General features: G+C 31.7%; 3 protein-coding genes, 1 long non-coding RNA gene, 1 other non-coding gene and 1 pseudogene across 5 annotated transcripts in view; 4 read left to right on the top strand and 2 right to left on the bottom strand.

Annotated features, from left to right (window-relative positions):
* Window positions 1-284: 284 nt before the first annotated feature.
* On the top strand, window positions 285-1039 carry LOC120144129 (putative phytosulfokines 6). The gene is made up of 3 exons (XM_039158271.1): window positions 285-507; window positions 583-641; window positions 735-1039. Exons 1-3 carry the CDS (start codon window positions 411-413, stop codon window positions 843-845), a joined length of 267 nt encoding a protein of 88 aa, XP_039014202.1. The 5' UTR covers window positions 285-410; the 3' UTR covers window positions 846-1039.
* An 18925-nt stretch (window positions 1040-19964) lies between these two features.
* Window positions 19965-20955, top strand: LOC120144201 (uncharacterized protein At4g22758-like). The gene is made up of 2 exons (XM_039158327.1): window positions 19965-20655; window positions 20773-20955. The coding sequence occupies exons 1-2, from the start codon at window positions 20274-20276 to the stop codon at window positions 20934-20936; spliced, it is 546 nt and encodes a 181-aa protein (XP_039014258.1). The 5' UTR covers window positions 19965-20273; the 3' UTR covers window positions 20937-20955.
* LOC120144203 lies at window positions 20744-21939 on the bottom strand. Its single transcript, XR_005518019.1, has 3 exons — window positions 21921-21939; window positions 21849-21855; window positions 20744-20955 (listed from the first exon to the last, which is right to left on the bottom strand). It is a non-coding gene; the product is annotated as an uncharacterized LOC120144203 (long non-coding RNA).
* Window positions 21940-37809: 15870 nt separating this feature from the next.
* LOC120144200 lies at window positions 37810-47691 on the top strand (annotated as a pseudogene).
* A 1230-nt stretch (window positions 47692-48921) lies between these two features.
* On the top strand, window positions 48922-49004 carry TRNAL-UAA. Its single transcript has one exon. It is a non-coding gene; the product is annotated as a tRNA-Leu (tRNA).
* A 21498-nt stretch (window positions 49005-70502) lies between these two features.
* LOC120144199 (glucomannan 4-beta-mannosyltransferase 2-like) overlaps window positions 70503-72089 on the bottom strand; it is a 4224-nt gene continuing 2637 nt past the window's right edge. The window contains exons 5-8 of the mRNA XM_039158326.1: window positions 71649-71899; window positions 71353-71552; window positions 71048-71266; window positions 70503-70962 (exon numbers count right to left, since the gene is read on the bottom strand). Of these exons, the coding sequence (XP_039014257.1) occupies window positions 70809-70962; window positions 71048-71266; window positions 71353-71552; window positions 71649-71899 (824 nt within the window). The 3' untranslated portion in view covers window positions 70503-70808. The remainder of the gene's footprint in view (window positions 70963-71047; window positions 71267-71352; window positions 71553-71648; window positions 71900-72089) is intronic.

Below are 72089 nucleotides of genomic sequence, written 5' to 3'. Positions count from 1 at the left end.
AAACAATGCAATGATGGACAACAGCTGTTACCATGTCCATAAGTTTGACTTTGTTAGACGCTGTCAAAGCCACTATTACATTGATCTGTGGGGAGTTCTTGGACTCTGATTGGACCACCATGGCAGACAGGGACTATTCATCTCTCTCATCTTAATATTGCTGCTGTTGTCACACATTTAAACAACTTAAGAATACAAATATATTTATTGCAATCTAAGATCATGGTGTCTCTCTAGACTTTAGGCCCACATCTTTTGTAATATTATAGGGTTTTTTTCCACGTCTTTCATGTGATTTACAGTGCCTAAGCTTTATTTGCATGTATTTATATGCAGCATATCCCCTCCTTCATTTCCATTGTCCCAATTCCCAACACATTTTTGTCTGTATGTGTATCTAAGTTGTGAACATGAAGCAAAGCTTTCTTTCTAGTCTTCTTCTTCTCTTCTTAGTGTTTCTTTACTCTTCTTCCCATTTATCTTCTCGTCTCATTGCAGACAAACCAGGTGAGTCTGTCTTTTGTCTCTCAGATCCTTTTACTAAGCAATGAACCTAAAATTCATTATCTTCTTCATATGCAGGAAAAGAAGAGGTAGAGCTTACTCAAATCACATATATGGAAGACACTGAAGTGATGAATGTAATTTTAACCTATTTCCTTCTTCATCAACTTTGATCTCTATCCTATAATATTTTGGCTAAATATTTGATTTTCCCCCCCAATGCTTTGCAGCAACTATTTGGGGTAGAAGCTTGTGATACTGGAGATGATGAGTGCTTGAGGAGAAGAATGATCTCAGAGGCTCACTTGGACTATATTTACACCCAGCACCATAAACCTTGAAGAGACTACTACTGCATGTATATTATTATCATTACATAAACTAAGGATTTGAAAAAAATATGTCTGCTTTTGTTCCGTGTATAATTAAGCTCTTCTGGTTAAGGTTTATGATCGTATGTATGCTAGTCTAAGCTTAAATATGATGATTAATGTAAGAATTAAACCCTAATTATGTAGCTAAATGGTTTTATTTTGAATCTATCTATTTTGGTGACTATGGGATTAAAAGAAATTAAATAGAGACAGTTGGGGGGATTTAGTGACAGATTTCAACTGCATTTGTTCACCTTCAGCAGTTGAAAGTTCAATGTTTTGGCCTAGCAGGGGCTGAAATTGCAGATTCAACAGCTTGCATTAAATATCTTTCGACTGTCATAAATATCAGTACTTCAAATTGTGTTATGCTGTTGAAGGAAGAAGAAACAAAACAATGACAGCCTCTTGTACAAACCAGGTAATCAAACAGGTTTACAAGTTGTCAACATACACAAATATGGAAGGGATTAATATTAATCAAGTAATAACAACTTTGCTTCTGCTCTACCTTGCAAAAACAAGTTCATCCATTTTCAGGCAGAATGATTAAAAAGCAGGTGAAATCATGATAGGGTCCATTGCTGTTGATTGATTGATATGATAAAGTGTGCAATTCATGGAAGAATAACTATTGTTTATTTGTTATTGTATGAATGGATGATTGAGGGGCACAACTGTAATTATCTGCTCTGAATTGGGCACAAAATGCGTACAAATCCTTGTCCACAATAGTCCGCTGATGCACTAAGCCCGGGCCAAGTGCATCTCATTATTTTATAAAATTGATTAAATTTAATTTAATGTGTTAAGAAAAAAGAAAAAAAAATTACAATTTTTGTATACTTATTATTTTTAAGAAAAGAAAATTAAAATTTTAGACCTCTATTCTTAAATTTCTGGATCCGCCACTGGTCTACATCTCAGTCCGTCTGATAATTGGCTACAGTGTAAACCAGATTTATAAGCTATTTCTTCTTAATTGGCTACAGAGTAAACCAGATCATTCCCAAGTTCCAACCAATCAAGAGAGGTTTGTTAATGCTAAATCGATGCTTCACTAGGAGATGGCTCTATTCTTTTATGTTGCAATTTCAATGGCTTCCTCGTAAATGTGCCCTGTTGCAGTATGTTTGAGTATTTAGGTGGAATTCATCGAGCGTTTTAGCGGTTAAATAGAATGTTATTTCTTTTTAGAGGTCTTGAATTTGAGTAGCTGTATTGTAGGGTGTGTATGTATTATCAATGACTAAGAAAGTTTATAAGCAGATATTATCTTATGATCACTTAAATTATTAAAAATTATATTTAGGTAAATTTTGCCATGTAGTTTACGCTACAGATATCCGGGGTGCTAAAAAGGTTGATAATACAGTCCCTTAAGTCAAAACAAAGTTGCTGCAAATTAAATTTGAGTGTGATTAAATCAACAACCGCTTGAAGTGGTTCTAATGAGATGAGGTACTAAATTCTTTAAACAATGTGAGATGTTTGAATCTTGACGATTGTGAAGGAAGTAAATTGGGCTGAGAAAGTCGGCCTAATAGACCTATGCAAAACTAAATCTAGATTAGTTAATCAATAGATTGAATACTCCTTTATTCTTATACATTTTCTGTTTATGGAAACTTGATGGTGAAGAGGCGAGACTTGCTGGCTATTTTGATATCATTGCTGGGACATGCCCTGGTGGCCTCATCAATACCACGATTTCCGCCCCGAACCAGAAGAATCGTCCTCTTTATGCTGCAGAAGATATAAAGGATTTTTATCTTGAACAAGGTCCTATAGTTTTTCCCACAAAACAGGTAAGTAAATAGTCATAAGTTCATTCCTAGCATAAAATTATGCTGCGGTATCTGAATAGTATTGCGAAATTTGATGAGTATTTATCTTTCCTGGAGCAGATTGATTGTAACTGTAAGCAGTATTATTGTCTGAAAGACAGACTAGTGTTAGGTTAACCTGTTGAGTTATGATTCATGGTGATGGTTTGAGTTTTCTACACATTTTTAGGCTTATTAACAGTGGATTAAATTTAGCGGAGTTTGTTCATGTTTAAAAGCTAAACATTAGTAGATTTGGAGGTTGAATTTTGACTTGTGAAAACGAATTGTGTGTATAGGGTTAAATTTACTGTTGTAATTTAGGGTCTCCTCTATGCGTAGGTAGCATTGTGCGGTAGATTTTGCAATTATTTCTGTAACTGAGACGGATTCAAGCTCAGGGGTCGTAGTCCTTCTACTCTTACTTGTATTTTAATTTTATATGATTTCTTTGTTTTTAGTCCTTTTAATTTCCAATTTCTCTGAATTTAATCCTGTATGTCATTTATTATTATTATTATTAGTTATTACTACTAATACATGTCTTTTTTTCATTTATTTAAAAAAAATACATCACATAGTGAAATCCAAAGGCATGCTCGGGAGGATCGTAATGAAATCTGAAACATTGCTTGGAAATTTGACGGTCTTCATCGTATTAAGCAATTTGTTTGGCTGGCTCTTCGCAGCCGGTTAATGACAAATCTCGAACGCAAACGGAGAGGCCTCACGTCTGATCACCAATGTCCGGTGTGTAAGAATGATGAAGAAACTGTCATTCACGTGCTTGTTCCAAATTATCTTGCGCCAAATTTTTTTCTCTGCCTCGCTGTGATTGGTTAAAAGACAATCTTAGTATTAATTCCAAGCTTGACCATACGGAGTTCTATTGGAGACACTTGTTCGGCATCATCATATGGAGATTATGGAAAGAAAGGAATAATTTGATGTTTAATGGTCAAATCTGGTCGGCAATCGGCATGGTCTTGGGCTCGTATGATCCGAAAGTACCCTCATGGAACTGATAAGAACATGAGCTATAGAGGGAGGAAGCCTATTTGGAAACCTCCCAAAGCAGGGGTGATCAAACTCAACACAGACGGGGCGATCAATCAAGGAACGATGGAGGCAGCCAGCGGAGCAGTTTTCTGAGATAACACAGGTTTGTGGATTTCTGGTTTTTGCAGGAAATTGGAAGATGTTCGGTCCTTCATGCTGAACTTTATGCAATACTTGACGGCCTATCCATCGCATGGGATCGAGGAGTTAAACAAGTGGAAGTGAATACTGATAATAGTGAAGTAGTTAGATTGTTAAACGCTTGTGGCCAGCTGCATGAATCTACTATTATGCTTTGTATCCGAAGTCTGCTCCAACTTCATTGGAAAATCAAGATCAACTATGTGAAAAGAGAGACGAATAGCGTTGCTGATGACTTAGCACATCTTGGTCTTGGTCATACTAAGGATTTGGGACTCATGATCTTGGCTCATCCGCCGAATGGAATTCAATGTCTACTGTCTAAAGACATGGCTTTTAGCCATATGGTTTAATCACTGCTTTACGGTCTACTTTTGTAACCAAAAAAAAAATCTAAAATAATTGGATTATGATATTTTTATTATTCGTAATAAAATAACATCTTCTGCAAAATTGAGTATTTTTTCTTATATTTTCGAAAATCAATAAAAATAATTTCTTTTTATAAAGGTTTACTTCTCCAGTCTATTATACATTCATTTAAGGGTTTACATTTCAAAATTAAATTCATATTCCTAATTTTTAAAAAATTAGGGCAACATATGATTTTAGAAATGTATCAATTTTTTTTACGTCGTGGGGGGTATTATCACAATTTTTACTATGATCTTTCCAAAATTATCTTTCTCGAAAAGAATATTTTCAAAAAACTTTTCAAGAATATAATTTTATGAATATTCGATCGTACCCAACTCAAAACAACCTACGAAGACTCTAACTTTTAGAAAAACCTAAAAATGGTTTTAACAAATAAATCATAGAATTAATATACAATACCACAAGTGTTACGTGTAGTAATAAAGTTTATAATACTTTTAAAGAAAAACAATTAAATTTAAATTTTGAAAATAACATGATCTCATGAATATAAAAACATACCTAAAAGATAAAAATTATGTATTCAACAAATTTAATGATCGATTCTTACCACCTGCAACTTCATCATTTCTTACTTCTAAATTATGATATTCTTTATGTATGATGCCAACCTGACCTTAACATGAGATAGAGTGTTTTCTAAAGAAAAATGGCCCAGTAACAATAGTAAAGCAAAGTCAATGAAAATGAGAAATGAAGAGCAAGAGATTGCTTTCAGATTTGAAACCTGAAAAGCAAAAAGGCAGAGTCTATGTTTTAAGTGATTGAAAACAGCCAGCTGCCTAACAAATTTCAACCAAGCTTTATGTTAATGTTGTAAGGGACACCCATCACAGCAATAGCAAGTAGCAACCACGCCCAGCCACACATAATTTGCCCCATTCAATCATTTCCGGTGCTCGAAATATTATCCAATATTCGAAAGGATTTAAACAATAATGCAATCAACATGAAATTTTATGGGTAAAAAAAAATTACGGTGAAGGTCTTATTGTTAAGTTATTTATTTAAAATTATTGACAGATTTTTTTTAAATCCTAGGTTTTTCAATCCTTATGCTGCTTACTTTTTTTATATATTTATTTAACCTGTGGTCAACAATTAAACATCAATTTTCGTATTGATTGTCGAGCATCGATATTCCTTTTTTTTTCCTCTTTATTTTCTTATACCATATCTTTGATTCTTCTTTATTTTTTTAAATTTTAACAACTCTGCATTTTGGCACTTTTTCGGTCTTCTTTATCAATCTTTTGACCGTCATTTTCATTTATATTTTTCTTATGATTGGACTTGACGTCGTCTAGATTGGTCAAGATTGCGTTTATTTGTTATTATGTTGATCTTTCTTGTTTTGGACCCTTAGATTGAATCTACATATGTGATTGCATTCGTGGATAGTTTTCTCACATCATTCGACTCTTATTTGTGATTTGTTGGTGATCTTTCGGTAGTTTGATCCTCTTTTGTAATTCGTTTTTTGATGTAATCAAATTCGTATCTATTTTTGTTCAAGTTTTTTTGTTGAGTTCTTAACATTTTTCTCATATGGTCCTATTATGATCTTAAGTAGTTAGTTTCTTGTATCGATTGTTACGATAAAATGTTCTAATTATATGTTTAGTCTATTGTTATGATTGCAAACTTTTATTGCAATTTTAGATATTTGCTGACTTTTATTAGAAAATAAGTATTAATTAGAAATTTAAAATTAGGAGATTAGGGTCGTCATTATTGGGAAGCTCAGAACATGTCACAAAGGTAATTAAGTGTCTTCCTTATCGGGTTTCATTGAAGGACTTGGTGTACTTGAATGCAAATTATTAGAGTATAATTGGAGCGTTAAAGATTTGTTACTAGTAGTTACTTGTTCATTATAGATAGTCATTGTGATGTATTGGAGCGTTTGAATTGTCCAATTAAAGTCTATAGTGCCTTCAATTTTACTTTTAGTTTCATTTTCTTCTTGTCCTACTAATTCTCCTGCTCTTGTTTCTCACTGTATTAACTCCATTTTATGACGGTCGAACAAAGGATCACACCAAAACGCAGATTGTTTTCAACCAGTCAAATTTGGAACGCAATGCAATGAATTTGAGAAATTCAATTAAAGAAGATAATACAGAAGGGCGTTGATAAAGCATTGCATGCTGGATGACAATGATTACTTAATTCATAGCTTGGTAAAACGCCTAAATAATAGACTATTCCTATATTCAGTGTTTAACCGGGTCAATTCGGTTATAAATAAATAAATAAAATCTATTTTCTAAAACAAAACATTAATAATTAAAACATTAAAATAAAATTTATAATCATATAATTAATTTAAATTAACCGATTACTCAACTTAAAATCAAATTAACTAAACTAATAAATATAGGGTAAAGTACAGAAATGATCTTCCGACTATAGGACATTGCTTTATTGAGTAATCTAACTATTAAAAGTTATAAATGATTATTCGAGAATAGAACGTTGTTTTGTTGAGTCCCTCGACTGTTAGAAGTTACAAAATGGTCAGTTGACTATTAATATGTTCCAAACTCATCCTTTTTCGTAAAAAAATTGGTGGTCGTTTGAGCTAGATGTTAAAATACTGACTAAGATATGATAGTCGTTTGATATTCTAGGATCAGATTTTATTATATTACAGTCAATAAGTTAACGTCTAACTCATACCGTCGTCGTTTTTTTAACGAAAAATGATGAATTTGAAACATATTAAAAGTCGGATAACTATTTTGTAACTTTTAATAGTTGAGAGACTTAACAAAGTAACATCCTAATATTGAAGTACCACTTTATAACTTTTAATAGTCAAGAAAATCAACAAAACATAACCCTATAATCGAGACTCGAGAGACCATTTGTATAATTCACCCTTAATTATAATACTTCAATTTAAACAATTAACTCGATTTTAACATGGTCACACCTGGACCACTCAATTCCAATGTGCATTGCATTAACTCCTACACAAAATTCATACCCATTGCTTAAGCAGCAATTCGACCAAATAATGAATCTCAATCATTTTTCACTAATGTCTAAACCAATCAATCACAATTTTCATGCTTGGAATCATCATTACATTTTGAAAGAAAAGATATCTGTTTGAATCTTAAGAACATTAGATATTTTTCATTATTGGACTGCTGCAATTTTTTGATGATGCATATTTTAAAATTTTCACTTGCAAAAGTTTATACGTATATATCATTCAATCAAATCAATGTATACCCATTGTTAATATTATTCATGCATGATCACCTAGAGGTGCTTAAGCTTATTTAGGGTAATAATATCATGCATAATTATTTAAGTTCAACTTAGTTTAAAATATAAAACATAAAAGGTTATGCAAATATTAGACATATGCATTTACTCATATACAATACATCTAGCACCATATCACTACATGTTTATGCTTCAGTACTCATATCACATAATATCGGAATTAGACTCATCACAAGTCTTAATTCCTTAACATAACATACACTTAATATCATGTACTCACCTGGTCACAATGAACACTACCAAGTTCTTGTTCTTTCTTGCGAACCTTACTATGACGACCTATCCGAACTTTGTTTCCGATCGATTCTACACAATCATGTATTTATACTATTAGTATCCCATTTGATATACTTTAATCTATGATTTCATAAACTGAAATAATGATTTATTCCATTTCCCATTAAAGTGCATCGGTACATTCTATAGTGTATCGATGCATCCCTTAACATGTGTATCGATGCACTACCCGTGCATCGATACACAAATCACCTTCGATGTTTTAATCTTATGGGGGTGCATCGATGCACTCCTTATGCATCGATGCACTAATTGTATTCGATGTTTATTTATTTGAGAGTGCATCGATACACATTGAAGATGCATCGATGCACACAACCCAGAAATTCGATTTTGAGCACGAAAATGTCTTACTTTGTCCTCAAATTCTACTTATTAACCCCTTATTATACCTTAAAACTTATCTATACATATGTAAACCTTCTTATAATACTATAACACTTCACCATCTCTCATAATTCACCATAATTCTTGAATAAAAGAATTTCATCAAATTTTCCATGCGCTCTTAATTCAATTCTATCACCTCTAACTTCTTAATTAACCCTTTGACAAGTCAAATCCATCCTTAGAACTTCAAAAACCTTTCTATAACAAAAGTTCATTTCTAAACTCTTAATAGAAATTCCTTTCTAATTCTCTCCTCTTGGTGTTTTAAGCTTACATAAGCTTTACTTAAGCTTATATAACACCCAAATAATCAAAACCTACTTAGTATTCAAGTAAACAATCATAAAAATCCAACTTACCTTTTGTAGCTAAACTCCACGTGAAGAAGAGGAAGCAAGAAGAAGAAAGAAAGCTTCCAGATATCTCTCTTCCCACGTGTTATCTCCCTAAATAAGGGAGATAAAAATATCCGCCAAGTTTATTTATCATAATACCCTTATAATCCTTTCATAATTACCCTTTTATCCAGCACTGAAATATTCTTATTAAATCCTTAAACTTTTCAATTTTCCTAAATTGATCCCCAAATTTTAAAAATTATCATTTTAGTCACTGACCCAGATTTCGGGATGTTACAAATCTCCCCCTCTTTTAAAGAAAATTCATCCTTGAATTTTCACTTTATCTCAAATGAAGCAATCATTTATAATACTCAACAATTCTTATCTTACCCTTACTATTAACCTTATACTCATATACAATTATCCTTCGACACTCAATATATATATATCTTTCTTACTCATTCCATAAGCAACCTTCATATAACTTATTTACTTGGAAACCATATACTATTAATTCTTAACAATTCATTATTTCTTGCTTCTAATCAAATCTTCCAATTATCTTTCTAATTATCACTTACTGAATACTATGCTGATTTGTAACATCCTCAATATCGGGTTAGTGACTAGATTGAAAAATTTCAGAAATTGGTGATTAAAGTAGGATAATTGAATAGTTTAATGATTTATTGGAAATATATGATGAAAGTTATTTAGTAATTATGGAATGAATTAAAGGGTAAAATGGTCAATTGACAAGTAATATTTTTATTCTTCCTTTATAAGAAAAGGGAACCACGTAGAAAGGGAGAGATTTATCCAGAGTTCTATTCTTCTCCTTTCTTCTTCTTCACGTGGAAGTCAAGAGCAAAGGTAAGTTTGATTTACCTATTGATTTCTTGAATTTTTAAGTTGGATTTGAGTCTTTGGGGGTTATATAAGCTTAAGGAAAGCTTATATAAGTTTAAAACACCAAGAAGAGAGAATTAGAAAGGAATTTCTATTAAGAGTTTATAAATGAACTTTTATTATAAAAAGGTTTTTGAAGTTCTAAGGATGAATTTGACTTGTCAAGGGTCTAATTAAGAAGTTAGAAGCAATAGAATTGAATTTGGAACATGTTGAAAATTTAGTGTAATTCTTGAATTACATATGGAGAATAGGATTTTGATGTTAAAGAGGTGATTAATGAATAGAAGTGAGTTTGAATATGAGTATGTAAGTTAAGAATAAGAAAGGGGATGATATATGAAGTAATTAAGCTGAAAAGAGTGGATTTTCGAGCATAAATTGGAATTCTGGGCTATGTTCATCGATGCACATTCAATGTGTACCGATGCATCAAGGGTAAATTTTCAGAAATTGTTCAGTGTGTATCGATGCACCCCTTAAAAATGGAAACATCGAATGCAATTAGTGCATCGATGCATCCCCTTAAAATGAAAACATCGAAGGTGATTTGTATATCGATGCATGGATAGTGCATCGATGCACTTCAAGGGTAAATAGAAATAAACCTTTCTTTTGGTCTAAGAAATGATAGATTAGAGTATATTAATTGGATACTAATATGTATCAATGTATGATTATGTAGATATCGAACACGAACAAGTTCCAGTATGATCATCAAGTTAAGATTCGATCGAAAGAAAGGAAATCATAAAAGGGGATCGAAACTTAGTGAGGCCAAGGTGAGTGCATATTTGATAGTATATGATGGTTGATGGAAATAAGACTTGCGACAAGTCTATATCCTATAGTGTTGCGTATGAATTTATGAATAGTAACTTGTGTTTAATATGAGTGTGTGTATGCTTGTTTATATGAATTGATTTGTTCTTGTATGTGCTATGTGATTTCTTTAAAGACATTATTAAGTGATGATAAGAGAATATAAAATAAGTTAAGAAATTAAATGAGTATAATAGAATAAGTTAAGTGATAAGATCTAGGTGAATATGAAAATGATCTATGTGCATATGTGATATATATGATATACAAGAACATATGTGAACAAGAGATGAAAATGATATATATGTTATATGAACACATGAGAAGTGTTATAAGATAAGTGACATATGAATATGAAATCATATGAACAGTGATATGTACATGTGAATATGTGACATGATAGATTGCTAATGCCCATGTTATGTGTAAAGAGGGCTAGATATATAGTTGGCATGCCAAGAGTCGAGGGTTCATAGGTCATTCGGGACATACATTGGTCCTTCGAGACATTTCATAGTGGTCTTTCGGGACAAATTCATAGCCCCTAGTGGGACCCCATACGAGCTATGGTGAAAACATAGTGCACAACCTCAATAGACTCACATATCTACAGTTCTCACATGTGTACATGAGCTAATAAAGAAATAACAACAAATATATTAGATGTGACTTGTATGCTTTTGTGCTATGAATAGTATTATATGATTTATATGATGATATGTGGATTGTATGATTAAATGAGTCAAATGTTGGTTAAAATGCTAGGTATAAGAGGATATGTATAAAGTGATATAAACGATAATAATATTGATAATGAAATAAGGCTAATGATGGAAATGATGAGTATATGTGTGTGTATATGTTCTTATATGTAATGATATATTGCATATGTGTTATAGGGATTTGTTACATGAATAAGGGTATGAGTGATTGTAGTAATTGTTCATGCATGATTACAAGCTATAGTTTATATTTTATGTTTATTGTCTTACTAAGTCATAGACTTAGCGTGTGATTGTTTCACACGTAGGTTACCGAAGTGAGAAGAGTAAAGTGCAATGTGGAGCAAGACAGGCCAGTTCTCCTTACCAAATGTCAGATCAGAAGAAAGATGAATAATATGTATTTTAATATATAAAGTTCTAGTTGGTATGTATTCAAAATAATATATTGTATAAGCTTTGAATAGTTCGGTAAAGGTTTTGAATAAGTTATATGTAATAATAAATTTTAAATTACTCACTATTTTATACAAGTAAAGGTTTTGAAAAGTCAATGTGACACTTCGGACTCGGATCCGGGTCGGATACGGGTTGGGGGTGTTATATGATTCCCAAAACTATTAAAACCAAACTATTTTATCACGATATCGAAATTTACCTGCCAAAATCTCTGGGTCATCGAAATCTTTATCAGTCCTTAAATTATAAACTTGGGCAGTTGGATGTATATCATGTTGAGTGAATGACTCTGATCGATTTCTTCTACGACCTCTACCTCTATTTCGTTGAGATACCGTAGTAGATCTTTCTCTTTGTATCGTCTCTTCAGTCATAAATGGACAATCTCGAATAAAATGTCCAACATCCCCACATCTAAAATAAGATCCTGAGATTACTCTACAAACTCCTGTATGATTCTTTCCACAATATGAACATTGCCTAACTTGACTGAGATTTGATCTTCTATCAGTAAAAACATCTGATTTACACATATCCTGAGTTGAAGAATCTCATTCTCTATTTTTCTTTGATAGCGAGGAACTTGACAAAGCACCCATTCTTTTGGATTTCTGAACTTTCTGTTCTTTAAATCTTTCATTTTGAGCTCTATCTAGAGTTTTAGCTCGATTAACCACTTCTTGAAACGATGATAAATTCAAGGCTATCAACAACTCTCTTAGCTTAGGGCACAAACCCTCTACAAACCAGTCACACACATCCTTCTCGGTCGGAATAAGTTCAGCAGCAAAACGACTTAACTTATTAAACTCACATTCGTATTCATATACTGTATAATTCCCTTGCTTCAAATTCAGAAATTCTTGCTTTATATGTCTAATATATTGGTCACCAATATACTTACGATTGAATTCTTCCAAGAAGAATAACCAAGTCACTTAATCACTTCTTAATCTCATGGTGACATTAGTCCACCATATTCTAGCTTGACCCCTTAACAGGGAAACTATTCCGTCTAATTTTTCCACATCAAAACAGTGGAGTCCATCTAACATTATCTTGACATCGTTCAACCAAAAATCCGCAGCAACCGGATCTTCCTCAGCTTCACCCTTAAAATCAGGTGCTCCTAAACCTTTCAATTCTTTAGCTATATTCATCCGAGGAGTTGAGGGCGCAGAGGGTTGAAAACACGACAAAACATCATTTAATATCCAGAAAAATATCCATTGATCTCTCACTGGTACTACTGGAGGTGTTCGCTCTTCACCATGCCTGGCCAGGGTAGGTGAATAACTACTACCCTCAGGTCTATTACTTCTCCTTTCACTGCGAGAACTCTCACGATCAGACATCTATTATATAACCATATAACTTTATTATAAGACATCATGCATGACTCTATCAGATCAGAAACTTTCACTTTATATTGACATGTATACCTTTTCAAAATACTTTTGACTTCGGTTTAAGCCTAGAATCGGCTAAACCTTAGCTCTGATACCATTAAATATAACATCCCCAACCCATACCCGACCCGAATATGAGTCTGAGGTATCACATTGACCAGTCAAAGCATATATTATAAAATCCATAGAAAATTTAAAACTTCTATTCTATAAAGTAGTTCCTTTACATAAATATGTTTAAAACCTTAACAGACTCCATCAGAACGTACATATTTAATAACTTAGTTACATGCCAACATACTAAATTTTATGACAATACATACTTTACAAAATATTTCTGATCTGAACTTTGTGTGGAGATATGCTGCTTTACGGATCCGAAGCTTGATCTTCTGGCTTAACCACACCTACGTGTAAGACACTTACACGCTAAGTCATAGACTTAGTGAGACATGTAAATATATAAAGTAAACTAACAAATGCATAAACATCTTATGTAATACACATTATACTTATATACCTATTGAACCCATCACTTACATGTTTATCCTTACTTATTTCCTTATCATTAATTTAATTACATCATATGAGCATATATTGAACATAAACGTATAATATAACTTCAAAACATAACAATACATGAATAATTACTATGATCATATCATACATAACCATATAACATCTCATATCACCATTACACATATGCACTTGTTACCCTTATTATCATATGATCCTAACTTATCACTTATACATATCACGTATCACATATACCATTTCACGAGAAACACAGGTATCATTATATCAAATTATGTTTTCTTTTCAAAGCCCATGTACACTATTGAGAACTTAAGGTATGTGAGTACATAGAGGTTGTGCACAATGTTGTCACCACAGCTCGTATAAATCCTACTAGGGGCGCGTAGAAATTTGTCCCGTAGGACCACTATGTCCCGAAGGACCACTATGTCCCGATGAACCACTATGTCCCGAAGGACCACTGATAATCCCTCGACTCTTGGCATGTCAACTATACCTATAGCTCTCATAAAACATGACATGGGCATTACCTTTTATATATTTTCATCTATTCACGTAGGCACATAGTTCACTTTCTCATAGAATATTTCCATATAATTCACATTCACTTATCACATAGCTTTTAACCTTTACTTGTATTTTTTTCACATAGCTCATAGTCATGATTCTTATCTCATAACACATGTTCGCATATACATATTCTCATACAATCCCTTCATTCATTTATAACATTTAACCTAGCTTATTACACTAACATGTATTCACATTACTTATTTAGCATACATAGCATATCATGTAACATTCTAGTATAACACATATAAGTCATATCACTTTCACGTATATTTCATCTTATGGAATCACATAACCTATTCTCACACATACATACATTTACATAGTTCATGTATAAAGATGCATTCAACAATTAGACATATGCATTTACTCATATACAATACATCTAGCACCATATCACTACATGTTTATGCTTCAGTACTCATATCACATAATATCAGAATTAGACTCATCACAAGTCTTAATTCCTTAACATAACATACACTTAATATCATGTACTCACCTGGTCACAATGAACACTACCAAGTTCTTGTTCTTTCTTGCGAATCTTATTCTGACGACCTATCCGAACTTTGCTTCCGATCGATTCTACACAATCATGTATTTATACTATCAGTATCCCATTTGATATACTTTAATCTATGATTTCATAAACTGAAATAATGATTTATTTCATTTCCCATTAAAGTGCATCGGTACATTCTATAATGTATCGATGCATCCCTTAACATGTGTATCGATGCATTACCCGTGCATCGATACACAAATCACCTTCGATGTTTTAATCTTAAGGTGGTACATTGATGCACTCCTTATGCATCGATGCACTAATTGCATTCGATGTTTTTTTATTTGAGAGTGCATCGATGCACACAACCCAGAAATTCGATTTTGAGCACGAAAATGTCTTACTTTGTCCTCAAATTCTACTTATTAACCCCTTCTTATATCTTAAAACTTATTTATACATATGTAAACCTTCTTATAACACTATAACACTTCACCATCTCTCATAATTCACCATAATTCTTGAATCAAAGAATTTCATCAAATTTTCCATGTGTTCTTAATTCAATTCTATCACATCTAACTTCTTAATTAACCCTTTGGCAAGTCAAATCCATCCTTAGAACTTCAAAAACCTTTATATAACAAAAGTTCATATTTAAACTCTTAATAGAATTTCCTTTCTAATTCTCTCCTCTTAGTGTTTTAAGCTTACATAAGCTTTACTTAAGCTTATATAACACCCAAATAATCAAAACCTACTTAATATTCAAGTAAACAATCATAAAAATCCAACTTACCTTTTGTAGCTAAACTCCACGTGAAGAAGAGGAAGCAAGAAGAAGAAAGAAAGTTTACAAATATCTCTCTTCTCACGTGTTATCTCCTTAAATAAGGGAGATAAAAATATCCTCCAAGCTAATTTACCATAATACCCTTATAATCCTTTCATAATCACCCTTTTATCCAACACTGAAATATTCTTATTAAATCCTTAAACTTTTCAATTTTCCTAAATTGATCCCCAAATTTCAAAAATTCTCATTTTAGTCACTGACCCGGATTTCGGGATGTTGCATTATACTTCTATGTATCAAACGAATTTTTAAATTTAGACAAAAAAAGAAAAAAAAATCAACTTTTAGATATGTGTAGGCTCAAGTAAAAGCTCATAAATAATTGATGCTTTTAATTCATATAATTTACGCGATAAATTGCTTGTTAACTAATTAAATAGTAATTTGCTTTTTGTAACCTTGTCATTTCATGTGTTGAAATCAAACCCGTTACGGTTGATAAACTTTTTGTCTATATATTTCTATTTCTAAAAATATTTGTATGGACAAAATTTATCTAAAAATGTTCAACACTAGCGGTCACCAAACTTGTCATATCAGCCAACCCCATCCCTAAAATTTGAGGGCATTGTTTAGCCGTCCGGTTGATTTGATACGTATGCTCTGAATACAGACACATAAACAAAAACATATTCTTCACATATTTCATTCCCTTATTGAATCCAATATGAATTCTCTTACCTTATAATATTTGAATTTTCTCGAGAATCCGACGGCTGTTTTCCCCTTCATTTATATTTAATTAAAGTCCAACTGTGAAGCGTATATGTTTTTGTTACCAACCAACATAGCACGTGTCAGAAACAACGATTTGGAAATGCATAAGGAACCTGTTAATTATAGCTTATGAAGACACGTAAAGGAAAACCTTATGAAAAATTAATTATAAAAAACAGTGTTGCATGTTTCATACGGATCCCATAGGATTCTTCAAAAGACACGTTATTAATTAGAATCTGGATATACAGAAACATTCATCAGGTATCAGCAGCAGCTAGCCATGCAAATTATAGAGGCGGGGCCTGGTTTTAAGGTGGTGGTGGCCGATCTCTTTGGTTTTTACCCTAACATGTCCCATTTAATAATTGTACCAATTTCCCATATAAGAGTAAAAAGCAATATAAACTCCAGTGATATAATGATTAAAAGAAGTATTCTTTTATCTTGAGATTCTGAATTTAATTAATTATATTTGTAAGTTGTATATGTATTATCAATAATTAAAAAAAATTATAAATAAATATTATTATTATTATCACTTCATATTATTAAAAAAATAATAAAGAGATATTTGGTTCGTAAAACCGGAATCTAATAATGACCAAGTTGATATTGTGTACTCGTAAAAGACAAAGGAAAGGGCCCGTCGATGAGGCAGTCCTTGGATGGTTTCAGTATCGTGTTCAATATGGGAGACCCACCGGCGGCATTGGTCAAGTCCTCTGTGTTTTTTGGGACCCACTTCAGCTGGCTGGCTAGTTAGACTCAATGAATTTGGTCACCTGTTACATGTTTACTATATGTAGAAGTTCCTCGTATCTATGTGTTCTCATAATTAGAGCTTATTTTTTATATGAATAATTATTGATATGTATTTTAGTGTATGATTAATTATTGAATATAGTAAAATTAGTGATGGACGCACATAGCATTTAGGATAGATACGTGTTTATCTTAAAAATTGAATTTCTTTCAATTAGTTTTTTTGTTTTATTAGTTATCCTAAAATTTTATTTGTCTATCCATATATAAAAAAATATATTATTAATATGTGTTACCCTCTAAAATATTTTTAAATCCATTATTGGATAAAAGTACATTATAAAAATAATTCTTTAAATTCAGTTTATTCTATTTATAATATTAAGATTCAAATATTCAATATACTAGATGAACTTATAATTGATGTCATACAGAATTATATATTATCGATACATTAATATTAAATATTATACATAATTGGAAGTGAAAAAACTTCCCTTTTTGACTAAAGGATTTTGGTTGTGTTATCTATTTAAGGACATAATTCAAGGAAAAAACTAATCTCGGTACCAGCGAAACGATTATCTTATTTAACGGACAGTATTAAATTATAAATATTAATAATTTTTTTATTTAGATCTATTATTTTAATATTTGATAAATAATAAAATTTTCGAACATGTCTAGTTGCGTCAATTTAAGTTATACCCATGTGTATAAACATATGCATGTGATTGGCTCAATCCATTTATATTAATAGGAAAAACTCTCGTGATTTTCTAAAATTGATAAAAAGATCCCTTAAGTTTATATTTAAATCTATATGCAAAGGACTAAAAAACAATATTTATCATTCATGGTGAATCTATGATTGATTGTCAAGTTTGTTTTTATTCGTTTAACATCCCAATTTCTAAATATGTAAATTGTCTCTGTGGTTATTTTAACTAATGTTTATTTGGAAAAGTTAAATTATTTCTGTGATTATTTTAACTTTTTTTTAAAGAATAAAGACGTTTGAGGTCTTGATCTTAAAAAAATATTAATTAAATTAAAACATGAATGTAATTTTTAAATTAATATTAAAACAATCTTGATAAATTCTAGATCATATAATTATGTCTATTCTAATCTTAAATTTAAATTTAACTCATAAAACTTAATTTTTAAATTCTAAACCTGTTGATGATAGAAATGAGGTTATAATAACATTTTGGCCACTAATCCATTTTTATTTAGATAAAGAGTCGCCATCAATGATTCTTTTTAGAGAATAAAAAGGATGAATGATCTGAATAAGATGAATCATCTTAAGAGAGATCCAGAGAACTCAGTCTCCTTGTGTCATTTCAGTCTAACGAGTTATGTACATGTCTATAATGTTGGTAATAGGCCTAGGGTGATGATTATTTACAGATTGACAATATAAATAAATTTGATTATCAAATAATAAATTTAGTTGATAAATTACATGTGTATGTCAAGAGACCACAGTTGATTGAAAGGTATGAAATTTCATATAATAATTTTTTTTTGAAAACTTTTAATTTTTTTTGAAAGAATCTTAATGAATAAACTCCAGATAAGTGCAACAAAATCCTAAATTCAAAATTTAAATTATAAACAATAAACTCTAAATATAAATCATAAATTTAAAACTATACATTCTCTTGAACTTATACTTAAAATAAAACACATGACCTTCGAATAAATAAAAATTTATAAATTTAAATGTGTTAAGTAATTGTCATATACTACTATATACATTGTGTCAAAACTCTATCGCAACAGTAATCTCGTGTAAGTGAAAATATCTACCTAAAAATCAATTGATAATATACAAGCTATTTATTAGTAAATTTATCTTGTGAAATGTATAAATTTTAACGAATAGGACAAATAAAATTGAGAATGTAACGTCATCATTCAAAAAGATAAATAAAGTAGGAAGCCCCGTTGGTCGACGTGGCAGTCATGTGGGTTTTCAACATTAAACCAATCTTCTTTCACCCTATCTTGTCTCCACGTGTTTCAAAATAACTGGACCATGCATTTTTCATGTACTAAACCAAGCTCACTACTTCACCAGCCCACTTCAACGAGAAGCAGCTCCCCACAAGTAATCACAGAAATGTCGCATCCGCTGGCAGTTACCGGTCAACTTCTTATTAACTCGCGGGAAAGGATATTGCTTTAGGTCAAACTCTATACAAAGTCCCTATACTATACGTTTTTAACAAATTTAGACTTTTATTTCCTTTTATCAATGATCATATTTTTTTTACCTCTTTTAAATGTGCAAAAAAAAAAAGTTTTAATTTTAAAAAATGTTAAAGTGTGCATGATAAGCTATATTACGCGTTTCTGTTAGTAATTTAGGAACACAAAATAATTGAGCAAAATTAACAAAATAATAAGATACATGTAAAATGTAATATTTAATATAATTTTATCTTATCTATTTATACGGATAAAAAATAATAACTCGTTATAAATGTAGAGATCACATAAACCCTAAAAATTTTAGAAAATGCAATAAAATATAACTTAATTATTAATTAAAATTTGAATTAATATCTAATAATTTTTTATAAAATTTCATCAAATTATTTAATAAAACAAATGAAAAAATAGCAATTAAACTAAAAAATACAGTTAAAAAAAGTAAAAAGTCTAAAAAAAATTATAATAGAAACTAAATTCATCAAAATCACATAACGAATTGTTATTCTTTAAGATTTAAGATTCAAACACCATAAATATTAAAAATATAAACGTTCAATATTAAATAATTTAAAATTATCTTTAAATATATACTATAATGTTATTATCTTGATTTAATAAAAAATCATCAAAATCACATAGTACAAGAATCTAATACAAAAATTGACCAACACTTTATTTCCTCACCGGATGTAGCCGGTTACCCCAGGGAGAAAGAGATTCAATGATTTCATTATAGCCAATTCTCTCTCTCTTTCTCGTCATTTTCCATCCCAATATAAATAGGTTGTGACTTGTGAGGGTTGGCCACTTAAGGCAGCGTGCATCCTATCTTATTGCTGTCTTAGCTTTTCTGTTTGCCCTTGTGTTCTTTGTTTATTTACGGTTATACTATTCAGTTGATGATAGCTTACTGTGATCGGAAACCCGAGAGCCGTCGCACGGATTCCGCCCTCGGTTTCCCTCAGTTCAGGTATTACCGTCTCCGGCGATTGAGGTAATCGTTTGTCTACTTGCCAACCCAAAGAAAACAACACCAAAAAAAATTTCTTGTTTTTGTTTTTTGAATTATTGCATAATATTCTACCGTCGATAAGTTCGATTCGATGTCGAATTCAAATAATAAGCGGAAGGAATCAGAGAGGAGTCGGAGGGGAAGGTTATCTGAAAAGGCGTCGTCGTTTCACGGGAGAATTCCGACGATGGCACCGGCGGAGCTGAGGCGGCCGAAGACGCTGCCCGAGCTACTTCAAGAGAAGGCTACTACGACCTCCTCCGATGTAAGACCGAAGTGGACGAAGCTGCTATTCAACGTGACGATTCAAGGCAGCCTCGGAGCCGTGCAAGTGTTGATTTCCCCGGAAAACAGCGTCGGAGACCTGATAGCCGCTTCCGTCAAGCAGTACTCGAAGGAAGGTCGTCGGCCAATCTTACCGCCATCGGACGCCGCCCTTTTCGATCTCCATTATTCTCAATTCAGCTTAGAAAGTAAGAAAAAAAAACGATCTCTCAAGAATTCTTAACCGTTAGATTAGTTGACTGTATGTTTTAGGATAACGTACGGCTCTGATTGATGGCCAATATTTTTCGTGGGGTTGGCCGCAGGTTTGGAAAGAGAAGAGAAGCTGATGGAGTTGGGATCGAGAAATTTCTTCCTTTGCACAAAAACGGCGGCGTTGAAGGACCGTGAGAAGAAAACGGCGTCGTGCTCCAATGAAGCCGAAAACGTTACAAAGAGCTCGATAACTTGGCTCAAATTCATGTTTTAAAGTATTTTCTTTAGGGGTACTATTGCTTTTTGTAAAAAAGAAAACAATAATTTAAAATAGTTCAGATTTATGAAGCATGCAAATTTGCATATAGGGGTTTATTTTGAAATTGTCAGGGAAGGAAAGAGAGTGTTTAATTATTAATCATAATCTCTCTTTTGTTTAATTATTTATAAAAATGTACAAAGCTTTCTGTGCATTTATTAATTCGTTGAATATAAGCATGGTGCTTAACTTAATATTTATAGGATAATTCAATCTTTGAAGAAGACACTCTCAAAATTTAATATGCACCTAATATATATTTATCGTAACATAATTGAAATTTGTTTTATATCTATTTATAAATTAAGAAATACATTCGGATATTAATTTCCGTAATATTATTCAAGAGCTTACTGCAATATTAAGCAAGGAAATATAGTAATTAATAATTTTAATTCATTAAAAGTGATAATATGTTGAAGAAGAAAAAGAAATGATTGAGAAAAAAGGGAAAACTGTAAAGGCAAAGAGGTGGTTGGGTGTCTGAATATATATCTAAAAATTGATGTACAACTTGCCCATTGGTGTTCCTTCCAAGGTAAGGCTTGAGACGACGTCGGATCGGCTATTCTAAGTGAAGTAACTATATGACAAAATTACACGTTCCCAGGTTTCAACTACCTTGTTTACCGCTTTTCGAGGAGGATTCTTAAGAGTAAAATTTAATTTAATTTAATTTTCTCAATTTTTATTTAGGGAAAAAACATTTCATTGAAAAGTAAAGTATACACAAAAACGAGATACAAAAATACTAATAAATAAAGCATGGGAATTAAATATGTTTATCTCATATCATGTCATAAACAAACACAATAAGATACAATGCTTGATTTTGTTATGCTTGTCTCATATCATGTCATAACAAACAAAAATACTATTAAATAAAGCATGTGAATTAAATATGTTTATTTTAGTTATAAAATAACATTTTAATATTACATTCAAAAAATAAAATAGACTTTAAGAGCAATATCTGATACCGACTGAACCTAGATATAAACAAAGAAACAACTATAAAAAAAAAAAAAACTGATCGTCACACCCAGCCGAACCGACCATTAACCATTCTAATGAATGAACAGTGGGAACAGAGGTATTATATGTTTGTTGTTTAAAATCTAAAGCTTTTCAATATTCTGGACCGCAAAAACCTCATCTTTGCCTACTAAAACCGTGGGAAAGTTTAGTTGAGTTGCATGAAATGCGTATCTAAAGTAAAGTTTTCTTAAATAATTGTTACAGAGCATATACCTTTCAATCTCTGTTAATTTAATGTTTCCCATCAAAGTTTAGCCATGCGCATGTGATGGGGCAAACATAATCAAAGAATTAAAAAAACAAAGATATTTGATGCAAAATATAAATCAATTGTCTATGTGACGAGAGGAAACCACCACTACTGCAATTTTCCAAGCTACAGAATATTAAATTCTTATGTTTGGATATATGTGCAATAAATAGATCAAATATATATTTTTAAATAAAAAATTAAAATAGATAGATGAGACTTATGATGAAATATAATTATAATATAATTTTTATACTTTATAGATTACATTAAATTAGTTGTAATTGAAGATGTCAATTATGGTATTCAATTTTTATGAGAGAGAACATTGATATAAACACATATATAGTTATATTCTTTAATTTTTTATAATTAATATTATATATCATGTTTGAGATAATGAATTATAGTATAATTATGTTTTATCAACTAAATATATTTACAACAATTAATATACATTATAATTACATTTAATACGATAAAAATTATATTATAATTTACAAACACATCCTTAAAAATATCTTGTTTATAAGGGATGCTTTCTAAGTTTTGTTTATAGCAACACTATCCGGGTTTTGGTTTTGTTTTTTAACTATACCTCACTCATCATCTTTTACTCTCAAGTGCTTGCCATATAATAAATGAAATTTTATAAAGAAAAAATAATATTTGCAGAAATCATGATTTTTCCATTATATATATTGAATATCAATAACTATTGTATAATGATAATATATATATATATATATATATATATATATATATATATATATATATTAAAGGAGAATTAGATTTAAATATTTAGAATAATACTATTAAAAGAAATAAATTAAACCTACAAAGATTTATTATAGAGATATATCCCAAATTTATTTTTTTAATTAATCTAGGGTAAGTACAAGGTAGTATCAGTTCAAAAAATAACTCTCAATCATTTGATATTGAATGCTCACACTCTGGCATTCATGGTGTTCAAACTCGATACCTCAATAAATAACAACAATTCTTTTACCATCGTGGTCCCTTAATTCATGCCCAAATTTAATATTTTAATATTCTCTTCAATATTTTTAATTTTATTCTTTTAAATAAATTTATATTTTTATTAAAATCAAAGTAATATTTATAGTTATCAATTGAAAACAGAAAAGAAACTTAATTGTTTTTCCCTAAAAAATTCAAGATTAAGTTATATATATAATATGAGGAATGAGGCCTAATCTTATCTTTTGAATAGTTTGTAGTATCTATTTATAAATTATCTTAGTTATTGATAATGTATACACCATAAATATAATTATTTAAATTCAAAATTTTAAAAGAAAATAACACTCATTTTAACTACTAAGTGTGTATAATGATGTTTTTTTAGGTTTTCAATAATATTGAAACATTGGGTTATTTTTTTCCTAACCTAAAAGATTTCGTCAGAAATGGTTAAAATAGTTTTAGGCCCAACACAACTTGTCCAGTCCAAAATAGCTTTCCGCAAACAAACTCTTAAAATTGAAAACTGATAATTTAATGAAGGGTAAACTGATTATTTTTTCTCATTGAATTCAAAAATCATAATATTTGGTCACTTTCATTTTGTTTTAATTAAGATATGGTCATTGAGAATTAACTGCCGTAAGACCTTTAACGAATTGATGACTTGGCACAATGCATATATAAAATTAGAAAGGATAAGCTACACAAATGGTTGGTAATGTATGAGTAAGTTTTTGCTTTCCCCACTGAAGTTTCAAAAGCAACAAATTGGTCACTAAAACATTTAATAGGTCATTGAAAAATAATTTTATATCTAACTTATCCAAAAGTTTTCTAATTTTCAATTTTTTCAAACACCTCGCCATCTCCATTATATTCACTTGAATCACTCTTTAACAACACCAACCCAAGGTGGCTTGTTGGTTGCACAATAAAATCATTCCCTTTGTCGATGCCTATTGCAACAAAAGGTGTTAGAACCAAACCATAATAATTATGAATACAAACCAGGACCTAATCATTTCAAATAATCAAGAATAAAAATACTAGATTTGAGGAATGTTGAGTTAATCGATCGACGGAATCGGCCAAGAGGGGGGTGAATTGGCAATTAAAAATTTCGTGGAAGCTTTTGCAGAAAAATTGAAAGTAATTGCACAGCGATTTACAGTGGTTCGACTTTCTCAAACAAAGTCTACGTCCACTACCTTAACTATCCACACTAAGGATTTTCCAACAAATTCACTAATTTGTTCTTTCTTTTGAGGCCAAAGAGATAACCTTACAAAATCCCTTAAGAGTATACCCCAACTCTTGAGAACACTCTTTTTCCCAAAGAGAAGATTACAAATTTGCAAACTTACAAGAAAACCTCACAAGGTAAGATGTTTGCACAATTCTAGAACAAGAAAAGAACACTCAAAGATAATTACAAATGAGCACAAATGGTGTTCTTGAAAGCAAAATGAATATTGAAAGGAAAATTGGCTTGATTTGCACAAACTTGGTGTTTGATGCTTTCTCTATTGTTTCTCTATGATTTCTTGTTGATCAAGGGCTTCAGAACTTGATTAAATACACCTTGAATCTCTTCTGAACGTTGGAGATGATTAGTGAAGATCATATAGCCGTTTTAGTGTGAAAACAATTAATAAAACAGTTTGGAGCGTGGGGGGAATCGGTACCCCCTATGGGGAATCGGTTCCCTAAGTGTAAAATTCAAATATTTTGACCGTTGAACAGGGGGAATCGGTACCCCCTATGGGGGAATCGGTTCCCTCCGAGCATTCTGGAAATCTCGGAGCCAAACCATTCAGGGGGGAATCGGTACCCCCTTGGGGGGGAATCGGTTCCCTATGAGCAATCTGGAATTTTTGGCTTTGAAATGGTTCGAAATACTTTGTAAAATTATTTTGAAATTGTTTTAAGATTAAAACTTAATTTTACACTTTGAGTAAGGATTAAAAATGATCTTTGAAAGATTTGGAGTAATGTTTTGATATTCGAATAATTCTATCGAATATACTTAGAAAATCATTTGGAAAATCTTAAAATTCATTTAACTTAATTTGTTATATCGAAATATCAAAATGTTTTCAACAATCTCCCCCTTTTTGATATAACAAAAACATTTTAGTAATTTTAAGATTTTGAAATCAAGTTTTGAAATTACTCCCCCTTACTTTAACACTTCTCCCATTTATCATTTAAAAACACTTTAACACTTCTCCCATTTATCATTTAAAAACGCTTTAACACTTCTCCCCCTTTTTGTTAAATCAAAAAGACATTTTAAAGAATTTAAACAAGGTTTTGAAATCAGTTAGCCAATTGATTATATATAATATAAGCTGCTAAGATCACAAGCAAGAGAAACGTTAGCCATTAGTTTCATAATCAATATTCATAATTAATGTGAAATGACAAAAATTGGTCATAATGCAACTAATATGTAAATGATGCAAAAATAAACATTAAGATTAAAATGAAAGTGAAAATCAAACCAAATATATAAGCATATAAGTTCAAATATTCATTTATCCAACAAATTCAAACACGCAAAATAAAACAATCCATGAACATCAAAATGTTTCACAATTAAAAGTCCTGAGTTCGGGACGATAAACCCATTGACCCAAAGACCGAGTTTGATAAACAAATTACTAAGGAGACAACCATAAACCAAGATTTCTATATTCTTGGAAGGAACAATGTTTATGGAAACTCACTAAAAATGATCTGTGGCAGATAAATCTTCTTTTTTTGTTGGATACAATATATCCACCATATATCTATGTTCCTAAGGGAGGAGTACCTACCTCCGGATGGTCTAAACCACCAAGAGATCAAATAATGAATGAATCTATCACGATGAGTTCTTAGGGTACTCTCACTATCCTTAGACTTATAGGGTGAATCCACAGTCCCTTTTTCATTAAACCTGAGGTATCTAGTCCAAAATGGGTAGCGATTGTGCCGGAGTCAATAAAAATGAATTGTCCTAAAAGATAGGATCAAATTCCTATAGTTTCATATCGGAGCTCGTTTTGGACACATATCACATTGGAATAGAAAAATACGGACTAATTGATGATAAACCAAAGGTTTGAGTTAAAAGAGTTTATAAAACTTTTAGGATTTAAGAGTAGGAAGATATTGGAAGTCCATATCTTCTATAGCTTGGATCGAAGGGATACACTCTTCCCAGATTTTATATGACTCAAAACAAGTATGGTACATATGGTATAGATCTTGTCCATAACCAGGTACGTTGAAACAAGAGTTCATAATGATCATATTTGGGTTATTTGGATTGGGTGGAGGAATAAGAGGTCGGTTTTGACTTGAGCGACTAGACAATGTCCTAGGTCGTTTAGGATTTGACATGGTTTAAGAATCGGAATAGAATATGTAACCTGCAAATTTAAAAAAAAAACATGTATGTAATTCAATCAATCCCAAAACTCAATTGAGTCCTCAATATTTCAAGGTTCTCTAAATCAATCCTAATGGGCAAAGTTTTTGAAAACTTTTTAAAAAATACGGTTTTGAGAAACAATATAGTTTTCATAACAACAACATAATTCAATCAAAACACAATTAATGCTCGATCTAAAGTTCATCCTAGAACTAATTAAAACTAGTTCTATGTTTATAAATTGATGAAATAGAAGTTTTGGAAAAATATCTTGAAGGATTTCGGATTTGAGTGAGATTAGATGAAGTTTGCACATTTTTTTTTGATGATTCCAACAGGTTTAGAGAATGATATTTGAAGTTAATTCCAATTAAAAACGTTGATTTGAGGCAAGAATGGAGATTTGAGAGAGTAGAGGTAAGAAACGGCGTGAAGGAAGAAAAGGGTTTTGAATAAAAATAAGGGTTCTGCCCGTGTTTAACCAGAACCCCAGGGGGTATCGATTCCCCTGTGGGGGGAATCGGTCCCCTTCAAAGGAGGAATCGGTTCCCTCATGGGGGGATCGATTCCCTCTGCACAAAAATACTAAAATCCGATTTTAAACACTCAAAATGCTAAATTAATTTTCTTTAGTGGTATTGGCAACTCATATATTAAAAATTAATCATGTTCAAACAATTCAATTAATCTTTAAACGATATTTGAACATAAAATTAATTTTTTATCAAGAATCATAAACTCCCCTTAACTAATAGCAATGAATGCAATAAAAAATTATTATTATAAGCATTTTTCATTTATTATAAAAAGTGCTAAAATTATTTTAAACACTCAGTGAAGATAGATTGGTCAAACCTAATTCTCTCCTAAGTGTCCAAAATCGTTCCTTGTCTAAAGGTTTTTGTAAAGATATCCGCTAATTGGTGCAAAGTATCAACAAATTCTAGAACTAAATCTTCCTTAGTGAGATGGTCTCTAATGAAGTGATGTCTTATTTCAATGTGCTTAGTTCTAGAGTGTTGGATGGGATTTTTAGTGAGACAAATAGCACTAGTATTGTCACACTTGATAGGAATGGTACCTACTTCAATTCCATAATCAAAAAGTTGTTGTTTCATCCATAAAACTTGTGCACAGCAACTACCAGCTGAAATGTATTCGGCTTCAGTGGTAGATAATGCAACACAATTTTGTTTCTTTGAAAACCAAGAAATTAGCATATTTCCAAGGAATTGGCAAGTACCGGAAGTGTTTTTCCTATCTAATTTGCATCCTCCATAATCCGCATCAGAAAAAGCATGCAAGCTAAAGCTAGAGTCTCTAGGATACCAAAGTCCTAGACTAGGAGTGTTTTTAAGGTATCTAAAGATTCTCTTAACAGCTAGTAAATGTGATTCCTTAGGACATGATTGAAATCTAGCACATAAGCAAACACTAAACATAATATACGGTCTACTTGCAGTTAGATAAAGTAGAGATCCAATTATTGACCTATATAATTTGACATCTACACATTTACCTCCTTCATCTAAGTCAAGCTTTGTTGAAGAGCTCATTGGAGTGTCATGAGGTTTCCCATTTTCCAGTCCAAACTTCTTGAGCATATCTTTGACGTACTTGGCTTGATTGATGAAGATGTCATCTTTTCTTTGCTTGATTTGGAGTCCCAAGAAAAATGAGAGCTCCCCCATCATGCTCATCTCAAACTCACTTTGCATTAGCTTAGAAAATTCTTGGCAAAGAACATCATTAGTAGAACCAAATATTATATCATCAACATAAATTTGAACTAATAATAAATCTTTACCTTTATGCTTCAAAAATAATGTAGTGTCAACCTTCCCTTTTGAAAAACCTTTTTCAATTAAAAAATTTGACAATCTTTCATACCAAGCTCTAGGAGCTTTCTTTAAACCATAAAGAGCTTTTGTCAATTTTAAAACATGATCCGGAAAATTTGAATCTTCAAAACCTGGAGGTTGTTCCACATACACTTCTTCTTTTATAAAACCATTTAAAAATGCACTTTTAACATCCATTTGATATAATTTAAATTCATTGAAATATGCAAATGCTAATAACATTCTAATTGCTTCCATCCTAGCTACGGGAGCGTATGTTTCATCATAGTCTATGCCCTCTTCTTGAGTATACCCTTGAGCAACAAGTCTAGCCTTGTTTCTCACTATATTACCACTCTCATCAAGCTTATTCCTAAATACCCATCTAGTACCTACAGTAGATTTATTACTAGGCCTTTCAACTAATGTCCATACTTTACTTCTCTCAAATTGATTTAACTCTTCTTGCATAGCCATAATCCAATGTTCATCATTTAATGCTTCTTTAATATTCTTAGGCTCTATTCATGAGATAAATACAACATAATTACAAATATTTCTAAGAGAAGATCGAGTTGTTACCCCTTTTGATGGATCACCTATAATTTCACCATCCTTGACATAGTTGTACTCTCTTGGATAAGATACTTCCCTTTCTTCAATGGTTGGATTCTCAAGAGGATCATGAGTTTCCTCATTTTTCGTTTCTTCCTTTGATGATGGTTCTCCAACGTCATGTCTAACGTCATTTGTATTTATAACACCTACATCATCATTCACACAAGAATCCTTCCTCGGAAGGGGATTATCATCGAAAACAACATGTATAGACTCTTCTACAACTAAAGTTCTTTTATTAAATACACGATAAGCTTTAGAATTTAAGGAATAACCCAGAAAAATTCCTTCATCACTTTTAGCATCAAATTTGCCAAGGTTTTCTTTACCTTTGTTTAAAACAAAACATTTACATCCAAAAGGATGAAAATAGCTAATGTTAGGCTTTTTATTTTTGAGAATTTCATATGGAGTTTTCTTTAAAATTGGCCTAATCATTACTCGATTTACAACATAACAAGCGGTATTTGTGGCTTCCGCCCAAAAATATTTTGGCAAATTATTTTCACAAAGCATGGTTCTAGCCATTTCTTCTAAAGTTCAATTTTTCCTCTCAACAACTCCATTTTGTTGAGGGGTTCTAGGTGCTGAAAAATTATGGCTAATACCATTAGAATTACAAAACTCAATAAATCCAAGATTTTCAAATTCAGTTCCATGATCACTTCTAACACTAGTGATAGAGTAACCTTTTTCATTTTGGATTATTTTTGAAAACGTGATGAATTGTTCTAATGCTTCATATTTAGTATTTAAAAGTAGAACCCAAGTATATCTAGAATAGTCATCTACCAAGACAAATGCATATTGTTTTCCACCCAAGCTAGTAGTTCTAGTTGGCCCAAAAAGATCTAAATGGATCAATTGTAAAACTCTACTAGTTGATACATCATTAATGGATTTAAAAGAAACTCGCTTTTGTTTTCCTTTAGCACAAGCATCACAGATTTTATCATTATCAAATTTAAGCTTAGGCAACCCTCGAACTAAATCACCTTGAATTAACCGTTGCAAAACACTCATACTAGCATGTCCTAGTCTCCTATGCCATAACCAACTATCATGTTCATCCTTAGTAACTAGGCACAAATTAGTCATATCAATAGAATCTAAATGCACCATGTAGATATCCCTATTTTATGACCAATAAGCATAATCGAAAGTAGATGCAATGTCAATCAATTTTGTAATCATTTAAAATAAAACATTGTATCTTTTATCAAAAATTTTTTAAAAGATTATGCTTTTAACCCATTCACATATAAAATATTATGCAATGTTGATTATAGAGAGTAAGAGCACATGCATAAAGTTTTTGAAAATGTTATGCATTAAAACTTTATAATATTTTAACAAAAATCTATGCATAAACATTAAAAATTTCAGATCAAAATTTTGCAAAACCAAAGTTCTTGAAAAAAATATCAATTATTAAAGAGATATCAATTACATTTTAAAATCAATTTTGACCAAAAATTAATATGATGAACTAGAGTTTAAAAAACAATTTACCAAAAATTACCATGTTCATCATACAATATTTTTCAACATACATGAGACAAAACATAATCATTTAGAATTATTTAACATTTAAAACCTTATGCATGCATAGAATAAATGAGCAACCAAATAAAATAAAAAAAATTAAGTTTAGAGGTTACCCATTACTTTTTCATGTGTGGCTAGAGCATCTTGAATATCATCAACTTCATCACCATTGCTCCCACACACCTACAAGAGACATTTAAGTAGATTTTGGTATCCAAATTGCTTTGGATCCTTGAACATTAGTTTCAATGCCTCTTGTTCTTTTTGGAATCCATACTTGTCTAATTTTAAATCGTTTTCCTTTCTTTAAAGGACAAGTATGTTCCTTATGACCATGATAATGACAATGTGAGCATATTGTCATTATTGAACTAGATGAATTATTTAGAATGATCTCTTTTTCTTTAGTTAAACATTCAAGTTTATCTTTTAAATTGAAATTTTCTTTTTCAATACTTTCAAATTTCATTTTTGAGAGTTCTAAATCCTTCTTCAAGATTTCATTTTGATTTTCAAAATCCATTTTCATTTCTAGAAGAAGTTTGTTTAATTTGAAAATTTCTTTTTCAAAGTTTTCAGATTTTATTTTTGAAAGCTCTAACTCCTTTCTCAACATTTCATTTTGATTTTCCAAGTCTGTTTTAGCTTTCAAAAGAAGATCATTTTTAGCAATAAATTTAGAAATCAATTTATTGTATTTGGAGTTCATGGTCTCAAACTCCGAAAATAATTTATCATAAGCATCTTGTAACTCATTAAAAGATTTTGAATTTGATATATTTGAGTTAGAAGATACCTTTGGCTCTGTGAGAGCTAATAGAGACATCACTTTTATTGGTTCTTCTTCTTCCTTGTCTCTATAGATCTCCTCAAGCTTATCCCACATTTTCTTGGCACTTGAACAAGAAGAAACTCCTTTATATACATTAGGATCAATTGCACAACACAACATGTGCATAGCCTTTGAGTTTTGTTGAGCTTCATTCCGTTCTTGAATACTCCACTTCTTTGCCTTCTTAGTAGGAGATGAATATCCTTTCTTGATTATCATCCAAGCTTCCATATCAAATGCTTTGATGAATATCATCATACACCTCTTCCAATGACGATAATTTGTTCCATTGAAGTGTGGAGGCACGTCAATTGGTCTGGATTCTTCCATGGAGAATGAACCGGAAGTGGACGCCATCTTTATCGATTTAACTCTTCCTAGATCGAATCAAGAGGCGATTAAACCTTCAAATGAGTTAGGCACTGATGCCAATTGTTGAGTTAATCGATCGACGGAATCGGCCAAGAGGGGGGTAAATTGGCAATTAAAAATTTCGTGGAAGCTTTTGCAGAAAAATTGAAAGTAATTCCACAGCGATTTACAGTGGTTCGACTTTCTCAAACAAAGTCTACGTCCACTACCTTAGCTATCCACACTAAGGATTTTCCAACAAATTCACTAATTTGTTCTTTCTTTTGAGGCAAAAGAGATAACCTTACAAAATCCCTCAAGAGTATACCCCAACTCTTGAGAACACTCTTTTTCCCAAAGAGAAGATTACAAATTTGCAAACTTACAAGAAAACCTCACAAGGTAAGATGTTTGCACAATTCTAGAACAAGAAAAGAACACTCAAAGATAATTACAAATGAGCACAAATGGTGTTCTTGAAAGCAAAATGAATATTGAAAGGAAAATTGGCTTGATTTGCACAAACTTGGTGTTTGATGCTTTCTCTCTTGTTTCTCTATGATTTCTTGTTGATCAAGGACTTCAGAACTTGTTTAAATACACCTTGAATCTCCTCTGAACGTTGGAGATGATTAGTGAAGATCATATAGCCGTTTTAGTGTGAAAACAATTAATAAAACAGTTTGGAGCATGGGGGAATCGGTACCCCCTATGGGGAATCGGTTCCCTAAGTGTAAAATTCAAATATTTCGACCGTTGAACAGGGGGAATCGGTACCCCCTATGGGGGAATCGGTTCCCTCCGAGCATTCTGGAAATCTCGGAGCCAAACCATTCAGGGGGGAATCGGTACCCCCTTGGGGGGGAATCGGTTCCCTATGAGCAATCTGGAATTTTTGGCTTTGAAATGGTTCGAAATACTTTGTAAAATTATTTTGAAATTGTTTTAAGATTAAAACTTAATTTTACACTTTGAGTAAGGATTAAAAATGATCTTTGAAAGATTTGGAGTAATGTTTTGATATTCAAATAATTCTATCGAATATACTTAGAAAATCATTTGGAAAATCTTAAAATTCATTTAACTTAATTTATTATATCAAAATATCAAAATGTTTTCAACAAGGAAGCATACCTGAATCCATTGTTGGAGATTAACTAGAAGTTTGAGATCTTGAATATTGTCTTGGTTGTAATCTTCCAAGAAGATAGAATTCTCTTAAGTATAAACTCTCTGACGGGGATAAAAGAAAATATGAGATGACCTATTTCTTGGGGACCATAACCCCTTTATATAGCTGATTTAAGAATCAATTATTGTTTGTACTTATAAATTTTCCCCTCATCAAATTATAAATACAACTTTAATAGTATATACACTTTTATTTCCATGACACTTCTAATACCTTATGATTTTATAACATAATTGGTCACTTAATTTATGTCATATTTTATGATAACAATATACATTAAAAATATGTGTCTATAATTATGGATTTTATTCCAACAATCTCTCACTTGGGCAACATATGTTTCCTGATAAATGTATAACCTTATGAGCTCAATTTTTTTATCATGCAATAGGTATTCTATAACAATATCGTTCATCAACTATATCCATATAGAATCAAAGTGGTCTTTTCCATATCAATCATGACTAGATCCATCAATGGTCACATATACAAACACAATCAAATGTCATATATCAATCATGGAGCTTAGCATGGAAATTACATGCAATGTGAACCGTACATGTCTATTTCTATCTGGTCCTCTTTAGAGAGATCAAATTTTACCAAAATCAGAGTGTGGATAAACCAAAAACAAACTTTATTTTTGTATAAAATAACCTTAAAATAAATATCCTCAAACTGAAGTAATTGAAATTGTGTTTATAACCAACGAGCATTTAAATTACAAACTCCCACTAAAACTGAATATCCTTAAATGATATTACACCCACATGAGTAGTGTGCTCATGAAAGATCTAGGGTGATATCTCCTTAATAAGCACGCAATAATGAGTTTGCATATATATGCTCTATAAACACATAAACAACTCTGTATTTTCTTTAATAATCAGAAACATAATGTCTATTGATTAGAATTTAAGATGTTTAAGATGTTTCTGTTGTATGAAGAATAAAGGATTGCAATTTTGTTGTCACAAAATAACTCAAGTGGTTTTTCTTATCAATCTATAATTAGCAGTTCATCTGACAAAATTTTGCATCCATATTTCAATAATTCAGAGTCCATAAACTTAATGACATCTTACTTACTAGACCTATGATATGTGAGCATGTAATATTTTTGTTCTTAAATGTATTGTATAAATCAATTTGGCAGCTATCCAACGACCCATACCCAAATTGCTTAAATATTTTCTTAATATCCCAAAATGATATGCTACGACTGAATGCGTACAAACATGAGTATATTTTAAACTCTTCATTTATTTATGAAGTATAAGGAGCCTTTTTGCATTTCCTTAGTTTCAAAATTATTCTTAGGGAACCAATCAAAACTAAGCTTTTTTTCTTTAACAATAAGGAGTATTAGTTAGTTTACCCCCACTGAACTTGTAGTATATGCAATAGTCAACCAAATTTATCTCAAAACCAAACGAGATAATCACTTGATGAATTTATTTTACAATTAACGGAAGTTATACTTATAGACATAAATGGATTTCCTTATTTGCATATCATTAATTTTGTATCGTTAGACATAATTTTCTAATTGCACTGTATAAACCATCTCATCAATGTTACCATTGATAAACACAATTTTGAAATCCAACTTATGTAACTCAAGACCAAATATGAGCAACAAGTATCATGATTATCTTGGAATAGTCTTTAAATGAAGCCAAAAAGAAAGTCTCTACAAAATTAATACATTCTTTTTGAGTGTATCATTTAGATACAAGATATGCCTTATACCGGTCAACATCACCTTTTGCATCTATCTTGGTTTTAAATATCTATTTGCAACCAAGCATCTTTGCATCTTCAGGTAATGAGACAAGCTATTAAACTTTATTATCTTATATAAATCTGATACTCTTCTTACATAACATTAATCCACTTTTGAGAGTCAAAACTTTTATAACATGACGAAAGTTGATTTGACCATCTTCCATCATTCCACTGTCAGCCTTATTTTTTTTAGAAACGTAATAATCTAAAATGATATTTCTCTCGTCTTGTGGATCTTCAAAATGACACTTCTTCTATAAGGTTGTTGAGTTTGTTATTCTGTAACAATTTCTAATGTTGAATGGAGAGTTGTTGAATATTATCTTATTGAGGTTCTAGATTCACTTCTTGATTAACGACATGTATGAACACATGAATATCATCAAAAGAGATAATAGGAATTGAGTTATAATTCAATTCCCCCTCAAAAGCAATTCCTTAAACCTTATTTCTCCCTCCAAACTCAACATCCTAAAAAATAATGTTATAGATTTCATCTTAAAAATATTCCTAATTATGAGACCATAAAATTTATAACCACTAGGTCGCTCAGAATAACCAAAGTAGTTGCTTACTGTTTTATAATTTAATTTCTCCTCATATGTCTGAACTTATCTAAAAAGGAGAATAACCTTTTATAACATATTGTTATCTCTTTTGAGTTGGACCCTTAACAACTACATTCTGATTTTACTTTTGCCCTTATCTTTATATGCACTTTTCAAATGAGTACTTTCAAACTTGTTATGCTTCAACCTTTCTTCCTCTTGCACACAATGAAAAATAAGTTTATTTAGAGTTCATTTCTCCCTTTCAGTTGATTAACTCTAGAGGAAGAGATATTGAAATCACAAGAACAAATAATTCTTCAAAAAAACTCAATCTTAAGTGCCTTAAGACTTGAAGTAATATGAAACATTTCCATAATGTACTCCCCATATTTCCTTGACCCTTATACTTTATAGATATCAAAGAAGTAAAAAATGATGTCATGCAAACCTTATTGTTTTTAGGAAAACATTTCTCAATTTCGTCAAGGAAAACATTGACATAAGTAATATTTTCAGATTATGTGCCCCTAAAGGTTTCAAAAGTGTTGTTACATCATGACCACTAGACTCATGCAATTTGAACAAATTTCACCTCTCAAAACATGTTATACCAATTAAGGATGTTATCCCCTATAAGAGGTGCAAATTGTTATTTCCTTAGTGTAAAGTCTATGTTCATACAACCAAAAAACATTATGCAATTGTATTTTTTTCATTCCTTGAGATTCATTTTCCTAAGCATGAACATAAAATGTATAATAGAAGATATAATGATAGCAATAAATAAATAATTAGCTGAATATAAAACAAAATATAAATAAAACTGAAGCTCGCATTAATATTCTTAAGTAAATAAATAAATTCAAAATAATGGATAATTCCTATCACAATATACCAAACACTACATCAATATCAAGTCTTTGGACAAGAATATTAATAGTAAACGCTACTCTTGTTGTCGGAATCAAACATTGATAATAAGCTATGTCAAATAATAGACTAATCTTTGGACTAGTCTAATGCTCACATAAAATACCTTATAATTGTTACATATTATTACCACAGGTGTCGTTTGAAATCCGACCAAATATTAACTTTCTTTTGGATCAATTAATAAACGCACGAATTACAAGAAACACAAAATCATCTTGATATTTCGAATAAACCAGCCTACACAAAAGAGGTCACTTTGGCGGCATTTTATTTCAACTAATCTACCAAACTATTAGACCTAGCTGAAATATGAATTAATTTGTCTCAATATATATATATTCTAATAACCAAAAATTAAAACTTAAATTTTGATCAAACCGAATTGAATATATACATATATTACATTAACAATATAAATAAAACCATATAAATATTATCAACCAATCAATTTCTCTTAATTTTACCTTTTAAGTAAAAGATAATCAAAATAATATTAAATTTGAATACACTTAAACATCATCCCAAGATATTAGATACTCCATTAATATTTCATCTTTAGACAAAATATTCACCTTAAATGATATCTAGTGTGGTAACCAAACATTGATAACAATAACATGTCGAGAAAAAAATCTTCCTTTGGGCTAATTTATTACTCACATATCAAACCAAATAATCATTACATGTTTATTACCAAAGTTGTACATGCAATTATGTCAACTATTAATCTTCATTTGGACCATTCAATACTAACATATCCTGAGTTACATATACATAACCTTCATATTTTAAAACTAAAATATTTTCCACAGAGGTCACTTTAAAGACTTAATGCTTTAATTAAGTTGTCTCAAAATAAATATCAATATTCAAATTTAATATTTCTATAACAATCAAAGGTCAAAACTAAAATTTCTTATTACACTACAGTATCTAAAATAACCCAAAATAAGGTTTCATAAATGGTGCTATCAAAAAATTGAAAACTCAAATTTTGATTGTTTCCGAAAAAATTTATTAAACATTCATTTAATTTATAACTTTATAAATTACCAAAGGCAAACTGAATTCAAAATAATTGATATTTAACCAAAAGTCAATGTTAAATTACATACCAATGAATTAATCATTAATTAAACTGAATCGAATATATCAATGCCAAATATATATTCTACAATCCTTAACAGTCAAAAAAACCAAAACTGGATTTTCTAATCACGTCATGATTTCCGAAGTAATTCATAATAAGGTTTTCTATACGACGTTATTAGAAATTAAAAAAAATCTTTGATTATTTCTAAAAAATTTCTTAATCATGGATTCACCAAATTAAACCAAAACATGATACAACAAGCTAAAACCAAATTGAATATACATTTTAAAGAATATATATTCCATAACCATATCATTAGAGTCTTTTATTCATAAAATCAAGAAACCTGAATATTCAATGGTTATCACGTATAAATAAATAAAACTTAAAAATCAAATTTTTATTCTTTTCATTTCCCACTAATTTTCATTATTATTATCACCCAATATATAATGACGAAAAATGATAATAATAAGAAAAAAACAATTTTGCTATGTTAACGTAAACTAGGTGTAACATTATCGCAAAGTTAACGCAATATTATCACAAAGTGAGGGTAGAGTTATCGCATAAAAAAAAGGGAATTATTGCATCATCCAAAATATGTAATTGATTATAACTATGAATTATAATCATACCAATAGAAATTGCAGGATTCTTATAAAACAACTATAGAGAAAAATAATTATTAATTATATATAAACGATAAATAAAACCTTGACAGAAGTTAAAAAATATGAACCAAATTTAAAAAATTATTGTCTAAAGTTCTTAACATTTAAATAAGGATATACATAAAGCTACAAGGAAATCAGAAGCAAATGTTTTCGGAGCTATCAGAAACACAAGGGTTTTAATCGACTAATCATTGAAATACATAATTATCATAAAACCCTAAAATTAAATATATAATAATTGCTATCAAACAAATCAAAATCTAAAATTCTAATATCAATATTTTAATCCAAATATTCTCAATGATTCAACATGAAGAGGCTCTGATACCAATTATTAGAACCAAACCATAATAATTATGAATACAAATCAGGATCTAATCATATTAAATTGTCAAGAATAAAAAAATATTAGATTTGCAGAAACCTACCTGAATTCATTGTTAGAGATTATCTAGAAGGTTAAGATCATGAAAATTGTCTTGGTTGTGATCTTTTAAGAAGATAAAATTCTCTTAAGTATAAACTCTCTAACGGTGATAAGAGAAAATACGAGATGATTTATTTCTAGAGGATCATAACCCCTTTATATAGTTGATTTAAGAATCAGTTATTGTCTATACTTACAACTCTGCCCCTCATCGAATTATAAATGCAACTTTAATAGTATTTACACTTTTATTTCCATGACACTTCTAATACCTTATGACTTTATAACGTAATTGGTCACTTAATTTATGTCATATTTTATGATAACAATATACATTAAAAATATGTGCCCATAATTATAGATTTTAATCCAACAAAAAGTACACGCTACATAATAAATTACTGGTTCATGATTCATGGAATTTTAAATGTTGTGAGTTTCAAAATTTTGTTTCCACTCGAGACAATTATTGCAAGCTACATAAGAACATTTGAATCTACAAGTCCAACCTAGTTTTATCTTCATGCTTCTGTCAAGTATCAGCTTATGCCATAGGAGTTGTTGGTTGGGAAACTAGTTTTAAGCTTGGCAGTGAATCCTCAGGGATTACATACTCAGCTTATAGAAGAAACATTTGAATTGCTCTCTGTGTTCTTGCTACTATGAAGATTGTTAGGATTGATGAAACTCAATTGATCAACCAAAAAAGTGCCAATATGAGGTGAATTGCTCTTTTGAAAAATTTGGGTATGGAGTAAGAAGATATAGACAATTTGCACATTGATTTATAGTGGTTCGAATTCTAAACCAAGTCTACATCCACTACCTTAGCTCCACACTAAGGATTTTCTAACAAATGCACTAATTTGTTCTTTCTTTTTCTAGGCTCGAGAGTAACCTTTACAAAACCCTTAGTTTTTTAATGGCTAAACTATAACCACCCCTTTTACAAAGGTTGAAAGATGTAAACAATAAAACCTCACAAAGGTAGGTGTTTACAAGAATTAAGTTCACAAGAAAAACAATTGAAAGATTTGCAATAAGCTCAAACACATATGTACAAGAGAAAAGGGAAAATAAAGAGTGAAAGAGCTTTTTCTTGATCTCTATTGCTTGGATAGGTGTTGTAACCTTCATCAAATTTCCTAACTTGTTTTTATATGTTAGAATGAGTTTGTGGTCATTTCTAGCAGTTTGGATGATTTTTTTTGCAAAAGTAAAACTGCCCAGAACGGGGAGTATTGGTACTCCTTTAATGAGTATCGATACTACCTTTGTAATATTTAAATAAATTATATGTTAAAGACCATTGGGCTCGACTAATATCAATACTAGGGTTCATGGTATCGATACCACTGTGTAAAGTAGTATCAGTACCCCTTAAGTATCAGTACCAATTTTGCATTATAGAATTTGAACAATTTGGAAAACAACTGGTAGTATCGATTCTACCAAGAGAGTATCAATACTACTCTTACCTTTGATATCAGTATCACATGAACAATATCGATATTGTAAGAATAGTATCAGAACTACGTACCCAGAAAACTATTTTGTGTTCAAATTCTAGTTTAATGGACTTTGAATTATTATTGAAAAACTTTGAATAAATTCAATCAAGTCCAAAAACATTTTGCCTTAATTTTTATATCAGAATATTATAACATGGTTCGACAAAGGTATATTTCTTCAATTCCTACAATGTGCAACAGTTTTACCAAATTACTCCTTTTGATGACCACTAAAATGGGAATTTTCCATAAGCTTAGGTTGATTCTTAGTTTGTCAAGTTCTGGATCTTTACAATTGTGTGAATCAATCAACTAATTATTTGTCTTTTTGACTCTTTGTTAGATTTTTGCCTTGTTCATAAGGTCAAAGAAGGATCACAAGTATCGATTCTACTGGAACTTTTACCACCACAGCTTTGGATACGCCATCGTTGTCCTTGGCATCATCAACGTGTTCAAGGGTCTCAATATCTTGAGCCCTGAACATAAATAGAAAACAGCTTACATGATCGTGATCATTGTCTTGGGAGCGATTTCATTGGCTTCATGGTTTTAGAGGTTTTCTCAAGAGTGAAAAGATAATAATGGTTTTAGATGCGTCGATGCAGTTGATTTGCAAGGAAGGGAAATAGTAGGATTTGCTTAGAGCACATCCTTGAGGTACCCACATTGAAGCGTGTTTAATTTGTCGTGATACGCGTCGATAAAGGAAATGATTTTATCATGCCACCAAGTCGTCTTGGGTTGGTACTACGTGAAGTGTGGTTCACGTGAATATAGTAAAGGTGACTGGGTGTTTGAAGAAAAATTGAAAATTAGAAAGTTTTTTAGATAAATTAGATATAAAATCATTAGTCAATGACATATTAAATATTTTAGTGACCAAATTGTTATTTTTAAAATTTCAATGGAAAAAATAAAAACTTACTCAAATATTAGTGATCATTTATGTAGTTTACCCTTTCTAATTTTATATATTCATTGTGTCACGTCGACAATCCGTTAAAATTTTAATGGCCGTTAACTCTCAATACCACTCTTAATTAAAATAAAACGAAAGTGATTAAATTCAATGAGAAAAAATACATAAACTTAAACGACAGTGATCAATCTTGTAATTTATCCATTAATAAATTAAAACCCTAAAAAATAATAAACATAACCTCGCGGCAACATGCTTATAAATTCATTTTAATGGTTGCCCATTTCCACGCTCTTTAAAGGCGTTCATTTCATTCTTTCTGTCTAGCATCTCTGAAGACCCTGGTTCTCCGACGCCATCGAAACCTTACCTCCCTCATTTTTCTTTCATCCATCCATGGAGTTCTGGGGTTAGCCCTTTTATCTCTTATATTTTATGTTTACGTTCCTTTTTTTAAGAAAAAAAATGTTGTTTCTCCTTGATTCCATGTTGGTTAGTTTTTTTGTGTATATATATAAACACTAGCATGATACGTCTTATGTTGATTTTTTTCTTCAAAAAGATGTTCCTTGAAACATGTTTCACCATATGTTGGGTAGTTAATACATTTTACATTCTATTAATTTTGTTGTCTTCGAATGGAAGTTTGTTGAAAATGATCATATACTTCTCATATAATTATGTATTTCTATTGATAATATGTTTTTATCTTTAAAATTCTATAATTTTTGGCATAAAATCCTGGGTCGTCATCGTTGGTACCTGGTTGCAATAATGTACTTCTGTCTTATGTTTAAGACATTGGAGGTGTTATTACAGTGTGGGTTATTGCATCTTTTATGTTGTTATCAGGTATTGAAGTTAAAGCCGGGCAGTCTATTAAAACAGACCCCGGTGACAATCATGTCATCCATCTTTCTCAGGTTAGAAGCGGTTTACTTGATGTTTATATGGTTATGTATCATTGTTTTTGTTCTTACATTTCTAAGTTTATCTGCAATGCTGCAGGCATCACTTGGTGAGTCAAAGAACAAAGCGGAGCCCGTCCGGCTCATGTGAATGTTGACAGGAAGAAACTCGTTTTCGGAACTCTTTCCCACCAGAATTGCCCACAGTTCAACTTCGATTTAATATTCGAGCAAGACTTTGAGCTCTCTCACAACTGCAAGAATGGGAGCGTATATTTCATTGGTTACAAAATGTTTATTCCAAAGGAAGGATATCCTTTTATTACTATGACTTGTTATGTTTTTCTGATAATCAAACTTTTTTCCACGAAACCGAATTTCGCTTGTGCGATGTTGTGCTTCCTTGACTTTCATGCTGTCTTTTTCCAACAGTGGTGTTGGATTCGGTGAGTATCAGTATATATTTTGCCACATGAACTACAAGAAATTTCTACTATTGTGATAAATTTAAATTTGTTAAAATTATTTTTATCACTATTAGTAGTTTTTTGGTGACAAAATAAATAATCATCGTATTAAATTAAAAAAGATATATAATTATGACAAAATTTAAAATCGTCATAATAATTTGTCACAATTAGCAAACATGTGTAACATACGGTGACAAAATAAATTTTATTATGATTTTTTGTCACAAATGTTTCCCTCCATTTTTTTGCGCCAAATTAAAGACATACAATGACAAATTTTGTAACTAAAAGTTTTAGTAACTATGATAGAAAAAATTGTCACAACAAATAATGAAATTTAGATTTGTTGTGACAAATTTTGTTTGTAATTATATATTTTAATTATAGTGACAAAATGTATAGTCACAAATGATTATCTCCAATTTTTTGTACAAAATCATATAGTGACATGTTTTGTAACTATAAACTATAATTATTGTTACAAAAAAGTTATCACAACAAATAATGAGATTCAAGTTTTTAGTAAAAAAACAGTTTTTGTCGTTATATGTTTTAATTATAGTGAGAAAATATATTGTCACAAAGATTTCTCTCCATATTTTTTTTGCGTCAAAAAGTCATATAGTGACAAATTTTGTAACTATAAGTATTAATAATTATTACAAAAATATTGTCACAAAAAATAATGCTATTCACGTTTTCGTGGTTATAAATTTTAATTGTAGTGATAGCATATATTGTCATAACTATTTTTTCTCCACTTTTTGTTTCAAAAGTTATATTGGCAATTTTATAATTATAATTTATAGTTATTGTTATAGAAAAATTATCACATCAAATAATAAAATTCAAATATTTTTTAATAAAATATTTTTGTGCTTATATATTTTAATCATTATGAAAAATTATACTATCATAATCATTTCTTCTTATGTTTTAGTGTCAAAAAAGTTATACAGTAACAAAATATATTCTCATAAAGATTTTCCTCCATATTTTTTGTGCCAAAAAATCATATAGTAACAATTTTTGTTACTATAGTGTTTATAATTATTACAAAAAAATAGTCACAAAAAATAATGGTATTCACATTTTTGTGACAGATTATACTTGTAGTTATAAATTTTAATTATAGTGATAACATATATTGAGATAAATAATTTTCTCCAATTTTTTGTTTCAAAAATTTATGTTGATAGCTTTTGTAATTATAATTTATAGTTATTGTTACGGAAAAAATTATCACAATATAATAAAATTCAAGTTTTTTGTAATCAATTATTTTTGTAGTTATATATTTTAATCATTATGAAAAATTATACTATCATAAACATTTATCCCTATTTTTTGGTGCCAAAAATATTATATAGTAAAAGTTTTATAGTTATTGTTATAGAAAAATTATAACAACAAAAAAATTATTTTAATTAATAAATGATTCCTAAAGTTAGGGGACTTATAGGTAATTATCCCATGAATTGGTGACTGAAACACAAAATACGCTAAAGGTACAGGGGCCTTATCGTGATTTTCCCCAAAATAACAAAATAAAATCTATTCCTCCCTTAATTTTCAATTTGCCCGATACTCAACCCTAACATTCCATCTCCCTCTTCTCTTCACTCGTAGCGACAACCCCCTCACCAACGAACCGAAGCCCTTGACTCTAGGCCACCGGATATGGGTGGCCATTTCTAGTCCGGCCACTAACTCACAAGATGTAAGGAACGCCAAGAAAACAACCCTTAATCATCAACAAGACCCACTATAATTCCTTTCCTCGACCGAGAACCAAGCGATGGAACGACCAACATACGCAGTGGCCCTCCGACCCCAAATCAACACCCACTATGCTTCCCTCTCTCGGCCGACCTCATTACCACGATGAACACCAATAAGGTAACCTTACATCCCTAACTTACATTTATTTTTTTAGACATTATGGAATTTACATAAAAACAAAGAATGAAATTGTAAACTAGGAACGAAATAATAATTTAACAAGCATATCGAACACGAAAAAAAAACTAGAATACCTTGTTGATGACCGTTGCTTTCATGCGAATTCTTTCATGGAGCTCAATCTCTCGCGTCCTTTGCTTCGAGCTTGTGAAACATTGGGTTACACCAAACCTACCCCTATTCAGGTCTTTATTTTACTTGATTTCATAATTCTCGCTTCATTAATTGAGTTTTCATCAAAGAGTTTTTGGGTAATTTGTTCTATAGGCTGCATGTATACCCTTAGCCTTGACTGGACGCGATATATGTGGTAGTGCAATTACTAGTTCTGGGAAGGTATATTTCTTTTGATCTTCATCTCTTTCTGTGCCATTAATTTGCGATTGAAGATTTGATTTTTATTGAAATGCTTTTAATTTTCCCATAATGCAGACTGCTGCGTATGCCTTACCTACACTAGAAAGGCTGTTATTCCATCCTAAAAGGGTTTCAGCTATACGAGTGCTAATCCTTACTCCTGCTAGAGAGTTGGTCGTTCAGTAAGTACTATAAAATCTTTTGAACATTTTCAGCTCTCTAAAACAGATTTATTCAGATTTTTCTTTCTTTGTTCTGGCATAGTGTAAATAAACTAATATATATATTTTTATAACGGAATTATGTTATCATAAACCAGTGAACTGGTTTTTGCATTTTACTAGTTTATTGGAAATATTTCTAAGTCTGTTTGTTCGATCTTTTTATGCTTCAAGTTTGTTGAAAACTAAAAATATGTTTCATGTGTATTTTTGGAAATTCGTTGAGGTTTAAACCTTATTCTACATTCATTTGTTGTAGGGTTCGCAGTTTGATAGAGAAACTTGCTCAGTATACTGATATTCGATGTTGTTGATTGTTGGTGGGCTTTCATTAAGGGTTTGACCTATTGATTTCCTTACTTAGCCGGCTTAATTTGCACTCATTTTATATACAGGCAAAAAGTTATATGTTAGATCCTTTCAGCACTCTTTTTTTAATTGTTTCTTTAACTCAGTTGAAACTTCCTACACTATTGTAAAAAGAGCTATAATCATTGATTACCCTTTCTATTTTCTTAAATGTTTGATTGGTTTTATAAAAAAATCCTGTTTATTTTTGGAAGCTGATGTCAACTGTTTGTTTAATTATTTGCATTCATAGGATTACATTGTCTTCTTTTATATCATGTCATCTTTATAGGCACAAGAGACAGCTTTGAGATTGATGCCTGACATTGTTGTGGCTACTCCTGGACGCATGATAGATCATTTACGGAAAACAATATAAAAATTGTGACAAATTATACTTTCACAATAATAAATTATAACAAAATGATTTAGTAACAATAACACATTAAATTAAAATTAAATCAAAGTAAAAAGTTATGTCAAATTTATTTCATTATAATATTTTGTCAAAATAAAAAATTGCGATAAATTTAATTAATAAAAATAACAATTTATAACAAATATTAATTTCTCATTATAAAAAATTGTGACAAATAATATTCTTTCACAATAACAAATTGTAACAAATTATTTAGTCACAATAAAAAGTTATAAAAATATTTAGTGAAGAAATAAAAGTAGCGAGAAAATAAATTTTGTTGTAATATGTCTTTTTGTCACGAAAACCTTTTTTGTTTGATGTTATAATTTAAGTTAATTGTGAAGAAATTTACTTTTTGTAATAAAATAATTATTTTATTTTAACAAATATTTTTCTTTCTAACTTACATTTAGTGACAAAATAGCAACTGTGACAAAATAATTTTTGTTGCCTTATGTATTTTCGTCACAAAAACCCTTTATATTTGATGTTTAAATATAAGTTAGTTATGACAAAATGTACTTCTCGTGATAAAATAGTTAATTGATTGTGACAAATAGTTTATTGTGATAAGTTAATTATATTAACGAAATTTCATTGTTACAATAAATACTATACAATTGTAACAATACAATTTTGTCACAATATACTTTACATGACAAGGTTGTTCTAACAAACATGGTAACAAATAAAATTGGTCAAAATAAATATATCGTGACAAATTTAGTACTTTTAGTGATAAATAATTTTTTAAAAACAATCAAAATTTCTTGTAGTGATGCAGATGGGTTTGGTCAAGTATTGCTCATGCATATTATTCTTATATACAGATAGTGAGGAAGAAAACGATGACGAGGAGCTTCCCATGGTTGCAGCTGAAAATGGTTAGTTCTCTTGTTTACTGGAATTTGTACAGCTTATTGAAGATTCTATTGCTTCCCATTTTAAACTGGCATACATTTTGTTCCCTTCAGGAAAAGCTAAGACTGATGCTAAAATGGCCAAAGCTAATGCTATAAACATGATGCTGCAAAAAAAAAAAGCTGTCAAGATAGCAGAACCAAGCAATAACAAGAAATATGATGATGGTGATTCTGATGATTATAGTGATTCTGATTTTGATGATTTAGAGCATGAAGCTGAGGTATTTAATTTATTTTTGCAATGAATGTTTTTCCTTATTTTATTTCTTCTGAATGGTCTGTCGGTTATTCAATTTGGTATTGATTTTTATTTTATAGACAATGACTTTAGTTTGGCAACTTTACAGCGTTTCAGTTCATTATTACCCTGTCTATCTGATGAGTTTTACATTATTCTGGATAGTTATGTATTTATGAAAGTTCAGATGATGAGGATGAGTCTGAGTCTGAGGAGACACTTAAGAAGGTATGTTTCATAAATTCCAAGTGATATTTGATTGCTTGATCTTGGCCTGATACCGATTCTTTAGATGTAATTTTATGTCTTCTGCTCTCAAGGTTGAGTTGAGCAAAAAGAGACCCGCAGAAGCTGCAGTCCCCATTTCTGCGAAGAAGCCAAAATCTTCAGCTACACCTCAGATGACAGGTCTTTCTCGTAGTTCATATGAAACTTTGCAGTGTCATTTATCGTTTCTGCATCATTTTTGGAAATGGTTAACTAGAATTGGATCATTCATTCTTTTATGATCTGTTTATTGTTCCATTGTTATCACCAGAAGGTAAGAAGGGCGGTCACAGCGCAACACCACACCCATCAAAACAAGCTGGGAAATCTTCTGGAAAGAGCCCAAAGTCTGGTGGTGAATTCTCTTGCGGATCTTGCAGCAAGTACTTGCCTACAACTTTTGAAACAATTTCTGATTTTGTTTGAGTTTTGTTCATTTGCTTTACTAAGTCCCTGCATATTACCTTGAACAGGTCCTTTGGTTCCGTGGTTGGTCTTGAATCCCATAAGAAGGCCAAGCATGGTGGCAAATGAAGTGATTTTAAATGCTCTCGTCTGCGTTCTTAGTTTTACGAGAGACGTCTCTCGTGGTTATGGTAGATTATATTTTTTCGAGAGGCGCAGATAATGTTATCGATCTATGTCTGTTTCGATTATTGTCATGTTTTGGCAGTAAATTAAAGATTTATGCTTTTGGAGCCCTGTTTGGGGCAAATTTTTGCATGTACTTCTGTTTGGAGTAATGAAGTGTTGCATGTTGATGGTTTTATTCATTATGTAGTTTACCCTTATGGCATAAACAAGTTTTTGATGCCATTCATTTTCCTATATGCTAAAGGAAAATCTAAAAACAAAATTTTAAAATCCATAGCAGAATCTGAACCTACAGGTTTATACAGATGACTGAACCAACCATGCAACGATATGCAAGCAATTCGCCTTCCAAAATGACTATAATACGTAGAACCGTAAAGAAAAAGTACATCAATGAATTACAGAAAAATGAAGTAATGTTTACAAAGCCATCCAAGTACTGTTTCAATTCAGATGCACAACGGAACAGAACAAGTGATAAATAGCAGAAGAAATCCATCAATGGCGAGTCCTGACTGCATTAACGGCATGTTATTTCCCTATAAAACTGGAAATATACCAGTGGCGGATCCAGGAATTAAAATATGGGGGTCCAAAATAAATGAGCAACAACTTACCGGCGACTTGATTGAGGAAGTTCACCGGAAAATTGCCGGTAAATGACGTCGTGGCGGGTGGTTTAGGCACAAACAAAAGATTGAGAAATGAGAATTGAGTAGCAATGGGGTTGGAGTATGTGGGTTTGAACGTAAAACAGAAGCTTTAGTATTAGTAATAGCCGAAATGAATGGTTTTTAAATGTTATATATTATTTTAATTAATTTTTTAATTGAAAATATGGAATAGATTGACAGTTTCCAAGCACAAATTTCAACTACAAAATAAATTGTATAGAAAAGAGCGTAGATTTCAACTATAAATATACATAAAAGTTAAAAAAAATAAGAAGGGTGTGCAGAAATTTTAAGTTTTAATATAATATATTAAGTGTTGGTATTTTTTTAAAGAAAATGAGTATGTAACTGCTACCACGTGGGCCGTATAAGCCTGCCCCTGAAATGTACACAGTTCAACTTAAGTAACGGAAAACCAGCGTTGTCAAGTATTGACGTTACATAATGTACAGCTGATAACATCTGTTTACCGTGCGCGATAATTTGAGCCTTCAAGTCGGTTCCATATGAGGTTTGATATATTACTCTTGATAAAATATAGTATATTTAAATGTTAGTTTAGAATGTAACACAGCGAGCTGGTTTGCCCGAGTGGTTAAGGGGGCAGACTTAAGATCTGCTGCACATAAGTGCGCGTGAGTTCGAACCTCACAGCCAGCATTTTCTAAATTTTATTAATTTCTCTATCAGATTTATAATATGTCTAGGATTCATCTTGCAAAGGGTAGGCATGTAGCTTCACCACCAATTCTCACGTGCTTCGGAAATGGATAGGCATCGAAGGCGACTAGTAGAGACAGTTATTTCCTGAAAAATTTTATTATTATATATTTTAAATATTTTATTTTTTATTTATAATTTATTCTCGTTTTCTAAAATTTATAAGTTAATTCTCTACTAAAATTTTAAATGTCCATCTTTTAACAATCAACAATAAGCATATTTTAGCATAAAATCCTAAGTAATCGAAAATGGATATTAAGGGTGTGTTTGTTTGCCGTAATTGGAATTACGGAATTGGTTTTCCTCGAATTTCTATATTTGTTTTACGTAATTCGTTTTCCGGAAAATATGTTTCACGTAATTAGTTTTCCGGGATGTAATTCATTTTCCAAGTAACATAATTTCCTTTGTGTTTTTTGTAAAATGACTTACGGATTCATTTTCCGTAAGTCATTTTCCGAAATTTTCACTTCAAAGAATAAATACTCAAAATAATTTTATTTTATGAATTTAATATTAATAAAATATTTTAATATCATTTTCATCAAAATATTATTTATTTATTTATTAATATTTATAATAATATAATATAATATTTTTAATATTATATAAAATAATCAATTATATTATAATAATATAAGATATTATATTTTTATTTTAATAATATATAATAAATTTTTTTATATATTAAATAATGAATAATATTATTTATATATTTAAATAATATTTTAATAAATATATTTAAAATATACTAATTAATATTTTTAAAATATAATATAACACTATTACTTTAATAAATAATTAATATAATTTATAATATTTTATTTCACTAAAATATACAAAAATTATTATTTTTATTAATAAAATTATAAAAATATATTTAATAATAAATAAATTATTTTAATATTTTAAAATAATAATATTAAGTTTTATGATAAATAATATTATTTATTATATTTAATATTTGTAACAAATAATTTTTAAAAAGCTCTTCAACTAGTGGAAAAAAATGTTTAAATAACATATTCTAAACATCATAAAACGTTTTCCAGATGTTTTTCAGAAAAATGTAATTCATTTTCCATAATTCAAATTCCAGTAATTCATTTTCCAGTTCCAGTCATTCAAATTCCAGTAATTTATTTTCCGGAAAACCAATTACAGCCAAACAAACAGACCCTAAGGTGGTGTTTGTTTTCACTGTTTAAGGTCTTCAAAGCTCTTATGTCTACGCCGCGCAGACATTGGGCTTCGCAGACCGTTTGTTTTTAGAAGACAGAAGCTCTTCTAACGTCTGTGCGTCCTCTTCTTGGCGCAGACGTTGACTTATGTATTCAAAGCTCTTCTAACCTCTTCAAAGAACCATTTTTTCTATTAATTTTTTAAAAATGATAAAATGTCATTAAATTTAATGAATTATTACAAAATAGTCACTATAATGTTGTAATAAATTATAAAAGTTCGATAATATAATAATTATTTTATAGTATTTAGATAAATTTATTAATAATTTTATAATCTTTTAATAAATTTAATAAGTATTTTATAAATTTTTAAACTTTATTGACGAAAATGATCATTTGTATATAACTCAATGATATATAATATACTTTATTTGAAAAAATATATTAAACTTAGTAAAAAATATTATACAATTAAACTTAGTAAACTTTTTTTTATTATATAAAAACTTAGAAAATCACAGGGACATACAATTATTAGCATTAAAAGACAAAATAAATGTTTTAATAAAAAAATATTCACACTATTGAAAAATCTGATTCTTATCATTTAATTCTGGTAAAGTACGAAAGTCCCTTTATACAGAATAAATAAATAAAATAATATATTTTTTCTAAATAGAAAAATACTAATTAATGTATATTATATGGAGTATATATTATATATCTTTTTTATGTTACTAGAATCAGATTGTACCACTCGAATAAATTAAGATGATTTAAATGATATTATAAAATCGAGTATTGATATATTTGTGAATCGATAATAATTGAGAATTAAAATATATTTTTTTAACAATTACTTAAACCGAAACAAACAGATTGAATTAAAATCAAATTGATTTCATTATCGATTGATTTAATAATAATTTTTAAAAGATATATAATATTAAAACCAAAATCTAATAGTTCGTAGATGTAATAATTTATAATAATAAAATTCGTATAATATTTTTTTACTAAGTTTAATATATTTTTTCAAATAAAGTATATTAGATATTGTTGAGTTATATACAAATGATCATTTTCGTCAATAAAGTTTAAAAAATTATAAAATACTTATTAAATTTATTAAAAGATTATAAAATTATTAACAAATTTATCTAAATACTATAAAATAATTATTATATTATCGAACTTTTATAATTTATTACAACATTATAGTGGCTATTTTATAATAATTCATTAAATTTAATGATATTTTATAATTTTTAAAAAATTAATAGCAAAAATGGTTATTTGAGTATAGTTTAAAAAATCAGTTTATTTATATTTCAGTTTATTTTAGCAATCTGCATACGTTAAAAAATAAACATTCTTCTTCTTGCAGACTAAAACTTTTAATTTACCTCTTCTACTGTAGATGCCTACAGATATAATCGGTAAACTGTAAACTTTTTACCTGCAAAAACAAACATCATCTAATTATTCAATCAACATCGTCCATAGATGCTGCCGAGTATGGGGCCTAACACGTCCCCATATGTTGCATCCCTAGGTGTTTCAATGTCACGTCAAACACACAATTGACAAGACTTCCCAAAAGCCATTTCAAGTCTTTTAACTCAGAAACTGGAAATGACTTTTTTACTATCACAATCATTGTTCAATCTAAGGTCTTTGCACAAACGCACAAGCAAATGCTCAAACAAAGAGACTATTGAGTTCGCTTGAGATTCCATCTCCATCCTCTCAACAGAAATTGTCAACAAATTGTAAATGAACTGAAGCGATAGCTTAGACAGAATTTTACTAAGTTGGAAATTTTGTAGCTGCACATTAACACGTTCCCCTTCCATTATCAACCCTTTTCTTCATTCATGCCATTATAAGCTTATCACATTGTCTTTACCGTTTTTACCTTTCTTTTTTTTAAAAAATAAATAGTTAAACTCATCGAGTGATCTCGATAGTTAAAGGGAGTATTGTTCTCCCTGAAGATTCTGAATTCAAACAACTACGTTTATAATGTGTGTTAATAATTAAGAAAGATTATTATAAATACTATCTCGTAATCATTATACAATTAAAAAAAATGAATAGCTACGAAAAAAGCACAACTGTTTGCAAAGTGGTCCTCGGGGGAAATTTCTTATATGAATGCCTTCAACAAACAAGGACAGCCACTGTTTTTTTTAATCAGAGGTAGAATTTTGGCCATTATAATTGAGGAAACACAAATTAATGTAGACTGACACAACATGGCTGTTATATTTAAAATGCAGTATTTATTGGTTTGAAAGACCTTGTCCTTTCCAATAATAATGTCATTTTGCTTATGCTGTCATACTACTCACCCTCACTGCATAGTTGGCTCCAGTTAAGGCTCATCATGTCCATCAACATTGTCTGCAATTTACCAGAGCATGCATATACCATGGAAGATCACCATCTTAAATACCAATAATTTTTCATTTGTACAAATAATACACTGTTATCTACCACTAGTCTGTCTCATTAACAATCACAAAAGAGTGATTATAAAGTGCAGTTAATGCCTGAAGAATCTTGTTTCAGAGTTGTGTTCTTTCTTTAAACAAATTGTCAGAAGACTTAATTTGGAAGTTTCTTTAAACAAATTAGGTGTGGTGTTCATGTTGCTTCAGCAACAAGTTTATTTTTCTGCAATTTAATTCGATTTCAGGATCTGTAATAGCTTTCAACAGTTGTATTAATGTAGGAAAAATTATAAATATCCTGGGAATGTATGCAAGTAAACAATATGAATATGATGTTAGGGGGAGATACCCAATGCAGAAAGGGTTGTCATTATTAGTTTTATTAGAGGTTAAAAATTAAAGGGTTAGTTTGGTTGACTAATGAGAAAGTTTATAATACTAGTTTTTAAGGTCTTAATGATGCTGTAATTATGCACTGTTAAGGTCTTGGAAACCGATCTTAGTTTCAACTTTCAATTATGATATTGGTCCCTCTACTTTTACCATGTCATTAGTTAATCTCAATAATTAGCACAATCAACTATTCCGGTTAAATTGTTGACATTGATATATATATATATATATATATATTGAAACACTCTTTCCAACTCATCACTCTGACATAAACTTTTTGCTTTGAAAGATGTATTTTTAAGTAATTTGGGTAAAATTGGAAAATTTGATGTTGGGAAAAATTTAGGGATTTGAAGATGATGTTAGACTAAGTAGATAAATAAGAATATTTCTGTAGTACCGGCAAAGTCGCCGGTTGTTGAAACCTTGTGAACAATTTTGCTCCAATTTTATTTTTATTTTTAATTTTTTGTATTTTTAGGACCAAACTGAAAAGCGATTAAAAGTAAAAGGATTAAAATAAAGTTTATAAAATAACTATAATAAAATGGAATGGTAAATATAAGGAAGCACCCAAAATTCACTTCAGGTTGATTTATGACAAAAAAATCTATTTTAGTCATCTACTTTTATTTCTTGATAAATTAGTACTAAATATATAAAAAAAAATTGAAGCCATTTCGTCGGTAGCAGCCAGTGGTTTTATCAAAGTTGTCTTTATTTGTCGGTGACTTTGTCAAAGTTATCCTGATTTGTCGATTATTTTACCAAGCACTGTAGAAATATATATATTTTTTCCTAATTATCTCAATTCAATCCTCAAGACCCTAATTTTTTCAGCATCTACTCTCCCTAATTTAGCCAGAATTTTGTGAAGAAAAGTTAACGTTGTTTAACTATTTGGACTAAGGAAGGATTTTATACAAATATAGGGACCAAGTTATATGAAAGTGAAGTATTAATACTAAATCTCAAAGTTAAACAAAATAGAGGGACCAAAACCATAGTTTGACTAAAAAACTGTATACCATGGTTCGGGATTCTAATACAAGCCTGCCAAAGTATATAAGAGAAGCATGGATAAATTAACAATGATTATACAAAGTTCACCCTGTAGAAATCAATTTTTTCATTTTAAATTATTATTATTAAAATTATTATTATTATTATTATTATTATTATTAATAATAGTAATATTATTTATTATTTAAATATTACAAAGCCCAAATCACAGCCCAATTACATTCAAATCCCAAACCCAAATGGAAACCCTGAATCAATTTGGGGTTTCAGCTAGGGTTTTCAAACCCTAGCCCCCAGCCGCCGTCAACATCATCAGCCGTTGGATCTGGCAAGATCCAACGGCCCAAAAGGGTTCCAGATGGAAAACCCTAGGGTTTCTAACCCTAGCAGTCAGCCGTTTCCAGATGCGGCGCCACCCCTGAAGCCACCCCGACGACCGACTCTCTGATGCCAGATGGTCCAACCAGTTGCTGCCGACGCTGCTTCTTCCACGACGCCGACCTCGTCGAGCTTTCCAGAAGCCAGCTGCCTCACCAAATCAGTGCTCTATGGTGAGTCACCGCCATAGCTTGGTGACTCACCAAAGATGCTAGATCGGACCGGTCCGAGGAGTACACTGTGGTGGCTATAAAAGCCACCACTGAACCTGCAAAAAAAAAAGGAAGAGAGCAAGGACAGAGAGCAACGGAGAACACGAGAGAAACGAGAGATCCAGCAAAGAAAAAGAAGAAAAAAAAAGGGAAGACAGAAAGCTACCAACGAACCCACAACCAACATAAAACCAAAACAGAAAGCAAAGAAAGAAGAAAGAAACTTACCCTTGGAGCCTTGACCACCGTCGGAAGCACTAAACATCGCCGGAGAACAGAAAATACGAAGGTATTTTCATAGATTTACTCGATTAGGAGTCTTTTAGGGAAAACAAAGACCGAAATCGGTCTTAGGGCGTTTAGATCTACGCTTTGGGGGTGTTTTTGGTGAATTCCGACCACCGTTACGGTGGCCGGCGGCGGTGGTCGGCGGCGGAGTACGGTGGCCTATGGCTGCCGGTTTCCCTCTGGCGAGGGAAACTAGAGAGAAACCAGAGAGAACTCTGGTTCTCTCATTTTGAGAGAGAATGGAAATAGGCAAATGAGAAGCTTGGCCCTTCGGGCCAGGCGTTTAGGGTATTTAAAACCCTCCCCAAACGACGTCGTTCTGGGGAGGGTATCTGTGTAATTTCCATCATGGGTAAACCCTTTCCGCAGTCACTCCGAGTTTATAACATTACAAATTAGTCACTGGAAGCAAATTTGATTCTTTTAATTATGTCATTCAATTTTATTTTATTACATTTTAGTCATTATCAGTTTATATATATTTAGGGTAAATAACTGATTTAGTACCTTATAATTTTATTAACATTTATTTTAATCCGATTAATTAAATAAGGCTAAATTACATTTTTAGCATTTAAAGTTTTATTTATTCGAGATAGAGCCTTTAAACTTTGATAAATTTTATTTTAATCAATGATTAATTAATTAAGGATTAATTACACTATTAGTAATTTTATTTTATGATGATTCAAGTTATGTTCATTATTTTAAATAATTTTACATTTATTATTATTTTATTTATTTATAGTCATTGTTTAGTTTTTTTTTACTTAATTTTTATTATTTTAATATTTTAAATCATTACTTTAATTATTGTTTTACTATATTAAAATATATTATTTATTTAATAATGTTTATTTATTTTCCATATTAAAGAAAAGGGCAGTCTTAATACAACTGGATGTCCTATTTTGGTATTTTAAAACTAATTATTATAAAAATTATAATTTAGTTTTATTACGTTTTTATTTATTAATATAGAAGGAAAGAGCTGTCTTAAGGTACCTAGAAACCCTTTTCTGATATTTCTAAATAAATAAATATCTTATTATATATTAATATATTTTCTTAAAATTATAAATTTGAAATAAAAAGATTATGAATTAAATATATTCGAAATTTTTTCTTCTAATAATAGAGACAATTTATAGTTAATAAAGTATCAATTTTGGGCGTTGTAGGGGTGTTAATCCTTCCCTAAACGTAACCGACCACGAATCCCTTTTTATTAATAAAAGAATGAATTTTGGTTAAACGCAGATCAGTTTATCTTTTAACTGATGTTTTCTTAAAAACTCTTTTAAAAGATGATTTTTAGGTATTCGACCTACCTGACTCAAAAGGCCGATGGCGACTCCCAAATTATTTTAAAAACCATTTATTCACATTACTTTTCCCATAAAGTTAATATTTTCGTGCCCGGACGAAAACCGGTTACGATAGCTTGGCGACTCCGCTGGGGATTGTCAAACTTTTAAAAATCAATTATAAATTGTCTCTATTAATTATAAAAATTCATATATTTAATTTATTTATATTTTTATATATATATATATATTTTTTATAGTATATATATTATTTATATTTCATTTTATTGCAAGTATTTTATTATTTATTTTTCTGTCAGAGGTATGAACATTTCTCCTCACACACAATACTTGCATTGCATAACATAAAGTTCTATAATTGAGTTTGTCCCTTTTAAGTGGAAGTGAAAGCGACGTCTTCGTGAGAATTTATTCTCCGTGTCAGACCTAACAAGTAACTTTCGGGGTTCATATGCTCTATGTCTTCGTGAGAATTTATTCTCCGTGTCAGGTATAGAGAAATGTGTCCTCTCGAATTGAACTCGATCCGCTAAAGTCTGTAGTGGACTAGGATTGAGGGTTTGACAGCCCAAGGGGGCATCAACAAGAACAATTCGAGTACCTTTACTCCTAGAACTGAAACTCTGCATATAATGAACCCTAGAACTTCTCCTAATCTAAGACAGTACTGAACCTCTGTTTATAGGTGTATACAAAGGAGAAATAAGCTCTAGTTTTTAATTTATTATTATTTTTTCTCCCTGAATAAATGCATGCGAACTAGAAATCATGCGATTAGGTTAATTTTTCCAAACAAAGCATGGAACTAGAAAGCATGAGGTTAAGATTTATTATATACCATGATAAATAAATTTTTTCTTTCAATTAGTTGGTATTAACCATTTTATTTTTTTCTTATTTTCCCATGTATGTTATTTTGCTCTAATTTGTTTAAATTATTTCTTTTGTTTGCATTGCATGATCATGACCAAAAGGTGTTAACTGAAAAGACTGTTCATCAAATTAGAAAGAAATCATAAATGGACAAAAAGTTTTATGATCGAACAAAATATGACGCGGCCAAGAAAAGACATCCTGAGGGAACTCTGAAGATAGAGAAGAGCTATGCACTCAAAGATTATATGCCCATTGAAGAGCAAAAGGAGATACGAGAAATAAGAGAGCAGATGTCCAAAATGATGGATAGAATATCTGTTTTGGCCAAAGGAAAAGAGATTCCAGCACAGAAAGAGAGAGAGCTCAATGAACCTAACTCTGCAGTTTCAGATACGCAAGGGATTTCGATTCTTAACCAATTTGAGAAATTACAGACAGTCATCATTCGTATTCACAAATTGTCTGGAAATACCAAAGAAATGGTGACCACTGTAAAAGCTCTCAGAGATGAGAAGAAATCATGTGATCAGAAATCATCAAAGTTTGGTCTGCTCCCAATGTCTAAAACTCAGGTTCAATCCAAGACAAAAGGTGGCTCTCATCTTGATACTATCCCCATATCATATAAAGAGTTGTATGAGAAGCTATTTGAAGCACAAGAAGTGGATCCATATTATATAAAACCGTTCCAACCTCCGTATCCAAATTGGTATGACATCAACGTTCATTGTGAATATCTTGCCGGAGCTCAAGGACATACCATCGAGAATTGTCTTGCCTTCAAACGCCGAGTCCAAAGTCTTTTGGATCATGGAACCTTACAATTTATGGTAAATGATCGACCTAGTTTGGTAACTAAGGGTCCTGATAGATTAATACCAAAAGTCTTCAAAGGTAAGAGTATCAGTAGGGGCGCCCAGAGAGAAGAAGATTTACTGAGGTTTGAAGCTCAAATACGTCATTTGAAGATTGAAAACGATAAATTGAGCACCAAAATGGAAACCATACATGAAGACTTCCAGAAGGTCAGTCAAGCTTTTCAAAATGCTGGTATAGGAAACACCCCAGAAGAGTGGATATCAGGGGTCACTAAACTGAAAAAGAGTTGCAGCATACATGAAGATCTTCTCCAAAAACTTTTTGAACACAAATGTTCTCTCGCAAAGGAAAATGATCAACTCCGAGAATTAACATAGGAGATGAAAGAACCCCAGAATGTCATGAAAGAAGCTGCAGTCCAGACAAGCAATATGGCCCATAAGCTGATAATCTAACTTGGTTTTAGAGAAGAAAATGGGAAAGTTATTCCCTATATGTAAAGTTTTGTTGAAGTTAGGATTAAAAGTTGTCCCCTACATGTAAAAGTTTTGTTTGATGTACTGAAGCTTTTGTGTTCAATGAAATCTGTTCTAAGATGATCACTCTTAAGTAACACCTTTTCATACATGCATTTACATTTTGTATCTGTGCATTTTCATTTTGTATTTTTATATCTTTGAATTGCACATTTTGCATTCTTATTTTTCCATTTATGCATTTTTCATATTTTTATTTAAGTACTGTCATGTACTTTAATTATAAAAACATATAAATAATTCATGAAAGGTTTCTGTAACAGTAAAAACCAAGATCATTCATTTATTTTACTGTACCATCATCATGAAAACAATGGAGCAATCTTATGAAGGACTACAAGACCATTGGCCAGAACCATTGACAGGGTTACCTCGAGATACAAGGAAAGAAGTTTCAGATTCAGTACCAGATGGATCAGATCAAATTATCCAGGGAATGGAATCTGATAAAGAAGATACAACTGCTATAGAGAAATCGTGCTATCAGATTGAAGAGTCGAGAAAGATAACATACCCTGGGGCATCCCACTCAAACCCAAAGAATAGCCTCATTAATTATTCACAATATGAGGAGAAAGTCAAGAGGACAGAGAAAGCAATCAGAAACATGAAAGATGTTAGTGCCTACCACAAAGAATTAGAAGCAAGAGAGCTTAGCTTAGTTCCAGATTTGATTATTCCCCATGAATTCAAAATGCCTGATTTTGAGAAATATGATGGCACCAGTTGTCCCTTAATCCATTTGAGAATGTTTTGCAGAAAAATGGAAGGATATTTAAATTCTGATGACCTGTTAATTCACTCTTTCCATGATAGTCTTGTTGGCCCAACAGTAGTCTGGTACAATCAGTTGGCCCAAGAACAGATCAAGAGATGGGTAGATCTAGCTGATGCATTTTTGAGACAATATCGGTATATTAAAGGCTTAGCTCCAACACGTATGGATCTTCGAAGAGTAAAGAAGAAAACCAATGAAAGATTTCAAGAATATGCCCTAAGATGGAGAGGAGTGGCAGCACAAGTTCAACCTCCCATGATAGAAGAAGAGATATCACGTATGTTTCGTGATTCCCTTCCCGCTCCTTTCCGCGAGTTGATGCAGGCAAATCCGACAAAGGAATTCGAGAATCTTGTGACAACTGGAGATTTAATTGAGAATGTAATCAATGAAGAAAACTAAAAAGTCATATCCAAGAGCCCGATGGATCAAAAAGCAAAAGCTGATCATGTGAATGAATGTTGCATCCAGAGTCCTCGTAATTACAAAAGAAAAAGAGCAAGTAACTGTTCGGATCGACCAAAGAAAGTCATGCGATCAAGAAAAACTTTGGAAGTGTTTCAAACTTCCATTTCAGACTTGTATCCTCATTTAGTTAAAGGTCAATACATCACACCAAGACCAACTAAAATGACATCAAACCCTTCTGCTCATAGTTATGATCAAAATAGTGTTTGTAATTTCCACTTGGGGGTAAAAGGGCATTCTACAGGCAATTGTAGGCCATTGTTAAAAGAAATTGAGATGCTTGTTGACAAAGGGGTTTTGACACAAGAAATGATCAAGAAATGGGGGGTAAATGAAGAAAAGAACCTTGATCCTATTACATACCATTATAGGAGTAATAAGGGATAATAAAATAAACAAGTGGAAGTGTTATCTACCACTGTAGTACTTTTTATTTTCAGCATATTGTTTGAACTTGTTTTTGTTCCTTTCTCCGCTTTTTGTGCAATAAATAAATGAGCAAGGAATCAAATTTTAATCTTGAGATTATTAAGTATCAAGTAGATTAAATGTTCTTTTAATTTTTCAAGAGTTATAGATCTATTGGCAAGTGATAAAATTATATCTTCAATATCCCATCCAATGCTAATTACTCGACCCCTACCCAAAACCAAATCCTGACACTACATTTATCTGAGATTATGAAGAAATGTCTCCACTTGTTTTTGAGACATCAACTCTAGATGTTTATCTTATCGGATAGAGTTGATTGATGATATTACCTTCCACCATATACATGATTTCAAAAGTCACACATTTGTCTTTTCGAACACCAAACCATCATAAACCAAAAGACCTCAAAATAACCAAACTTTCAACTATTCGTAAATTTTACTGCAAGAAGAGACGAGATGAGGCATCAAGGACCAACTCATTGATGATAATTTCGAGTGATTAGGGCATACTCAAAGAAGAAGGGGAAAGTGATTGATTGAAATAAATATATCATGCATTAATTACATTTTTTCATGTAAATAAAGTTAATCTTGAATATTCATCCCCCTGTGGATACCTCTTTTTACAAAGGTTTCTGTGTATGAGATGATAAACGACATTGTTTCATTTATCCTTTAATATATATATAGATCCTTTGTTATCCCCATTTGAGCCTGAATAATGTTTCTTCTAATTCAACCCTAACCAAGGATCACCCTCTACATTGGGGGGCAAGGTAAAAGATATTGGCTCACAAGAATAAAGATTGTCAATACATTTTTTTACGAAGACAAGTTTCCATGAAGTCAAGAAAGTTTTGAACTACAAAGTATGTCAAATACAGAGTGCTTGAAGATCAATCCAATCAAGAATAATGGAAAACCTCCAAAATGCAAAAGGAAAAGGAGGTGATCAAAGCAATTGAAGTATTATACTCATCCAGCAAAGAAAAAAGAGGAAAAAAGAAAAAAAAAGGAAAGAAATAGAAAAAAAATTTAAATCAAGATGGTGAATTATTGAGCCTCAAGTTACAAGGTTGATCAAGTACAAACAAGAAGAGCAAGAAATGCTTAAGATATGAGAAAATGGAAATGAATCCAAAATTTGGCAGTCTAGAGGGATCCAGATGATGGAAAAATCCCCAACAAAGCAGATCCAAGTTAAGCAAGGCAAGATTGATGGCATCAGAATGAATTGATCCTTGGTTTGATTACCCTTAAACACTTATTTGGGCCTTTTTATCCCTTTCTTTCGTAACCATAAGCCATGGCCTAAGTTACGTACCTGAAAAGTCCATTCTAATCATATATAGATTTCTAAGTAAAAGATGATATCTTTAGAAGTCATTCCGCCTTCCAAGATTGATTTTTATTTGCAAAAATTGTTTTTTTAAATCTTTAATGCATGTTATGAAAAATGATAAAGGGGGGGTTCAAGATGTAAATTTTTAAATAACATCTTGAAACCAAAGGTGGATTCAAGTTGAAAACCTGAAAAGGCGGCTCGAATATTGAATGGTGCAACAAACGACATAAGAGATGATCTTAAATGAAGCACCGCACATCCCAAAAGACGTTCCTGAGATTCTGGAATCAAGAAGTATCTCTACAAGATGAGCATAACAACTATTTCTTCAAGTTAGTGGAAGCCCGAAGCGACATACTAAACCAACTTGAAAGAATCTACTTTACCAAAATCCACCCACACCTCAAATCAGTCAATAATTTTGACACTTGCCATAGGACTATTATTTTTGAATGATTTAAAAGTGTAGTTGATTTATTTGATATTTATTAAACTCATTGTTTATGATCTGATTCTATTGTGAAGCTAAGAAGGGCAATACTTTGTAAAAGTCTTTCATTCTTCAATAAACAAAGGAGGAAAAAACATTTTCAAATAGGACAGTCTCAAATGAGGAAGGTCCTTGAAGCAATTGTTGTTTATTCTACCTCTGTTGTAGAAAAAGAATGAACGAGGCCAGAATAATGAAGCACTTCACATTTTTGAAGGCAAGTGGTCCAAGAAGCCAGAAAGTCTGGAGAATTGAACTTGTGACACTCCCCTATGACATTATTAGCTGCTCATCAAGAAAGATTATCGTTTATCTCATGTTGAGGTCGATAAGCATCACCAGACAAATTACTTTCCCCAGTCATTAATCCATGTTTCTGGCAGATTACATCACAGAGATATAGGTCCCAGTAAGATGTATTATGGGAATGAACAAGTCAATACTTGCACTCTGGTTATACCGTGATGTTGGCTCAAGTCTTGATACATCATTGATACTTCTTCTATGCCGATCACTTTCTTTGTCAAGATGATACCCATTATGTCCTTCAGAAGATTGCTGAATTTGAATTTGAGTGACTTATGGCACAGAATAAGACATTGGAACAAATTCTACATTTGTATGCCGTACAGGATTCCAAAAGTTGAGATAACCAGTTTTACCATCAACTAAACCTTTCCATGGTTAGGGAAGAGTGGGATATGACAATGTGTATTTTGGAGCAGCCGAAGAGACAGTCACTGTGGCAGTCATTGCAAGAAAATGCACCAGCAAAAATCTTCTATTTCATCCTGATGATGTTTATTTCTTCCAGTAAGGTTGTTACACTGGATGTCACCGACAACAAGGTCGAATTCGACAAATCTACTCATCAATTGCTCCAACCGATCATCATTCAGTTCTTGCACATCTGTTTTCAAAAATATGCCAAGACAGTAGAAGATAACCTCTGCATCATTGATCCCAGAGAAAAGAGACAGGACATTGATATCACTGGGAAATATGTCTTTATACAGATCCTTGTGTATGGTTTTTAAGGAAACCTAGAAGCATTTCCACCTCATCAGGTTCAAGTGGAGCAACTTTATTTCTTCCAACCCATACCAGATTCCATTTTCGGCACTCATCAAGAACATACTTCTGGACACTCGAAGGTAGCTCATCGTCATAAAGCTTCAAGAGCCTTACAGATCCTTTCTGTCAATCTGGAACTTCTTGTACATGTTTGTAAGCAGTTCAACTTTGTTCTTGGATCCCATGAAGACTATCATTTCTTTGTCAATGGAAAAGCATCAGCACATAGAGGAAGCAGAATAAGAGAAAATCTGTTGGCAGAATTATGAATATAGCCCTTTTCAGTGTAGTAGCATGGAAATGCTTCGAATCTACAAATTCTGGCTCTACATCAAATAAGCATTATGATATTCTAGTCCAAACATTAACTGGAACAAATGTAATGTGCTCCATAGCATCTTCTGGAAGTGTTCTTTGAGTTATCTGATTTGGTTGGACAGAACCAATCATTGAATTTGGAAGATGAATGTGCTCATAGCATCTTTTGGAAGTGTTCTTTGAGTTATCTGATTTGGTTGGACAGAACCAATCATTGAATTTAGAAGATGAATGTGCTCATAGCATCTTCTGGAAGTGTTCTTTGAGTTATCTGATCTGGTTAGACAGAACCAATCATTGAATTTAGAAGATGAATGTGCTCATAGCATCTTCTGGAAGTGTTCTTTGAGTTATCTGATCTGGTTATACAGAACCAATCATTGAATTTAGAAGATGAATTTGCTCATAGGAGAAATAAGGAGACTCAATAGCATCTTCTGGAAGTGTTCTTTGAGTTATTTGATCTGGTTTGGTAGGAACTACAGAACCGATCATTGGAATTGAAATATGAACTGCATGATCATCTTCATTAAGAAGCTTCTTTTCAAGCTTCCTCTGCTTCTTCCTTTTCCACAAATCATAACCCAAGTTTTTCCTTTGCTTGTAATTGGGATCATTGCATAATGGCTTCCTATCTTCTACCATAAGAAGTGCATCAGTAACCCTAGCCATTTGATCAGCACATATAAAATCTGTCAATTCTGCAATTGATGAATCTGAACCACATCTCTCCATGGTTATTGAAGCTTCAGCCTTTGAGAATCCCATTTTTGTCAAGTATAACAATTTACTCTCTTCATCAGAATCAGAACTCATGATTTCCTCGATATCAGAAGAACTATCAATATCTGTGAAATCATCCTGAAAGATCGCTTAATAATCAGATGAGTTATTATCAGAATCAACATGTTGCATGGGTATGGATTTTTATGAGCCTGTACCACTGTATATGTAGTCTTGCTATTGCATCAGATTACTGTTCGCATAAATTGGTTTCTTTCCCCACAGAAAAGTATATTTCAGAGATGGCTTTCACTGAAAGATGATAAGCCACTGTGTCAGCCTGGAACGGATTACCAAACTATTTTCACTGCTCTGTCTGACTAAATCCCTCCAGATACAGAAAATGGTCACCTCATTCAGAAGATACATATCTCAGACGTTTCTGTCAGAATGATTGAATACTTCTTAAGTTTGTGACAACATGAAGAGATTTCCTCTAATTACTTGACAACACTGCTGTTTATTGACACCATAATGAGAGCATTCAAGATAAACAGATTTGGGGCACGAATAAATCCACAAGTACCTACAACAGTGCATTGTCAAAATTAGACCTCATGAGGATCATGATATTCCAGTCAAACAGACATTAAGAGTAAATCAGAAGCAGAATATTGAGGCATCTCGAAAGCCCATTTCAGATAAAAATGTTTCATGTGGGACATCTTGAGGGCCCATTTCAACCAGAAATAGAATATTGGGGCATTTTGAAGGCTCACAGCAATATGAATATTTGGGCATTCTTGTAGGCTCATCTCAACAAGAAGTAATGTTGAGCACACTTTTAACATCTGTATCAGCCAATATTGGGGCATTTTAGAGCTCACTTCAGACAGATCCATGTGGTGTATTTTGAAGACTCATATTAACAAGAAGCAAATATTGGGGCATGCTGAAAACCCTTTTCAAACAGAATCAGAAATGTTGAAATATTCTGAATATTTATCAGCAAAATGCTGGGGCATGCTGAAAACCCATTTCAATCAGAATCAGAACGGTTGATGCATTTTGAACACTTGTATTAGCCAATGTTGGGGCATGCTGAAGGCCTATATCATCCTGTGTCAAGATCATTGACTTGAAAAAAAATATTTCCAATGAGACAGAAAGGTGTGAAGAATGAAAATGGTAAAACAGTGACAGTCGAACTGACTATACATAATTGCTTCGTTCATCAGGCAGTTACATTATGATCATGTTGTTGAACAAATGTTACTCAGCAAGTATGTTTTCAAAAACCTAATATTCTTAACCGTATGACAGTGTGTTCTTTGATAAACTACATTACGGTGGCATAAATAAAGATGATCCTCAGGCAGACTACTCGATCCAGGGTTCAGTTCCTCAAGGTCTTAGCTTTGAATTTTGCATTCTCTGTATCAGTGATAATTGAAAATATTTCTTTGAGATTTCTGGCAGTTGTTTCAACCATTACTGCTGGGATTATGAAGCTGTTTTTCACATCAGTTTTTGCTTAATTTATGACATTGAAGAGAGAAGCTCGACTTAATTATATTACCCTTTCCTTTTATTACTGGGGTCATCATTACCAGCCAAGATAAATTGATTTTCCATTTTGGGTTTTATCATGAGCGTCTCATCCCCAGCAGCAAAAATTACACGGATATCTTTCTGTACATAGATCCTACAGTTGATTTGTTTATACTTCCTATAAAGATCATTATAGAAGAAAATGTGATCAGTATCACATTTGTCTTTACCTGAGATGATATCAAGATCAGTTAGTGTCTCCTATTCAATTCAACACTAGCATATCTTAAGAAATTGACCAACTTTTTGGTCATACCCACATCACACTTGAATCCCCATGGAGTTTTGTTCTCAAATGGTCTTGTGACATTATACAAAAGTTTTAAACACTATGCAAAGAAGTTTCTTGACCGGCAATCCAAGCAGAAGCCACATGAGATGATGAATGTGTTGTCAAATGTTTTATGAACCAGTGATTATGGTGTTGAACCAGTGTTGCAATCATATGGTTTCCATTTATTGACCCAAGATGAATTTTGTCTTCTTCAACTTCAAGATTAAAAGTGAGATATAATGAAGACTTCTTTCCACAGAAGGAGAGCTGAAAATTTTGACAACAAGAAACTAGTGGAGCCAACTAAGGTTGAACGACAAGTTGTTGTTAAGCATCTCGACATGATATGGTCCAAGTTGCCTTATTCGAGATCTGATTATATGTGGAGACATGAAAGGAATTGGAATAAATCTTCCTTGTGATATGTTTCAAGAGTCAAATTAGAACAGGCTCTACTCTCCTAATTAATCCCTGCTGAGTCAGGCATATCTACATCTACACTCTTCAAAGATGATAGATTCTCTTTTAAAGATGATAGATTCTCTTTTCAAAGATGAAAGCTTTATGGGATTTCTACACAAGTCCAAGCAAATAAAGTTGGTTTTATCCAAGACAAAATGGGGCATCAGGGTCATAATTTTGACTACGACAAGAGTTCCACAAATGAAACATTTCTTCTAAGACTTAAATGAAGCAAAGAAGGCACCACGATACAAGTTGATCAGATGATTCTGCAGATATGCAAGCTTGATAGCATAAGTTGCTACACTAATATCCAGAGGTAACCCTGGCAATACATGATGAAGTGAAGGAAGACCAAGTTCACCAATTTGAAGTCAAATGAAGATTGCATCAACATTCATGCATTCATAAGAACATCATTTGCACAATAGACAATGCATTACATTGATACATTTGAGTGCATTCAAACATGAAGTTTTACAAATCTTCGGAATAACAAGAAGATTCATGGTAAGAAATACCTTACAAAAAGAAGGTATTCAAAACCGTAAATACAGGAATCATGCAAACATTTGAAAAAGAGATGGACGCAACGCCACAAAAATGAGCATTATCTTGAGATTGGGGCATGTTACCCAATCAACATGTTATTTTGAAAAATAATGAGAAAACGATTTCCATAGTTTCTCATTCAATCTTTTCTTAAAATGAAATTGTTGAATAGTAAGAAAACAATTTCCATAGTTTCTTACTTAGTAAACTATTTCTCACATCTGTAAGTCCTTCAGTGCATAATGTTTCCAAAAAGCCTTCGGGAGCTTTTTGATGTTTTCAAAACCTTCGGGTCATCTGTAAGCCCTTCAGTGCATGATGTTTCCAAAAAGCCTTCGGGAGCTTTTTGATGTTTTCAAAACCTTCGGGTCATCTGTAAGCCCTTCAGTGCATGATGTTTCCAAAAAGCCTTCGGGAGCTTTTTGATGTTTTCAAATCCTTCGGGTCATCTGTAAGCCCTTCAGTGCATGATGTTTCCAAAAAGCCTTCGGGAGCTTTTTGATGTTGTCAAAGCCTTCGGGTCATCTGTAAGCCCTTCAGTGCATGATGTTTCCAAAAAGCCTTCGGGAGCTTTTTGATGTTTTCAAATCCTTCAGGTCATCTGTAAGTCCTTCAGTGCATGATGTTTCCAAAAAGCCTTCGGGAGCTTTTTGATGTTTTCAAAACCTTCGGGTCATCTGTAAGTCCTTCAGTGCATGATGTTTCCAAAAGCCTTCGGGAGCTTTTTGATGTTTTCAAAACCTTCGGGTCATCTGTAAGCCTTCAGTGCATGATGTTTCCAAAAAGCCTTCGGGAGTTTTTTGATGTTTTCAAAGCCTTTGGGTCATCTGTAAGCCCTTCAGTGCATGATGTTTCCAAAAAGCCTTCGGGAGCTTTTTGATGTTTTCAAAGCCTTCGGGTCATCTGTAAGCCCTACAGTGCATGATGTTTCCAAAAAGCCTTCGGGAGCTTTTTGATGTTTTCAAACCCTTAGGGTCATTCATAAGACCTCTAGGCAGAATGTTTTCAACATTTCCATATTACTCAAAATAAGCTAAATGAAAAAATTATTGTCTTTTTCGTCTTTGCTCTATTCTTGTTAACACAAGAATGAGCAAAGAGGGGCAGCTGTAGAAATCAATTTTTTCATTTTAAATTATTATTATTAAAATTATTATTATTATTATTATTATTAATAGTAATATTATTTATTATTTAAATATTACAAAGCCCAAATCACAACCCAATTACATTCAAATCCCAAACCCAAATGGAAACCCTGAATCAATTTGGGGTTTCAGCTAGGGTTTTCAAACCCTAGCCCCCAGCCGCCGTCAACATCATCAGCCGTTGGATCTGGCAAGATCCAACGGCCCAAAAGGGTTCCAGATGGAAAACCCTAGGGTTTCTAACCCTAACAGTCAGCCGTTTCCAGATGCGGCGCCACCCCTGAAGCCACCCCGACGACCGACTCTCTGATGCTAGATGGTCCAACCAGTTGCTGCCGACGCTGCTGCTTCCACGACGCCGACCTCGTCGAGCTTTCCAGAAGCCAACTGCCTCACCAAATCAGTGCTCTATGGTGAGTCACCGCCATAGCTTGGTGACTCACCAAAGATGCTAAATCGGACCGGTCCGAGGAGTACACTGTGGTGGCTATAAAAGCCACCACTGAACCTGCAAAAAAAAAGGAAGAGAGCAAGGACAGAGAGCAACGGAGAACACGAGAGAAACGAGAGATCCAGCAAAGAAAAAGAAAAAAAAAGGGAAGACAGAAAGCTACCAACGAACCCACAACCAACATAAAACCAAAACAGAAAGCAAAGAAAGAAGAAAGAAACTTACCCTTGGAGCCTTGACCACCGTCGGAAGCACTAAACATCGCCGGAGAACAGAAAATACCGAAGGTATTTTCGTAGATTTACTCCGATTAGGAGTCTTTTAGGGAAAACAAAGACCGGAATCGGTCTTAGGGCGTTTAGATCTACGCTTTGGGGTGTTTTTGGTGAATTCGACCACCGTTACGGTGGCCGGCGGCGGTGGTCGGCGGCGGAGTACGGTGGCCTATGGCTGCCGGTTTCCCTCCGGCGAGGGAAACTAGAGAGAAACCAGAGAGAACTCTGGTTCTCTCATTTTGAGAGAGAATGGAAATAGGCAAATGAGAAGCTTGGCCCTTCGGGCCAGGCGTTTAGGGTATTTAAAACCCTCCCCAAACGACGTCGTTCTGGGGAGGGTATCTGTGTAATTTCCATCATGGGTAAACTCTTTCCGCAGTCACTCCGAGTTTATAACATTACAAATTAGTCACTGGAAGCAAATTTTGATTCTTTTAATTATGTCATTCAATTTTATTTTATTACATTTTAGTCATTATCAGTTTATATATATATTTAGGGTAAATAACTGATTTAGTACCTTATAATTTTATTAACATTTATTTTAATCCGATTAATTAAATAAGGCTAAATTACATTTTTAGCATTTAAAGTTTTTATTTATTCGAGATAGAGCCTTTAAACTTTGATAAATTTTATTTTAATCAATGATTAATTAATTAAGGATTAATTACACTATTAGTAGTTTTATTTTATGATGATTCAAGTTATGTTCATTATTTTAAATAATTTTACATTATTATTATTTATTTATTTATAGTCATTGTTTAGTTATTTTTTTACTTAATTTTTATTATTTTAATATATTTTAAATCATTACTTTAATTATTGTTTTACTATATTATAAATATATATATTATTTATTTAATAATGTTTATTTATTTTCCATATTAAAGAAAAGGGCAGTCTTAATACAACTGGATGTCCTATTTTGGTATTTTAAAACTAATTATTATAAAAATTATAATTTAGTTTTATTACGTTTTTATTTATTAATATAGAAGGAAAGAGCTGTCTTAAGGTACCTAGAAACTCTTTTTTGATATTTCTAAATAAATAAATATCTTATTTTATATATTAATATATTTTCTTAAAATTATAAATTTGAAATAAAAAGATTATGAATTAAATATATTCAAAAAATTTTCTTCTAATAATAGAGACAATTTATAGTTAATAAAGTACCAATTTTGGGCGTTGTAGGGGTGTTAATCCTTCCCTAAACGTAACCGACCACGAATCCCTTTTTATTAATAAAAAGAATGAATTTTTGGTTAAACGCAGATCAGTTTATCTTTTAACTGATGTTTTCTTAAAAACTCTTTTAAAAGAGATTTTTAGGTATTCGACCTACCTGACTCAAAAGGCCGATGACGACTCCCAAATTATTTTAAAAACATTTATTCACATTACTTTTCCCATAAAGTTAATATTTTCGTGCCCTGACGAAAACCGGTTACGACACACCCTGTACTCATCACGTTATTCCCCTTTTAAAAAAAAGCTCGAGTAAAACTAACAAATGAGAAACCCCAAAAGTAAAAAGTAAAAAATCCGCACAATACAAGCAAATTGTCCAAAGGAAACTATCCAAAAGCAATGTTTTTTCTTTTTCACTCTGTATAAATATATATTGGCAATCGCACCATTTCTATCTTTTGCTGGTGAAATTCTCCACTAACATCAGTCATCTTGGGGGAGATATGGTGACTGACAGTGCTGAATATGTTTAATGAAACTATTTCTGTTTGAAAAATAACTAAAAATAACTGATACACTGATACTTTTGCAGTCCAATTGCTGCACGTGAAACCTTTTTTGCCAATGTGGGGAGTGGTGTTTTTACTAAATGATGGTGCCGACGTAGCCGATCCCGGTGATGAAGAATGTGATGGTTTGCAGGAAGAGGTATACGAAGTAGTTGTTCTTCCCGTGGACGAAATCGTAGCATCCGCAAAGGAAAAGGAATGCCGAGAATCCCAGCTCGAACGTATTCAGTCTGTCGATCCGACACCAACTTAAAGTTATATACGGATGGTTCGAAAGAGCTATAGCAATTGGAGTTTAGATAATATGTTGTTTACCTGTCAGTGAACTTGAATCTAAACTTTCTGAATGATTTGGTATTGTTCTTGTTCTTAGCAGCATCGGCTGCTGCTTTCTTGACAGCATCTCCAAGTTTCTCAGTAACAACCCATTCATTGGCTCTACCTGCCTCGAGGAGACCAATAAATGTCGCCTTAGTCCGGTGCAACGACATCACGTTCTCGAACAGAATCCAGTAAAACAATAGGTGGATCGATCTGCGAAAAATTCCCGGAAAATTTATATGCATAAGGAAGATAAAACACCGGAGGAACAATGTAGGCTAATGCGGCCATCGATGTACCTCGGAGTTCCGACAGAGTTTAGAATGGTGATGACTGAAGGAATATAAACGGCTCCCCAAATAGGGACTTTAACTTCAGGGACCAAAATGGTAAGGGGAAGAACAACACAGTAAAAGCAAAAGGTGACCATATGAGCAATGATCTTTCGTACGAAGAAGAAGCTGTAGATAACATATACTTTCTTCCAGAATTTGACTTTCTGCAAACACGTTTTTCGAATCGAATCGATTAACAGAGTTAAGAATTAATATTGTAAAAGAAGTGAAGTTTCTAAGATAATTTGCAGTAAATGTACCTTATTCTGAATGATTTCCCACACCATTTTCCTGAACAGATTAGCAGGGCCACAAGACCATCGATGCTGCTGGAATCGAAACGCCTTGAAAGTACTAGGAAGTTCGCTTTTCACCTGAAGATCACCGAGGTAAACGAATTTCCAACCCCGGAGACTAGCTCGGACCGCGAGGTCCATGTCCTCCACGGTGGTCCGATCCTTCCACCCACCGGCCTCGTTGATGGCGGCAATTCTCCAAATACCGGCAGTCCCTGCATTTGGTTCATGCATACATTTTGAAGTGATTAATTAATGTAAATTTTTATCCTCAAGCAGCCATTGGCAGAATCAAATCAACACTCTAATCCGTATGAATGGATGGGACAACATTGCAGTTCAACAACAATTCTTCGACATGTTAACTGAAAACAGTCCTGAGTTTGTCTAAGTCAATGCTAGAAA

The sequence above is a fragment of the Hibiscus syriacus genome, unplaced genomic scaffold, assembly GCF_006381635.1.
Source record: "Hibiscus syriacus cultivar Baekdansim isolate YM2019G1 unplaced genomic scaffold, ASM638163v2 tig00110882_pilon, whole genome shotgun sequence".
NCBI classification, from domain to species: Eukaryota; Viridiplantae; Streptophyta; class Magnoliopsida; order Malvales; family Malvaceae; genus Hibiscus; species Hibiscus syriacus.
The sequence above is the reverse complement of the archived record's forward strand: the minus strand, read 5'-3'. Positions and strand labels throughout refer to the sequence as shown.

Excerpts from the sequence above, each read along its gene's own strand:
- LOC120144129 (XM_039158271.1), top strand. The coding sequence starts at position 411 with ATGAAGCAAAGCTTTCTTTCTAGTCTTCTTCTTCTCTTCTTAGTGTTT. Across the intron at positions 508-582 it reads TCTCATTGCAGACAAACCAG|GAAAAGAAGAGGTAGAGCTT; the intron begins GTGAGTCTGTCT and ends CTTCATATGCAG. Across the intron at positions 642-734 it reads AAGACACTGAAGTGATGAAT|CAACTATTTGGGGTAGAAGC; the intron begins GTAATTTTAACC and ends AATGCTTTGCAG.
- LOC120144201 (XM_039158327.1), top strand. The coding sequence starts at position 20,274 with ATGTCGAATTCAAATAATAAGCGGAAGGAATCAGAGAGGAGTCGGAGG. Across the intron at positions 20,656-20,772 it reads TTCTCAATTCAGCTTAGAAA|GTTTGGAAAGAGAAGAGAAG; the intron begins GTAAGAAAAAAA and ends GGTTGGCCGCAG.